The 72,089-nt window shown below is 40.2% G+C and overlaps 3 protein-coding genes across 3 annotated transcripts; all 3 read left to right on the top strand.

Moving 5' to 3' along the window:
- The first annotated feature begins 17,471 nt into the window (after positions 1-17,471).
- LOC148647066 (G protein-coupled receptor 4-like) lies at positions 17,472-18,434 on the top strand. The gene has a single exon (XM_088609396.1). It carries the CDS (start codon positions 17,472-17,474, stop codon positions 18,432-18,434), a length of 963 nt encoding a protein of 320 aa, XP_088465522.1.
- Positions 18,435-29,403: 10,969 nt separating this feature from the next.
- Positions 29,404-32,299, top strand: LOC148647065 (G protein-coupled receptor 4-like). Its single transcript, XM_088609395.1, has 3 exons — positions 29,404-30,157; positions 31,850-31,884; positions 32,228-32,299. Exons 1-3 carry the CDS (start codon positions 29,404-29,406, stop codon positions 32,297-32,299), a joined length of 861 nt encoding a protein of 286 aa, XP_088465521.1.
- An 8,947-nt stretch (positions 32,300-41,246) lies between these two features.
- Positions 41,247-42,303, top strand: LOC148647064 (G protein-coupled receptor 4-like). The gene has a single exon (XM_088609036.1). The coding sequence runs from the start codon at positions 41,247-41,249 to the stop codon at positions 42,156-42,158; it is 912 nt and encodes a 303-aa protein (XP_088465162.1). The 3' UTR covers positions 42,159-42,303.
- Positions 42,304-72,089: the final 29,786 nt, after the last annotated feature.

The raw sequence follows: 72,089 nt of genomic DNA, 5'->3' as shown, positions 1-72,089 counted from the left end.
AGTTTTACTCTGGATAAGCCATATACAATTTCTTGCATTAGGAATTTGTCTTTTCGCATACCCCAGCTATCTCTCCAAGAGACACACAGACAGAGAGAGAAGCATGGGGTCAGAGCGCAGGGTCAGCCATTGTACAGTCCCCCTGGAGCAGCTGGGGTTAAGGGCCTTGCCCAGAAGCCCAACAGAGTAGGACTCCTCTGCCAGCCATGGGATTTGAACCGGCAACCTTCTAGCCACAGTCACAGCCACCACTCCACCCCAAAGATGATGTCAGAGTCAAAAGAAAAAGTGTTAAATTTCAGGCGAAATCCTTTAGGAATGATATTATGTCAACGGCATCTGTAAAGGAATAGGAGGTGGTTAGAAAGCCTGGTCTTGGAACAGATCACTGTGAAGAGATGGAATGCTGGTTTAGTAAGAGAGAGAGGGGCAAGTGGCCAAGGGAGGAGAAGAAGGAATGCCGAAGAAATCTAGAAAAAGATTCAGAGGAAGGCATAGTGGGTCGCAGCAGGAGTAGGCTGAAGTAATTCAAGTGGGTAGCTGGGTCAGCATGCGTAGGCTGCAAAGAAACAAGTAATAGGTTTATTCCATGCTGAAAAGAGAGGAAAGAAAACACAACGTTTCGTACATGGAGCCTTCTTCGGGTGTAAACCTACTGTATTATTTGTTCTTTTGCAGCCTATGCACGCTGACACAGCTACCCACCTGAACATGTTCTATAATTATTATTATAATAATAACTTGATTATGCTTGACAGTAAATTAAGTTTTAAATGTATCTGCAGACATTCTTTTTTATATTATAAAATATATTTATATTATAAAATACACCAAGTCTAGTTGGTGATAAAATCTTTAAACTGAACATCCAAAATGACTCTTTTTGAAGCATCACTTGCTTACGTACTGTAGCTGCCACTCCAATTTTAAGCAAATAAGAAGGAGAGGAGGCCAGTCAGCCCAACTAGATAATTTGGTTGTTAGAAGTTAAGTGATCTAAGGATTTCATCCAGCCATAGTCTTTGAAAGAAACAGGGGTATCAGGTGGAATAAAATGATGGGGTTGTTTTTTCCAGACTCTTTGGGTAAAAACATGCCATATTTTCTAATTTTAAATGTTCTTCTCTGGGTTTCAACTTGTGTGGTCTGGTTTATGACTGTAAGATGTTCCTTTGAGCTGTGGTCATATACAACACAGTGATATACAACACTAACATATCTGCTTACATTTATATAAATATTTGACTCTTTGACTCATACAGCATTTGGCTTTATAATAAACTACAAATCATAAATGTTTGATTTCTAAAGGTAGATGATTCTCAGAATATTTTTTGTTTATGCCTTCAATCTGTCTTATACAGTATGTGCTCACTTTGTAATTTGTTATCTGTTTAACTGTTTTATTTTGCTTTAACTGTTTGTATTCTGTTTTTTGATAAGAACACTGAGGAATGTGAGGAAACCCTGCTGTTAAAAGCTGTCACACACATGGAAAAAAACATGTAGTGACCCCAGTCAATGAAAGTGTCCTGGAAGTGACACACTAACTGTCAGTGATTTAAAAAAGAGATTTAGAGATATCAAGGGGATCTGCAATGCTATTTCTATATTTTGAGGTTAGAAACAATTGGCATTGATGTGTGCATTTCAAACCACAATTAAAGTCAAATGTACACAGTAACTTGTAAAATCTCCAATTTGCATCACAAAATAAATTACATTTCTGGGTGTGCATAGCACGATGTTCTATGATTCAGAATGAGGCAGCAAAACATCCAGTGAGGTGAAGTGGCGTTATTACATCATAAAGAAGCAGACTTAAGAATGTACTGTATGTCTTTCAATCCGATAGAAATATTGCTTTTGATTCAAAACGATTTTGCCGATAAATTCTAGTTGCTTATTAATTCTGAATTCTTCCTGTGGTGAAATATCAGCTACACAACCTGTACTTATTTGCTGGTACATCACATTATAATAGTAATTAAGTGAGCAGGAAGGTATGCTTCATGTCGTAATTCATGTGTTATCTTCTAATATTATCCTCTAAAGAGTTCAATTAATTTTAACTAAATCACTTTAATGTGTTAATATTAAACAATATCTATACTGAATGTGAAAATCTAACTTTCACTATACAAATGTTGACCTTTAATTACATAGGGATAAATAAAATATGTTAAGTTTTGAAATATTTTATTTTTATCTGATTAAACTAATATAAACATTTTCTAATAGTTATGAATACCATAACTGCAATATAAAGCAGAAAGGGTTATTATGTTCACTGTATGTTCACCTATCAATTTTTCGCATTGAAAATTATGAAATATTTAATTACAAATATGATTTGATGAACAGTCGCTTGTTTTGTGTAACAGCAAAGTAAATAACCTAATTTTAAAAGGACAAAATCCCTTTAAACCTTCCATGAAGTCTCTTCACTGAAGGCATTAAATTCACCTCTGCTATTTTAAATACAAAGCTTTGAAGAAGGAATTAAGCATGTCTTTTATAATAATTTAGTTTATTTTTTTACGTTTTTTGCTTTGCATTATCTCTTTGCTTAAATTTCAATGAAAAAAAAAGAATGTTGCTGTTGACTTATTTAGTTTCTAAATGTTTTCCAGTTCAGCGCTGTTTTAATTATTTTTAATATACAGATACTTGGAAAACAACAGCATATAGAAAGCATAATCTTACTTAACAATTATCAGGGAACATTGTGTCTTTGGTGCATTAAGATAACAAAAATCGATGTCCCTACAGAATATGCGACCTTAGCAACAACAGTGTAGGTACACAATAGTCTTACCAAAGCTATAGCAATGTCTTCCTTCAGGTAATTTTCTTTACTTGCACGTTATTATTGTGTCTAGACTCATCAGTGCGTTAAGCTCTTCAGGAGTCTTTGAATCTGACTTTTGAATGCCTAGGGCAATGTTATTCAAAAGAGGCACCATTATTCTCTACAGAGCAATTTACAGCTCTCGACTGCATCCCCTCAGATGGCACAGAAAATTAGCAAACTATCTACACCAGTTTACAATTGCAAATCGCATGAGCAGTCAGATGAGTTTACAGTATATGTTCTTTAGCTCCCAGTTTCTGAAGAAACAAGAAATGTGCTGAAAGAAGGATAATACTGTATGTTAACATAATATACCAGGAGTAAAAAGAACCTTTCCGGGTACAATCAGCAAATAAAACCAGAAAATATGCTTTACATTAAAAGTTATAGTACAAAAGAGAAGACTTTAAGTGAGTTGTAAAAATGGCTCCAGTGACAGAGTATGTAATGAATATTATATGTCTCAGTATTTTTAGATTAATTTCACATCTATTCCATATATCTAGTCCAGGCAATAGACTGAGGACACTGGCGTCCTGGATTGTGAGAAAAGATGACTTTTGAGACAGTCCTGAAAGATCATCAGGGATGGTGTTTTATCAAGGATTACAGTCAGGGGGCTGTCTTGTGGCAGTTGATGCAGTTTAATTTTTTTATATTGCTTCTCACATAAACTAAACCAGAGTATTATATAGAATTAAAAACAAATATGTATCATTTAAAATACTCTGACTTTTTAAATACAAAAATTAGCATATTTTTCAACAACAAAATGAGGTAAATAAGTTAATCAAATAACTACTGTAGGAACCCTATATAGCAGAGATACCATATCTTATCAATTACCTTTTATTTGTTTTTCTTTTCACATTTAAAATTCTTCTATCAAAGTGCAAAACTTTCAAGTAAGCCTTCCATAAAATAAAAAACCACTCCCTAGAACACCTTGTTTTCACAGTACTGCCTCTTGAAAATAATCTCTACCTTGGTGGGAAAAGACTTCACAGAATAATTTTTCATCTTTAATATCCCCCTCATTATATAGTGCACACAATTCTAGCAGCGGTGCACAGCTACTGTACTAACATCTGTGGGTGCATTAAATTGCACGCCAACCCGATTACAGTCCTGGACAAGGCATCCTGTATTTCACTGCATCATGTGAAATACATTACTAACAGAGCTTATTGTGCATTTTGTACTGTCAAAACCTGGAATAAGTGACACAAAGTCTAGCAAGCTGTTGGAACTGGCTCCTCATTTATTGCATGTGGCGTCTTAACACCACACGTTTTTTTTTAATGAAAACACATTTCAGAGCCACAGAAAAAGCAGAATAAATACAATAAGTAGAAATGCAAAAACATATAAAAGGCAAAAAAATAAAGGAAAGACAATGCAAGTAGCATTTGAATTTTAAATCCAATATACTTAATATCAAGTATACTGTAGGGTGGCAAGGTGGCTAAGTGGTTATCACTGCTGTCTTACAGCACCAGCTCTCACGGGTTCGTTTCTGTGTGGAGTTTGTATGTTTATATTGTGATTGTGTGGGGTTCTTCTGAGTATTCTGATTTCTTCCCACATTCCAAACACATTCCTGTAGAGTAATTGGTTTCTGTGAAAAGTGTTCCTGGTGTCAGTGTCTGCATGTCTGTGTCTGTGTGTGCCCTTGTGATGAACTGGCGTCCTATCCAGGGGGTATCCTGCCTTGCACCTTGCACCTGTTGCTTGCCAGGTTAGGCCCTGGCTTCCCCTATGACCCTGTACTGGATAAAGAGATACTGTACAGCAAGACAACGGGTAGATTAATAAAATATTGTCAATGCTTCTCGGGTGCTCATTGTTTTCTGTCTATGCCCATACAGTGCTGCTCCACAATAAGAAGCTCTGTACTGTAAACTATTCTACAGAATATGGTTTAAATACAGTAGTACTATGTGTTGCTATGTGTTTTCAGTGTTTTCAGCCTCTCTTGATACACTCAACCATTCTGAGCAGTTACAGTTCCCATTATAAAGTTTCCAAAAAAGGGGCAAATTATTTAGTTTTGACTTTTTTTAAAACAGAATAGATCATGTTCATACCAGCCCAATTTATTACTGCCAGTGATCATCTCCACTTGAAATCTATAGCCCTTATGTTATGGCTCTAGCTGGTGAAATAGAAGTTAGGGTTTGGAACTTCCCAGTAATTCAGCAACTTCACTCAGCTTCCTCTAGCAAAAGATCAGTGCTATAAATGAGAATTTGTTCTCAATTGTCATAATCTGTTAAAAACGTTTACATGGCATTTACCATCAGAATTTGAAGCAGGAAGATGTTTTAAATATACTACAGACTGGAAGCACAGCAGTGTATCCATTGTTTTTCTGTCTGTTCTGGCAAATCTTTTTTTTAAGCTCTAACACATAGTTTTACTCTTCTTCTAGAAAACAACAAAAAAAATGTTCTTTAATTAACAGTATCCTTAATTAATCAACTAGGGATAGGTTAGTGAATAAATAATAATTAACAATCAAAATATATACCCCTGTAGAATATAAAACCGTAATAATAACACTACAGACACACAAGTGAACTTACCAAAGCATTAACTAATTCTTCCTTCAGGGTATTTTGACAGGTTGTGCATTTTAATTGCACCAGGACTTATCAGAGCAAGAGGTCCTTTTGGGATCCATCTAATGAATATGAGACTTGAGCACACAGGGAATTTCTGTAAATGAAAATGCAGGATAGAAGGGGAGTGCTTTTGAAACACAGTTAATCAAAATACACAGAAAAGAAGCCAACAGTTTAATATTTGAAGATATCAGTAGAGTTAGTGACATCCAGACTTTACTGATTTGCATAGTAACGAGACTTGTTACAGTCATCCTGAATTTCATTTAGTGGGGCAAATGAGGAGCAAATAATTCTAGCATTTTTGATTGCATGAGTTTTCCTTTGAACTTCTATTCATGGTTTTGTATAGTAGGCAGAAATTATACAGATAAAGGGATAGACTTGTACAAGCACACTAATAAAAAGATGAGAGAGGAATTATATGCAGACACATGATTTTGAATGGTTAAAAAAATATAAACAATGTGACAGCAATAACCTTTATTACATATTTAATATTTTCCAATAATTTTGATTTTGTTTTGGATTGGTTATCTTTTAAAATTAAATAAATACTAAGTATTCATTAAACATATTTTTGCATAACTCTTCTTATAATGTGTTGCAGATTGCTGTGAGCAAATTATTAATATATAAGTATACAAGTCTATGTGTCTTTGAATATTACACATTTATTACACTTTAAGTATAGCACATTTTCAAATTTGATCAAAAAGCATATACTGTACAGTTTTCTCTATTTTCTTAATAAAATAGTAGGGAAGCAGCAGCTGAAAGCTTTTTTTGCAGTTATTTTTTTCCAAATCATGAAGTGAATTTTAGAGCAACAACTCTGTAATCTCCAATTGCGCAGCAAGGTACTGCTTCAACCCTTTTATTGCACTAGAAGAACAGGACCCAGTGTACACACTCTTTAGTGTTTGACTTGCTGTGAGCTTCATGGTCAAGGAGTGTGAGTGCTAGTCGGAGACACAGCACATATTTCAAAGGTGTGACTGCAGCCTTTCACTTCCCCAGCAGGTTAGAGACAGTGTTGAGCGGCAGGATCCTCTGACCGAATCAACTCCGACCAACTCCAGTTGCACTGTCTTGAGGAAAGAATTGTGGGATTAATAAGTTATCCCGCCATGTGGTGGAAGCCAATACCCTGGCTTCTTTCAAGAAACAGCTGAGTCAGATCATAGTTGTTTCAAATAACTCCTAACCACCAAATGGACCAGTTGGGCCTATTGGCCTCCCATCATTTGCGGCCTTTCTCATGTTCTTTTGCTCTTCATGCCATGTCTTAAAAAAAATAGAGCTTCTGCTTTAGGTTGGTCTAAAAAATGAAAGCTACCTGTCTTTTACAGTATACTTATCTACCTACCTTATCTATCTTATCTATCTTACAAGCAACATATTTCAGGGTTCTGATATATTCTAATGGATGGCTCATCAGTGTGACAGTTATGCTTTCATTATGTGAAATATACACACATATACACAGGCTCCTAAAAGCACCATGATCCCTATATTTGTGCACCCATTTGGGTCAGAGAGCTGTTGCTGACTTCTATTATGGCCTTATATTCACAAAGTGTTATTATAAGTCACTTTAGATAGATCTGCTTCCTAGCACTGTAAAATGGTCAGAGCTTATTAATATTTATATTCCTGTACATATCTAGTGTATGAACCTACAGCCTTTGTCCAACAGGGGACAACACTATGGTACTTTCATAGCGTTTAAGAAGGTTTGATTTACACCTTAAATGCTGTTTTCCTTCTCATAGAACAGCACAGAAAATGTGGTTCTGGGTCTCAGCTAACAGCACCTCATTAATCTTGAACTTTACATTTCAAGTCCAGCATCTGGGCCACCATGAGCTAGAGCAGGACATAGAGGTGTAGGGACAACCGGCTCAGGGACGCCAAATATGTAATGTAGTGGCTCTCTGAAGGCACCAGTTCTGTAGGGTTTGGGCATTTACTGAGACAATTATTAATTGTAGCAGTAAATCACAAAGTTGATTCTTTTGATGGCTTTAGAATCCAACCATGCGACATAACTCAAACAACGCGCACACACAGGTACTAATACACGAGGATACATTTATTAATACATAGAATATGCATGTAAACCTAACAGATCTTATCGAGAGGGTTATCAGAATACAAAAGGTATATTCGGTCAGTTACAAAGAGTTACATATATCAAGAGGACATACGTTCAGTATATCATTCATTAAGACCGTTTCGTAAAGTGAACTTGGTTACAACTTCTACATTAGATACTCAAAAACAAGTACATAACTCTTAGGAATTAAATTGATATCAACTGGTTGGGATAACAATTGAATTCTCGAGCTGTAATACATTGAAGTTGAATACTCATCCAATCTTTGCGGATTCAGATCTCCTGCGGGCACAAAGAAACAGCTGCAGGCTGTTGTTGTCCAATCCGCGCTCTCTGGCTCCGTGCCAGGCTGTGCTGTGCGGCTTGCGATGGTGCGCTGCTGATGCTCACTGTTGGCTTTAACTAGCAAAGTTTGTGCACGGGAGAAAAGATGACTGTGGGTCCCAGCAAGTCAGGAAGAGGATCGGTTCGTTCCTGGTGAAGAGCTAGTTCTGAATAGTGATTCAGCTGTCCACAGTTCCGACCTGTTTACGAGGCCTGCTGCTGGTGCTAACCTCGGGTGGATCCTCTGGTTATTCTCTGGCAACCTCCGCTCTAGACTCTTAGAACAAAAGAAAGTTCTGGCACTGGGACACACTGGCCGTTCCGTGGTTGTCCGGGCTGAGTCTCAGGATGGTCAGGAGGCGCGCTGCGAGAATGTCCTGCCCTTGGGAGCCTTCTGCTCCTGGGCCGTCCTGCCCTGGAATTCTCCTTTGAATTCCCTTTAGAACAGTCCACAGAATCTTACTGAATCTTGTTGAATCTTTCTGGGCATCAGAGTCCCACGTGGGTTACTCGGCCCTAACAGTCCCTGATTGGTTGATCAAGGTGAGATATGAGTCACTTACTCCTGATACTTAGGAATGCAGTCCAGATATCCATCTGGCACTCCCTAGACAGATAGGCGCCAAAGGGGGAGCACTATCATACTGTGCTATGCACAGCTCTCAAGCTCAACTGCCATGAGTCAAGGTATGTTTACATATGAATTATTGGGCATAAACAAAACTGATTTGGAGAAATATAAGAAAAAAAAGTAATTTAGAAAATTAACAAACAAAAAAATGTATCCAAGAAAAGTCTAGACAATGAAAGGGAAATGGTCGATGTCTTAAATGATTAATTTAGTAAGTACTAGTAGTGAAAAGGCAGATAATTTTTGGTCTGTACAGCACACTACTGTGGGTACGATAGCAGGTAAGACAAATGCAAAACAGCTAATACATAAATTAACTTGTTTACGAAGATTACAACAATATAAAAAAATAAAGTGCCTTTGTTTCAACAAACAAGAATAATAGCTGAACAAGTGAATAAAAGTTGGTGATAGAGGTCAGAGCTCATGTGATGAGAGTGTGCACCAGCTCTTTGTCACACAAAAGTTATACCCATCTATAAAAAGAATGACAAAACTGAATCGACTTGTGGATCAATAAACCAGATTTCTATTATTTGTAGTTTAGTAGGAACAATCATTAGAATGACATTGGCAGAGCCCTTCTTCTAGTCTTAAACCTTTTTCCTAAAATCTAAAAAATTTCAATGGCTCATCTGAAATTTTAAGCAGGTGTGAATGTACCATATAGTGGAGACCAGTTACAGTACATAGAGAAATTGCCTGAAACCCAGACAGCCTGTAGACTCTATGCCAATGTTCATATAAGTTGTACAGGCCAGACATGGTAGCTCAACACTCTATTAAATGACTTAAAATAATCTTTACACTTTTTTGCGCACTATTTTTGCATTTGAGGACTTAAGGGAATGACCTGCACTTTTAGATGGAAGAATCAGAAATGTTGCTTGAATTAAACAGAGGAGACATTTATTTTGATAGTCATACACTTAAAAACAAAGGAACAGATAAAGGTTTCTTCCATGCTGAAAGGAAAAGAAAAAGGCTGTGTAGCCTTCTTCAGGAGAGAGGGAAACTGGCAGCTGATAAAAGCAGGGGGAAAAAAAGACAGGGTATTGTACTTCTCATGCTGAGAAAATGTCAAGTGACACTCCCTAAACCAAATTTCACATAAAATTAGAATGAAAGCACAGAAAACAAGCTCAAGAAGATCAAAAGATGCATATGATGAGTGCTCAAGGGTGCAGAATACTATTTTGTGTGACTCCCCCCCAAATAAAGTAAATACATTTACAGTAAAATACAACCTAAAATGTACATAGCTCAGATTCAAACCTTTAATATTTCTCAAACCTCAAATATTTAATATTACACCCAGGTTGCTAAAGAAAAAGAAAGATAAGAAAATGCAAACAGGAACTATGCACATCATTAAATCGCCCAATAAGTCTGCTTTTCCCTCATCTTCTGAATCCAATTCTTTTACAAAACAGGATAAGGAACAATATAGTTTAGTACTGTACTTGCAAACACTTCCAGGGTCAATCTAATGCAGGTTAGTGTTCACAGATTTATCACTAATAAGAAAATGACAAAAGCAAAAACTAAGAGTTTTGACATTGCTTTCTCAATATTTTTAGAGTGCATTGTATAATTGATTTCTTTTTTTTTAAGTGACTTTGCATTTGTTTTTAAAAACAAACCTTTAACATTACAGTTCACTTCTTTGGTGTCATGCCCAGTACACCTAGAGGGCGCTCTACTTCTGTCCTGTTCCTAGTTCCCTGTGATTATTCATATCTTTCTGGTGTGTTTTGTTGTGTACGCTATTTACTTCCTGTTTCTGCTCTGCTCCTTGCTCAGAATTGAGGTTCAGATGCTCTGAGACCCACCCAGCACCAGGTCACTCCTGTCCATGGCCTGAGGGCATAGGTTTCTATACAGCATTTCCTGAACAGCTGAGCCCGGGCTAACCCCCGTCTTGCTGCTATGCATAGGGTCTTTTTCGCTCTCCTGCCATTCTACGGTTCATCCCTTCCGACATCTGTGACAGAATGCTGAGCCTACTCTAGACCTGCGAGTGTTTTTTTTCTTTTTGTTTCCTGGCTTTTGGATTTTTTTTCTTTACTCCTGGTTCTGGGCTTCCATGCCCCCTGCTCTTCCCTATCTGTTGTGGGTTATTTCTTTTACGTGTTGTTTGTTCCCCTGTTCCATCAGGGTTTATATTTGTTGCATGTTTTGCCTCTGTCCCGGGCTCCCATGCCCACTGCTGCTTCCATGTTCCGGGCTCCCACGCTCCCTGGTCTCCCTGGCTCTGGGCTCCCATGCCCTCTGGTCTGGGCTTTCATGCCTTTATGTGTGGTTTGTTCCCCTGTTCCATCAGGGTTTATTTTCGTTATTTATGATTTTTTGCTTGTTCAGTCTGTTTTTTTGTCTTGCTCCTCTGGAGCCCAGTCTGGCCCCCCTTCCTCTACTCAGTAAAGGTTTTTTACCCCGAAGGAGGGGGTAGCTTTCAGCCGTGGACTCCCGGAGGTTTCCTTTCAGTTAAATTACGTTTTTCCTCCTCCCAGTGCTCTGCAGCTCTTTTTTGGTCATCAGGAGCCACCCTTGAAGGGGGGAGGGGGGGTACTGTTATGCCCAGTACACCTAGAGGGCACTCTGCTTCTGTCCTGTTCCTAGTTCCCTGTGATTATTCATGTCTTTCTGGCGTGTCTTGTTGTGTAGGCTATTTACTTCCTGTTTCTGCTCTGCTCCTCGCTCAGAATTGAGGTTCGGATGTCCTGAGACCCGCCCAGCACCAGGTCACTCCTGTCATAGGTTTCTATACAACATTTCCTGAACAGCTGAGCCCAGGCTAACCCCTGTCTCGCTGCTATGCATAGGGTCTTTTTTGCTCTCCTGCCATTCCACGGTTCGTCCTTTCCGACATCTGTGATATTTAGAGCATACTACTGAGTCCCTTTACGAGTGGTTAACGTCGCTGCTTCTCAGCACTGGGGCCTGAGGACCTGGGGTGTTGTCTGTATGGAGTTTGTATGTTCAGCCCTTGTTCATGTGTGTTTCCTCCATAAACTCTGGTTTTCTCCCACAGTCCAAAGACATACAGTACCGGTGGGTTAATTGGCTTCTGGGAAAATTGTCCCCGGTGTTAATGTGTGCATGTCTTTGTCTCTGTCTGCCCAGCAATGGACTGGCATCTCATCCAGGGTGTACCCCGGCTTGTGTTTGTTGTTTGTTGTATTTGTTTGTTGTACCCCTGCAGCCCTGAATTGGACGAAGCAGTTAGAAAATGGATAGATGGTTATGAAAATAAAGAATATGTTATAAACAAAAAAACTAGGCAAGTCATTTTCTTGGATACTGCCCAGAGTTCATTTCCCCTTCAGAACCTTTATAATATTTAAAGCAAATTCTGAAAGCCTGCCTTTTTCTATGTGGTCTGACATAGCCCCAGTCTGTGGGGTATAGCATACAACTTCTTATGTCCTGTGACTAGGCGTCAGCCTCTGAGCCTTTCCTTCTGATTGAACTGACAAGAAGATGGAAATCTTTTAGATATGAAGAATATACAGCCTCTCCAGAATACTGGTGTGATGGAAGGCTAAATATCGACACCTGAAGGCTCCAAATAGGAACTGTTTGGCTCCTCATCCCTTATCTAATTTTACGTAATCAAAAACTCTTCCTTTTTCTTCTCTGGAGATGGGTGGCAAATCCTTATATAGCCTTCTCCCAGAGGTTCAAAATCCACATCCATAAAGAGAGTTCCTGAAGGATTTTCCACAGTGTTAAGCGTAGGCACAGTAAGCAAACAAGACCTTAAGGGATTCATTTCCTTTGCTTTGGTAAGATCACTATGTGCTTCCACTGTTGTATAAAATGTATTTACTGTTATATGTACAAAGTTTTGACTGTTTTACTCTGTTTCTATTTCTTATTTTTCTAAGTATTCATGTCTTATCTGGATTTCTATGCAGGTTTACAAGTTCAGTGTTGTCTAATTGTGAATGACAACAGCAAATTTATTTAGAAGAATGCCAATGTCAGTCCCTGCTCCTTAATTATATTGAGAACCAATGCAATTTGTAAAAGCAAAATAATTATTTCTAAATTCTTCAGGTGACGAGCGACCGTATATAGAAATCCTTTCTATTTCTTTTGAGTTTTGTATATCCTATTATAATTTTGAATTGGAAATTTAAGTTTTAAAAACTCAATAATGTGCTGTGTTTTAATTATAAGCATTGTTCAGTCTTCACTTGATAACCTAAGAAGGAGGAATTAAAATGTGGAAGACATAATAAATGATAATTATTGTACAATTTATAGTACATGGATGGCCACTTTCTGAACAGTGCATTCAAAAGATCCCATTATAGCATTCCCACCAAATGCACTGATTTAATAAGTATACCGCTGTACTGGAATATTTGGCAATCTATACCCCAAAACATGCTGTGTGTACCAAAGGTATACTTTGATACCTGTTTTATGTATTTTTTAAAACATTGAGACATTTTTCTTTCATGTTGAACGTGATATAGGTATGCAAAAGACGAAAACAGTGCTTGAGTTTGGTGGTATATATATATATTTATTGGACATTGTAAGACTAAGCTTTTGTTCTTAGCCTTAGTATTTTCTTTAACTGCATATGCATTTAACTGTCATGCATCTTTTAATAGTAATGTCATAAAAGTATTTATGTGAACTGCATTCGATTACAATTTGTTTAGTTAAATATATCATTTTAGAGTTTGTCCTCTACTTGTTGTGAGTTTGGCTGGTTGTCTAACGTGAAAGTACAGATGATGCTCATAGATACAATCCAGTGACCACAAGGTTACATCCTTTGCAGGGAATAATGGCTTTCACTTGCTAAGATCATAAAAGTGCTACATAAATTATTGTTTTTTTGTGTGAACCATACTAGAAATACATAATAATTTGGAGCAAAAATTAAACAAAGTTTCTATAGCTCTTTTCAAAGCTTTTTGTATAGCTAAAGATAACCTAAACCTTTGCTTAGATCTTTTGTTGCTGCTGCTCTGGAATCAAAACATATTATTTAGGTCTCTGGGTTGGCACACCATTGCACTATGGTTGATTTGCAAGCTTTTTTTAAATAGCCCTCTCACCAAAAAACACTGAGCTGATGGTATTGTTACAGGTCACTGGTTATTGCTGTGGTATTTTCTGAACTCCTTTAACTCCTTAGAGAGAAATACTTTATTGTAAGAAATTGTAAGAAATACAATTATAACTGCAAAGCACTAATCCAAGTTACAGTATCTAGGACTGCAGGGTTACATTTGTCAAATTTGCATTCTAGTCCTGCCCTCTGTAGTTTTCATTTTCAAGTTCAAGTTTATTGTCATTATACTCATATACAGGTATATGGTATAACGAAATGCTATTTAGCTAGCTCTCGGACATAAGTAGTACAAGAAAAAAACAACAACAACAACAATACAATTGTATAACAAAAGAAAGACAGAGACAACAGGCAGTGTACAAAAAACAACAGACGATGTGCAAAAACAGCAACAGGCAATGTGCAAAAAAAAAACAACAACAGGCAATGTGCAAAAAAAACAACAACAGGCAACGTGCAAAACAACAAAAAGGTAACAGGTTATGTGCAAAAATATGCATCAACAGAATGAAATAAAGGGATAGAAATTATGGGGAGTAAGCTTTTGACATGTATGGTAGAGGTAGATTTTCAATGTGTGTTTGGGTTTTTGGTAAGAAAGAAGGCACTGTGAGGTTCAGATCATAGGTGAGAGGTGCGGTGAGAGTGAGAGTGAGAGAGGCTGGGAATTTAACAGTTTGATAGTGCGGGGGTAAAAACTCTCTCTGAGTCTGGTAGTCCGGGCCCGAATGCTCCGGTACCAATTTCCAGATGGTAGCAGATCATAAAGTCTGTAGCTGGGGTGTGTGGGGTCTTTGACGATGCTTAGAGCTTTCCTCAAGCACCGTCTGTCATAAATGTCCTGGATAGATGGGAGGGCAACCCCAGTGATGGACTGGGCAGTTTTCACCACCTGCTGTAGGGTGGATACCTTTTTTTTTGGATACCTAACAGACTTTTTTGGATACCTATCAGACTTGTGCATCAGTGAATTTCATTACAAAGCAATCTATGCACAAGATTTTATTGCATGTTGTCACTTTTAGTCTCTCAAGTATGGAGTATGTCAACCAAGGATCCTTAATGGCCAACTGACTTCCTTCCTTAAATGATAAAAATATGAATCCAGATGTTTTGTATATAATGTAACATGCAAAATAAGTGTTCTGGATCACCAGAGAAAAGGATTTTCAAGGCCAATGTGTCTATATTTAGTGACCAATGTAAACAGTTGTGATAGGCTGGTGTCCCATCCAGGATGTATCCTACTTGTCAGGATGCGATCCAGCTCCCTGTGGCCTTGAATTGGGAAAGGAGGCTAGAAAATGGACGAATGGATGTTAACAGTGCAACCCCATCTTTTCACTTCTTAAAAACATTTGACTTCTATTAATATGGCACAGTGGTTAGCATTGATGCCTCCCAGTGCTGAGGTCCTTAGTTCAATTGCTGGGGTGCTATCACAGTGGAATTTTTATGTTCTCTCTGAATTTGTTTGGGCTTTCCTCTAGATGATCCGATTTCCTCCCACAGTCCAAAGACATACTGGTAGGTTGATTGGTTTCTGGGAAAACTGGCTCTGGTGTGTGAGTGTCTGTGTTTGTGACTGTGTGCCCTGCAATGAACTGGAGTGGTCCTGCCCAGAGTGTGTCCTGCCTTGCACCCATTGCAGGTTAGGCTCTGGCTTCTCTGTGACCATGTACTGGATAAAGTGGTAGGAAAACGTATGGATGTGCCTGTATTTAGTGACAAATGTAAACAGTACAATCTTGTAACAGTTCATTTTTTTAAAACATTTGGCTTTTAGAAATATGGTTATGATGGGCAGCTGTCTTGCAGCACTGTGGTTGTTTCCTCTGCAGTTTACAATGGAGGTGTCAGTCAATGAAGCCCCCCTGACTATTTCTTCACATGTTGACTGGACAGAGTAATACATTAGAGAAGAGGTGTAGTCACTGAGTCTGCTGGCCTGTGTCTCTGGGTTTGACTATAAGTCACGTTAAGGACTTCCCAAAAACTTGATCTGTTGCACAGCAGTTTTCTCCCACATGTCAAGAAGATGGAAATCTGATGGGTGTGAAAACTACATGACCTCTCTAGAGTGTGCATTTGTTGGAGGGTAAAATATCTACACCCGAGGGTTCCAAATATGAACTGTTTGCCCCCTGAAAACATTCTGGCAATTGGCTTCTGAGAAAACTGGCCCTGGTGTGCATGTATGTGTATACTTGTGTCCTGTATGCTCTGGCAATCCTGGGTGCTGGTTGCTTGCCAGGTTGGGCTCTGGCTTCGTCACAACCAAATGCCAAAAGCATTTGATCAATATCCAAAATACAGTCAACTCAAGAATTATTGGCACCCTTCAATTGAGACCACAGGTTTTCAATAGGATTCAAGTCCAGAGACTGAAATGGCCATTGCAAAACATTGATTTTGTTTTCCCACAACCATTTCTATGTTGATTTTGATGTATTTTTGGGGTCATTGTCTTGTTGAAAGGTCCATCTACGGCCAAGTCAACCTCCTGGTAGAGGCAGCCAGGTTGTGGGCTAAAATATCCTGGTTCTTAGTGGAATTCAATATGCCTTTGATCTTAACAAGAGCCCTTGGACCTCTAACAGCAAACAGTCCCAAAGCATCAATGATCCACCATCATATTTTACTGTGGTTAACAGGCGCTTTTCCTTGTATGCAGTCCTCTTTTGTTGCTTTTTCTAAAAGCATGCATAGAGTGATAAGTTACTTAGTATACTGTATATTAAACCAAACTGGGGATATGTATTATGATTTGAATTTTGAAAGTTTTATGACTTGTAAGTAAAACAAATAAGCTAATAAGCAGTGATTATTAATTCAATTGTTCATTATATTTGCTGTGCAGTAGCATGATGATCTTGTCATCACAGAACTCTGTGGTGAAGGATTCCATAATGTGTGAGGCAGGAGAAAACAAGAAACCCATTAAACATAATATTCAATAATGATGCAACTGGGAGCACCAAGTGCCATCTTGTATTAAAATATATGTAAAATATATAAAATCATAGGCTAACCTATTGATATGCCATTTCTGAGAAAATCAACTGATTCTGTTACAGCCTGAGGGAATGCTATTGGAAAGGAGCTGGACATGGTTTGAACAGCTCAACTGAAAGGGCTGTTTAGCATAACCATTTCTAATGCTTTAGTATTTCTATTGCTTTAGCTTATAGTACTGTTTGTTTTGACAGCTACACAAGTTTGAGAAAAAATAATATTATCTGTATAATATAATAATATTATCTGTATCTGGATATCTGGATATGGCCAGTTTATTTATCATCTACAAATATGTATATATGTATGGGGTTGTCACACGTAGGTAGAGCTTTGACATATTCTTGAAGTCCAATACATATTTTTCCTCTAGTTCCTGAAATGTATATTGTGATTTATGTGTCTATGTACAGTATATATGGTAGGTCTGTATGTATACAGCGTAAGAGCAACTCACCAAGTCAAATTCCTTGTAAGTGGAAACTTGGCCAATAAAGTGATATATCTATCTACAAATCAAAACTCTCCACCAAACAACTGTTTTATTAAAAAAAATACAACATTTACTGGAACATAACTTCTCATTTAATTCCATTATCAATTTAAGTTACCCACCCTTTTACATCTACAGCTGTTAACATCCCAATGGTTCCTTAAGTTTATTGATTTAGTCTTGTCATCTTTCTAATTTATTTTGGTCCAATTCTTTATGTTGGTGGCCTGTTCTTCGTGCTTAACATTTTAAAATGGTTCTCCATTTCACTTTTCTAGATGTTGCTGATTGGACTGCAATTCTTCTGCTATAAACTATGACACATTCCTCCTACTCAGACTCAACCTCCTCCTTCAACAACAGCAAGATCAATGCTTCAGGCAATATATGGGAACCGTTTGATGGATGTGAGGAAATGCCTGCTGGTCTTCTATTTGACTTAGGAGTGCAGATTTTCAATGTTTTTCTGGGTATACCAGCCAACATAATGGTCATGTGGCTTTTACTGAAACACAAAAATGAATCCTCCACTTCAGATATCTTCATTTTTAACCTCGCTGTTCTAGATGGACTTTTTGGCTGCATGATCCCTCTGGGCCTAATTAATATATATGTGCTTCAAAGCAATGATGCCAAGGCTGCTCAGAGGTTTGCCTATGGTATAAAAGATATGGGAAGTCCCCTGTTTCTTTCCTGTATCTGTTTAGACCGGTACATAGCTGTGCTGCACCCCATTGCTTTCACAGGCCTCAAAGATCACAAATACAGAGCAGGCCTGTCAGTGGTGGTGCTGGCCATCACGTTAGCCTACTCCATCACCAAGGCTTTCAAAGGGACTGAGATTGAGAACTTTGACAAGATATTTACTGCCAGCATCCTGGCTTCCTTTGCATTCATGATCTTCTGTAACATCTCCATCCTGTGGGCACTGAAGCGATCTGGACCAGGGAAAGATGAGATGCACCCCATGAAGAAGAAGGCCTTCAAGATAGTTCTTTCTATTCTGGCTACTATAGTGTTTAATTACCTCCCACCTGTAGCTCTTTTTCCATTCCAGAAGTATTATGATGCCAGTGCATTTACATGCTACATCGTGCCTGTAGTCTTCTCCTTCGTCAACATCAGCAGCAGCACTCAGCCCTTACTTTACTTGTCCAGAGTGGAGAACAAGCTGCCTTGTTTGTTACACTCAAACAGTAAGATGTGTTGTTCAGCTCAGTCACTCTGCCTACAGCTGCAGCCATCTAGAATGCGCAAGTTGTCAGTTAGTATGCCGTAGGAAACATTGTGGCACGCCTAATATTGCAGAGCCACAATGTTTTTAATTGTTTTGAATAATATGATGTAGGACTGCATTACTTCTCTATAAAACTGTGAAGTGTGCCAGGACTCTTTGCCACCACAATTCTATACAATACTGTCACAATACCATATAACACTAATATCCTCACACTTATTATTTTTAAGTAACTTAAATTATACTGAATTATTAGTAATAGAAAACAGAGATAATCTGATTTCATATTTTGATAAAAAGCTTATTATATACATACTGGCTTTAAACCACACAGTATCATACTACCTGTATATTTAAAAGCAAATAGACACGTATTTCTGTGTGTCAATTTCAGAGTAGTGATATCAATGACTGTCAGGCATGAACTTTGTAGTAAATTGAGGTACTGTACAGTGTGCTCCAAAAAAATGCAATATAATTATGCATTTATATATTATATAATTATAACAATTACTGCAAAACAGTGGTGTAAGTAATGACATCTAGGAGAAGACAGTATGAAAGAATGGTGAAAATCAGTACTATTCTATAGCTCATGTACTGGGGATATTATTTAATGTGAATTGTTTGTGGCATGTCTGTAAATGTTCACTTTATGTTCAGGTATTTTGTTCAGGGTGAGGTGGATACTTTGCATTTGAGTACCAGTTTTTTCTGTTTTGTGAATAGTACAATTAAATGCTTCCAATAATGTAATCACAAGAGTTGTTGTTTAATCTTAAAAAAGGAAAATTTGCAAATAATTACATATTTTAACTTTTACTACATTTATTTTTAATATTATTTAATATCTAATTGATATTTAAAATGAACAAACATGTCACTATACTGTAGTATACATATTATTTATTAATGTATGTTATTATTAGAAGGGTTTTTTTTGCTAAAGAAACTACAATTTGAACAAAATGGTTGGAAATTGACTCAGGCATGCCATGTGGTAAGTGAGTTTCTTAGAGCTGCTGGATCAGCCTATGAAAATTCACACCACCCATATTCCATATTCCCATATTCCCCCAGGGCAATGGCATGGTGGAGTGTCTCTAGTCATGGAGGCACATCAAAAAGAATGTTTACCTTGTTCGTCCCGTCCTAGCTGGCAGGTCAGCCATACAGTGCTCCCGTGCCTGCACCCCAATCCTGCTAATGTTAGGTCAGAAGCTGGCTTTAGTCAGTACCCCAAATGTCCCTTACAGCATAGCTCAGGGAGGACCAAGAAAAGGCTCATGAATACAGAGCCAAGTGAGCCCAAGCAGTAGGTGAGAGATACTCAAGAAACTACCCACGTGAAGCCCAGAGGCACCCCTGTTCAGCCACAGGAGAAATTGTGGGTATACAGACCAAAGAGAGCTAAAGACTGCAGTCCAAAACTTGACACTAAGTGGGTTGCCTCCACTGCTGTTGAGAGGGTGAGTGAAACCAGCTACAGTGTCCTTTTGCACATCCGGGGCTGTCAAGCCATCCTTGATCAGACCTGTATGCCCCCTTACCAGGGGAGGGTTTGCTCACGCAGCTTTGCCCCAGAATTCTTTCACCCTGCTGCCCAGGCCCCTGATGTGGAGAGAGAAGCCGCATTCTTTTCTCTTCCCAGTCCTCAGCACCCTGTCTGCACTGCTTCCCCAGCGCCCTGACCATGTCTGCAGACAGAAGAGTGATACAGTGCTACTGGCACTTTGAAGTCACCCTCAGGTCAGAGGGAGCTGAGGGGGAGCAGTGGAGTGGTCCACCTTTGGAAGTAGTCTCTCTGGGAGCTTCTGAACCCTGACCCATTTCCCCTCACACAGCCAAACTGAGCAGTTGCAACTGTTAATCACTCTCCCCTCTCTTGCCTCCAACTTCTCTCCTAGTCCTCTGTCGGTCAGTGTCAGGCCTGTGTACCAATAAAAGGGCCATAAACTAGTGAGCTCCAGTTACTGTCTCCTGGTTCTCCTACTATACCACTGCCTCTGCAGGAGAACTTCCAAGACTTCATTAGAGTCCTGTTTTCTTTCTTCTTCCTATCACATGATAGCATGAAGATTTAACCATTCTTACTGTATGTATCACATTGGGGGATTTTCGTTTCAGTAATGGGGTTAACAATGATTTTAGGGACAGCTGTAAAAATCTGAATTAAATGCAAAATATGTATAGAAATACGTAAAGAATAAAATGTACATTTTGCCCATAATCATTTTTATATAATGATACAATATGCAATGTTAAACATAATGTAATACATTTTGTTAATACCATAATATACATAGGCTACAAGAGGCATGCATTATTTACTATATTGATAGTTTGTACTGATGAATTTATTGTAAAATAATAAAATAATTTCACTGGATAGTTTGTAACAGCTTGCTGATTTCTAATATTTTGTTCCAATATTGGTTAATGTTCTGTAAATGTACCACAATAACAGAACCACCATGGCTCTAAAGCCATATACTGTATATACAGTATAGTGAAAAAGAAACGGATGTGTACTATACCATTAATAAAGAGGCCAGACTAACATAAAAGATGTGGGTTGTCATTTGAATGACTTTCTCATTGTTGCATGTACAGTATATTATTTCAAGGAATCATTTAACTTGGCAACTCGTTTTGACATCACGTTGCTCAGTCTAACCGAAAATGTTGTGTACAGTATGTGTTAATGTAGTTGGCTCACTCTCCAAAATTAAAAACTTCATTATGTGCTTGGTGAGGTATACACTTCATGTTCCCTTAAAAACTATTTTAGAAATGTAAAATAAATAATGTCACTGATAAAATTCAAAAGAAGTGATACCAACATCATCCCATCCCAACTGCATTCATCAGCTCCACCTCAGCCCCAGTGCTGTCTTGTTCACTGTGCAGAGGCAGTGTTGACATGGGTCCTGTGCACATGGCCAGCAGGAGAAGACATTTGCGTTCAGGTGATACTTCCCAGCATGGTGCTCCACTGTAATGTCAAGGACCAGCAGTACCTCCAGGTAACGCACCACCTGAACCCTGGTGCTCTTTGAAACTGAGCAGCCAGTGTAAAGAAGGTCATTATGGAGGGTGAAAGCCTGGACACAGAGGTAGGTGCAAAAACGACACATAGCTTTTACCACAGCTAGGAGCGCATGAGGTGTAACACAGTAGTTCTTCTCAGCATGGCTGAGAGCTTAGCTGAAGTAGGCCACCACTTGCTAATACTCCTCCAATGCCATCATCGCTGGGTTCAGTGTCTAAGATGAAAAGGAGCTCTGGGTCAGGGTAGGCCAACACTAGCGATTTTGTAAGGGCAGCTCACAGCTGTTCAAAAGCAAATTGACAATCCTTGTCCCAATGGAAACAAGCTCCTTTGAGTGTGAGACAAATAAGGTGTGGTGCAACATCTGCAAATTTAGGGACAAAATCATGGTAATAGGAAGGCAACCCAATGAAACTCCTAAGATCCTTAACTGACTTCAGGCCAGGAGTTCACTATGGCCAACTTTTCAGGGTCTGCCCAATGACGTGCCCCAGGAAATGAGGCTCTTGCTGCAAAAAATAGCCTTTCTTTACAAAACCTTTCTTAAATTGTTCAGGGTCCCAGAGAATAAGGGTGCATGCACCTGTAGGTCGTCCAGGTACACCACACACTCTGACCTGGGCATGTCACTTAGAACCTTTTCCAACAGCTGTTCAAAAGTGGGTGGGGCATTGCACAGTCCTAAAGACACGGCAGTATATCGTAACAGTCTCTGACCTACAGTATGGAGGTCTGTCCTCTGTGGCTACCTTACCTTGCGATTAGCTGCTGTGCAAGTCCAAAGAGCTGAATAAGCGGACCCTGAGACATAATCCAGTGCCTCATCAGGGTGAGGCCAGGGGATAATAGTCCTTCTTGGTGCCATTGATGAGCCATCTGTAATATGCACATACTGTACCCGCAGTGAACCGTCTTTCTTTTGGATCAAGACAGTAGGGGCAGACCAAGGACTGTCAGAGGGCTCGATCACACCTACTGCAGACATACGCCAGATTGCTTCCACTGCCTGTGCTGAACAAGGTTTGTATGCTGTTTTCCTCGATTGCAACAAACACATCTGCATTCCCTCTTAGTAGAGGCCTTAGCTGTTCTTTTTCAGTCCCCCTTTGCTGCACTGGTGCTGGACACGGCTCCTGGACGTAAGTTGGAGATGGTCAGACCAGTGTCCAAGAGGGCTGACAAAGCAATGCCTGCTATGGTGCACTGTGCCATCAGCACAGGGACCCCCACAGATCCTTCCAACCTATTCAACCTATTCAACCTATTCCAACCTATTCAGGTCTTTGGTTAATTGAAGGTGAAATGTGATGGAACAGTAGACCCCTGCTTAAGCTATCCTGCTGGTGTTTTTCCAGCATCTGTAATGTTTCCTTCTTTGGTGGGTCTGCCCGGCATACTGCCCAGCTGTCTGCATCTCCCCTTTTGAATTGGTCCGTGAACAACGGATGTCTGGGTCACCAGCATCTGTGGACAATACATTTCCTCTCCTTGGATGAGCTGCTCTCCCAGGATGGGCTCCACATGCTCTGCTGTGGCCAGAGCCCTCCCCAGAGTCATGGAACCAGCTAAACCCACATCCCGCTTAGGTGCTGGAGGGGTCAGTTTCTGTACAAAGTAGTTCAGAGCTAGCTGGTCCATAGTCTCACTTGTCCATCCAGGGAAAGCTCTCTTCACTAATAGATGGATGTCTTCTTTTTGTTGGTCTGTCTTAGCCAGACACTGCCCAGCAAATGCAGTGGCCTTACGTCTGCCAAAGCACATTTCCACTGCTCCCTTTAAGCTCCTCCAAGTCCCCCTTCCCCCTCTACTGCATTGCCTAGATAACTAGTCTGTTGCTTTGGATCCAAACTACTCACTCTGGCTCTCAGATCCCAGACATTTACTTGCACACTTCTCATTCTATTATCCCATCAACTGACCTCAGTTTGGTCCCTGCTGAAGAACGGCTGTATGTGGAATGAACTGCTGGGAGGGAGGCCGTTCCCATTGGGTGAGGCAGGAATTGGTAATCCTCCTGGGGTGCAGGGCATCGTCGGTAAGAGGGCATCTCCAGAGCTGCCTCCGGTGGGATCCACTGACTGATGCTGGTTGCTCCAAGGGGCTCCAGGCATTGGGCTGCAGACAAGGTTCTGGAAGGTCATCTAGACCTGTTTCCTAATTCCTTGGAGCTTTGCATCTCAGAGGAGACGGGTCCAGGGCTCATCCAGCTGGCCTTGGTGAGCTGCCTCCATCTGCGCTGGGCTCCAGGTGAGGCTGTCTTGACTCTGATCCCTCACAGCTAGTCATTCCCAGGAGAAAAGTCCAGGCATCTTCCAATGTGAGTTTTTATCTGAAATACCAGTTTGCTGTTTATTGTTTATAGTATGAATCTGTGATGTTCATATTCAAAGTAGATTCCTTTAATTGTGTCAGAAAATTAACCAGCAATCCTATTCTTGGCATTTTTTCAGTGCAGTATAGCCATATGGACTTAATCATTAAAATTTTGAAATCTCTTCACATCATGCAAGAATACAATTGAGAGGATTTTACAGAATTTTTTTACAGCAATTTTACAGAAAATGGGATAAAAGGGAAGAAGTAAAGGCTGGCCCAATGAGGCCATTTGTGTAGCTGTTAAGGAATAGTAGTTGAAGAGGACTGTGTTAAATATTGCTATTGGAAATAATGTTTGTGATATTTGTTTCAGAATGAGCTTCAGAGCTGGTCTCCAATGGAAGGAGTATTGCATGTAAGGGATTTCTACATGTCTACATGTCTCTATTTTTTCTAAAGCATTGCTATCGAAATGTGGTCATAAAAAATAACGACCTTTAACAATTAACACCTAAAATCAAGCATGAGTAGGAATGATATGAGGGAGGGACAAGAGTGGTTTCCTGAGACGTCAGCCAGGTCCTCATAAAATTCCAAGGTGCTGCATTTACAAAGATCACAAATTGTGTCTGGTTTTAATACTTCCATATTATATATTAATTTCAATATTGCTGTGAATTTTCAAAGTGAAATTGATGCTAACATGCAGGACCGTCTGATTGGAAACCAAACTTCATTGGCAAATATTTTGTGGAAGCAGTAAGTGGTAAGTCTTAAGTATTTCTTCAGTAAGAAGATAATGATTGCAAAATATTTATCACTGTATTGCATCCATGTAATCGGTCCTCATTATGAGTATTTTCCTATTCGTTATGACATTACTTGTATTTTAATTTTTGCTGTAAAGTGGATTCTGTGTAGGATTGTTTTCTAAATACTTACAGTATCTTATGTAACATATCTACCGGGTGGTTCTATGGCTAAGAATCTCTGCCTGTGGCTGGAAGGTTGCCTGTTTGTATCCCACAGCCAGCAGAGGAATCCTACTCTGTTAGGCCCCTGAGCAAGCTCCTTAACCCCAACTACTCCAGGGGTGCTGTATAAATGGCTGACCCTGCCCTCTGTCCCCAAGCGTCTCTCCCTATCTGTGTGTCTCATGTAGGGGAAGTTGGGGTAATTCCTAATACGAGAAATTGTATGTGGCTAATAAAGTGATCCTCTCTTAAATAGAAGCAAATCCTTGGATTTTGAAAAGGGAGCACTGCTTATTGTTGCAAATAACACATTCAGAAAGCTCTGGTCATCTATTCTTACAGAGAATGAACAGGTGACCTCTGTCTACGAAGCTGTGGCTGCATATCTTACATTAACTATTTACTTCCACACAACCATGAAAGAGCTGGAGATCTGTGAAACGCAAAACTTTGCGCAGGCATATATCTACAGCAATATTTATGCTGTTGTTTCTTTAAAATGAAAGCAACCAATTTTCCAGCCCCAATTCAAGTTTTAATAAGCTTTTAGCAAGTTATTACACTTCAGTATTTCCAGGTGTTTACCATTGATTTTTGCGTTCAAACAAATATGTAAAAAATACAACACAAATTATGGCTATTGTGAATATGATTCTTACAGAATGAAAAAAAACACATAAATAAAAATTAAATTAGGTAATCCCCAAACATCAGGAAAAACGATAACCAAAATTCAAAGAAACAGCACATAAAGTTAAAGAGATGCTTCAGCTAAAGCCAAACTGACACACTCTTCTCTCACAAACCCATATGATATTAAATATGGGTATTCAAGGAGCACATTGGTGCAGTGGTTAGCATTGCTGTCTCACAGTGCCAGGGCCCAGGGTTCAGTTCCAGACATGAAGAGTTAGTATGTTCTCTTGTTTGGGTTTCATCCCATAGTGCAAAGATAGTCCGCTAGGTTAAATCGAGTAAGATTGGCCCCGGTGTGAGTGTATGTTTGTTTGTGTCTGTGCCCTGTGATGGACTGGCATCCTGTGCAGGGTGTATCCTGCTTTGCATCTGTTGCTTGCTGGGATAAGCTCCGGCTCACCTGCAACCCTGAATTGGAAAAGGTGATTAGAGAATGGATAGGATTCCAGACCGACAAGTAACATCATAAAACATACTTGCATAGATAAAATTGTCCAATAGTTCTGCTTTTCCTTCCCTTACTGAATATAATTCTAATAACACAATAGCACCCAGTAGCTGTCAGTATTCATATTGATGCTGTCTATACGCTATGTCTTCTTGTTAGGAAATAATGAGTCAGTGAGGTCAAAACTGTTTCCTTGCTTTACAGTCACACAAATTGTATTTCTAATCATGACCTTAATACGCATGATAAAAATAATTTAGAATGTTTTATTTTGGGTAAATCAAATGTATACATTTGGACAAAAAACACACTTTAGCATAACACAGAGCTTTCTAGTGACATTAAGTATTGGGAAACATCTTAAACTTTTCAGTGTGTTATGTCATACAAATGACAGACGTCCAGGTGTCTGTGTAGGAAGAGCCCTTTATTACATATGCATATGGGAGTCTAACTCTCTTGCAAGCCAGACTCGAAAATAAGTAACTAAAGATGGTCTTTTATACCCTGGAACAAACAAGCTAAAATGACACTCCCCCTAATAGTAATACAGAAATATGTCTATATATGGATTTACTGTACATCACATAAAGTTCATGCAAAGATTAGTGAAGCAAACTGTTACCACACCGCCCATAAAACTGTGTCTCAATGAGTTTACCTAGTGACATGACATACAGCTCAAATGTACAAGTAAGCATAATTTCCCTGTATAAATGTTTGAGCAAAAAGTTTATAATAAACATGTAGAATAAGCATCTTATATCTTAGATCATGTCTCTTGGCCTATTGACAGAGACAGGTTCCACTTTATGTTCTGGCATAAAGCCAACGTTAGACCACACATATTTTGTTCCTTCAAGTGTAAGAGTAAGTACTTATCCAGTAATTTTCTGACCGCTTTATTCAATACAGGATTGAAGTCAGGGGGCACAGCCTAGAATGGCAAGCAAAAGACATAAAGCAGGGAACCTCCTGAATGGAATGCCAGTTCAGCACAGGACACACACAGCCACAGACATGTACACACTTACAAAATGACCATCAGTCTCAGCCTCACCCACTGACATCTTTCTTTTTTTGAGGGCTAAAGACATGGGCAGGTTACCTTTTCATTTCCCCTTAAATATATATATAAAGTAATTCTGAAAGCTTGCAGTTTTTCAAATGCAGATTGATATAGCCAATCTGTAAATGGGTATACCACACACCTTCCCATGTATGAGAAATACTATGTAAGAGAAAAACATGTTTTTGTCAGCCTCTGAGCCCGTCCTTGTCATTGAACAGCCAAGAAGATGAAAATCTGTTAGATGTGAAGAATATACAGCCTCTCCAGAGTGCCGGTGTGATGGAAGGCTAAATATCGACACCTGAAGGCTCCACATAGGAACTGCTTGGCCCCTCATCTCTCGTCTAATTTTATGTCATCAAATCCCTTCCTTTTTATCCTCTGGAGAGGGGTGGCAAATCCTTATATAGCCTTCTCCCAGAGGTTCAAAATCCACATCCATAAAGAGAGTTCCTGAAGGATTTTCCACAGTGTTAAGCGTAGCCACAGTAAGCAAACAAGACCTTAAGGGATTCATTTCCTTTGCTTTGGTAAGATCACTATGTGCTTCCACTGTTGTATAAAATGTATTTACTGTTATATGTACAAAGTTTTGACTGTTTTACTCTGTTTCTATTTCTTATTTTTCTAAGTATTCATGTCTTATCTGGATTTCTATGCAGGTTTACAAGTATTCAGTGTTGTCTAATTGTGAATGACAACAGCAGGTTTATTTAGAAGAACACCAATGTCAGTCCCTGCTCCTTATTTAAATTGAGAACCAATGCAACTTGTAAAACCAAAATAATTATTTCTGAAATCATGACTGAGGAATGTCAATTTCTATACAGTAAAACTGGAGTGTAGTTTTAATAATCTATACTATACAGTACTTTTAATAATTAATGTAGTATACAGTAGTTTTAATAGCCGGAATGGACCAGGGGAACAGCATTCCATGTGATGGTGGAAAATTCTTTAAATAGAAAGAGACTGCATATTGAAAGGTATACAGAAATTCTTTTATATAAACATTCTTTTCTATGTATTTTGATTTTTATAAATCCTATTTTAATTTTGAATTGGCAGTTGAATTGGCAGGTTCCTCACTGAAAGGTTAACAGCCATTTTAGAGGCAATTAAGAGCAATTCTGTGTTTTCTAACAAATTCAATTTGTCAGCCTTCAAAGATATCTTTGTTAGAAAAAATGCAAATACGATAATGTTCTGTATATTTGAATTATATACACTGAACAATTTCTCATTTGATAACCTAAGAAGGAGGGCTTAAGTTATTGGAATCATATAGTAATTTGTGGCCACTTCCTGAAAAGTTCAATGAAATGACTTCATTATTGCAAACCAACATTGCAAACCAACCAAATGTACTGATCTAATAAGCACACTGCGGAACTGGGGAATATATACCCTAATATTTAATATATACTTTTTTAAAAAATATTAAAGTTTTTTAATATGATATAGCCATACAAAAGATATTTATCAACAGTCGTTGGTGGTACTGTACTGTATTTCAGACCTTGTTAGATTTGAAGTGTTTTTTCTTAGTCTCAGTAGTTTTTAAAATTGCATATTGGAGCTAGAAACCAGTATTCTATGTGTGTGAAGATATGTGACATCATACTTTCTAGGAAAATTCAATTGTTATCAGTCAGAACCATTTTCCACTAGTAATGACAGGAGGGAATTTGTGCCATTCATTTGAACTGCAGTCGGTCACAATTTCTGCCCATTTTAGTTAATCATATTAGTTTGTTCTTCACCTGTCTTAGGTTTGGCAGGTTGTCATCACATGTAAAATTATAGATTGTTCTCGTAGTCGTTATCCAAAAAGCACAAGGTAAAATTCTTTGTCACATGAAAGTGAAAATAGCTTTTGGTTGATAAAGCCATTTAATTATTGCTTCATAAATTGTTGTTTTTCTTTTGCAAACCAAATTTTAGATGCAAAAGTATATAAACAAAGGACAAAAGCTAACCTAAAGTGTTGTCCTGATATTTTGCTTCTTCTCTGATCTGAAGTCATAATGCATTTATTATTTCTCTGGATTGGCACATCAGTGCACTGTGGTGAATTGAGACATGTTAAAGACTCCCACGTTCTTTTTTTCACCAACCAAAAAAAAACACATGCTGCTGATGATATTGTAAAAGGCCACTGATTATTGCTGAGGTACTTTCTAGAGTCCTTTAACTATCCTTTAAGCTCATTGATTTCTTCTTCTCATCTTTCTTGGGTTCTTTTGGTCCAGTTCTTTATGTCATTGGTCTGTTCTTGCTATACATTTTAAATGCTTCTCTGTTTCACTTTTCTAGATTTTGCTGAATAGGGTGTGATTCCTTCACTGTAAGCCAAAATGGATTCTTCCTACTCAAACTCAACTTTCCCATTCAACAACAGCAAAATCAATGTCTCGCAGAAGCCATGGACACCATTTGATGGATGTGATGAAATGCCTGCTGGTGTTCTGTTTGACTTAGGGGTGCAGGTTTTTAATGTGGTTTTGGGTCTACCAGCCAACATCATGGTCATGTGGCTTTTACTGAGAAACACAGGTGAATCCTCCACCTCAGACATCTTCATTTTTAACCTTGCTATTCTGGATGGCTTTTTTGGCTGCATGGTCCCTCTGAGCCTAGTTAATTTATATGTGCTTCATAGCAAAGATGCCAAGTTCGCTCAGAAGTTTGCCTATGGTGTGAAGGACATGGGGGGTCCCTTGTTTCTCTCCTGTATCTGTTTAGACCGGTATGTAGCAGTGCTGCATCCCATCACTTTCACAGGTCTCAAAGACCACAAATACAGAGCAGCCTGCTCAGTGGTGGTGCTGGCCATCACGTTAGCCTATGCCATTGCCAAGGCCATTGGGGGGATTGAGAACTTTGAGAAGATATTCACTGTCAGTATCCTCACTGCCTTTGCCTTCATGGTCTTCTGTAACATCTCCATCCTGTGGGCTCTGAAGAGATCTGGACCAGGGAAAGATGAGATGCACCCCATGAAGAAGAAGGCTTTCAAGATGGTTCTGTCCATCCTGGCTATTATAGTGTTTAATTATCTCCCACCTGTAGCTCTTTTCCCATTCCAGCAGTATTATGCTGTTGCTGTATTTACATGCTACATCCAGCCCTTCGCATTCTCCTTCATCAACATCAGCAGCAGCACTCAGCCCTTACTCTACCTGTCCAGACTGGAGAAGGTGCCTTGTTTGCCAAACTCAAGCAGTAAGATGTGTTGTTCAGCCAAGTCCCTCTGTTTGCAAAGTTAAATTTTCATATGTCAGAAACATTGTATTGCAAATGTGTATTGTCGTATGACAAACAGGGTCCTCCCAGATGAATACTGAGGTTTGGCAAAGTTTATACCCTCACTGAGGAGATCTGACCACAAACAAATCCCCAATGTGGAATTCCCATCAGTGACTTGATGTGTCTACAATCCAGATACATTTTTGCAATGGCTTAGCCACTGTGAAGAGCTTTCTTTTAAGTGTAAAATTTTGTTTACACTAAATATGTTTTTGTTCCATTGTATATTTTTATTGTCTGTGGGTGCCTAGACCTGTTTTGTGTGCATATCAATGCAACTTTTACTGTGATTACAGAGAGTGTCTCGTAATGGAATGAATGACATACTTTGCTTTTTGCGCAAACAGTTTAGAAGGTGGAGTGAACAAATTCTGTTACAACCACAGAACTGTTTTGCAAACCCCTAGTCAATCTTCCCAAACAGCAGTAAGGTGTTACATGCAGAATGGTACAGTACAGTGCCTTAGTTTTACACAAAAATAAATCAAAACAAATAATCTGTGATTTACAGAGTTAAGTCTGTATAGAAATAAGAACTCAATGCACAAATTGTAAAATGTTTCATAAACTAATTTAGGTAATACTTATTCTAAACTGAATGGCCAGTTTAGAGTCATTTGCTTCTCTTTAATCTCTGCGTCAACAGAACATTGCCAGGAATAAGTGGCACCTTGATGGTGGTCAAAACTCTATAAAAAGGAGTGATTGATGTGAATTGATGTGTTCTTGGTCTTTACTCTGTTTCTGTCTATATTTTTTTCCTTGAGAGGCTTGCCATAGAAAGACAAACCCCCAGTCTTCCATATGTATTACATATCTGCTGATGTGTGACTCTGTTTTACATTTGTATACCATTGTGCTTGTACAGATTTAATAAATTCCAATCAAATGAGGATTTTACTGTGTTGTGCCTTTTCATTTCCTGTCCTAGTAATGGTTCTCAAACAATCTTTTGTTCCCTAACAAGAGTATAAGAAACGTCACTACAAGATTTGACCCATCTTGTTGCTGTTGTTGCTAGAAGCCTCTACTGACACTTGAATGCTCAAGTGTCAGTAGAAATAGAAAAAGATATAGGCTAATAGGAAATAAACCCATATGACCAGATTATTTGCAGCAGACACCTACAAATCACTCTGTAAAAAAGTAGGATTGTTCATTCCACAGTGCAAAAAAAACCCTTGGGTTCCACTTGTATCCTCAGGGTCTTGCTTCATTTTCACTCCTGCAGTTTTGCAGTTGGATTTGCCAGTAGTTTTAACGATTCTGGTCTATCCTGATGTCCTGTTGACCTTCATTGCTCCCTTACTATTTTCTGGTGAGGATATTGGTGCCCAGACGAGCTCCAGTGTTCCTGCATCAGCACCCTCAATCTCCATGTGGAAGGAGCTCATCAGGGCCATCACTATGGAGATCAGGCCGGGCTTATCAGCCTCGTTCAGAACCACATACACTATTTAAGCCTTTCTCAGGACTCTGAAATTGAGTCACCTAACTAGAGTGTGTGTTTGTTTTATGTTTCAGGGCTTCCAGGAGTTAATCACAGTTTTTCCCATTCTCAAATAGGAGCCTTCCGGTTCCCATTTGCAGACGCTATCACTGCTAATTACCAATCATCCCCTCCTGTTTCCATCCCAAAACTGCCTGCCGTCCTCCTTTCTGCTTCCTTATTACTGCATTGTCATCATCCTTCCTCCTAATAAACTCTGTAATCTTCACAACTAATCGGACTCTGAGAACATTTACTTCGCAATGCCCCTTTTCTCATCTACGGCCCAGCGTAACAGAATGTCAGGGCCCCAAAACATCGGAACCCAGCGGCTGAAGACAACTGGACCCAGGACCATGGAGATGGCACAACACCTCAGGAATCTGATCCAGGATGTCCTACTTAATACACCTCGTACCCTGTCTCCTGCCTCCTCCATGGACACTATACCCTCTGATTCTTTCCCTGTGCCCTTCCAGATACCAATCGAGCCCCAGTCCCAGGCTCTAGGTCAGCATGGTTATGTCATTCTTCATTTCCTAATTACTTGAACCTCATCACCAGAAGAAAGCCTTTAAGATTTCCATCAGAGTTCTCTTATGCTTTGCCCCAGGTGTATTCCCTTCCATGCAGGGAGCACCTTAAGTATTTAACGCATTGATGAATCCACAAAATAATAACACTGAAGTAAAGAAAATATCCTGAAGGAAGATTTTGCTATCTCTTTGGTAAGACCATGGTGCACCTACACTGTTGTTCTATGCTACAGATGTGTATTATTATCCTTAATGTAACACTGTGTGATCATTATAGTTGGTTAATCAGTATGGTTTTAATGTGTGTCTTGTTTGATGTTGCTTTTCAAAGATGTAGCTTAATAGGGGTGTTATACAGTAGATATTTAAAACAGTGCACAGCATCTATGATTTGGGCAGCTAAAGTTTTCTTAATTCAAAACTTTTGGATTGCTATGATTCTCTGTACTTGAAGTCTATTCTCTGGTTTTCTCCTATAGTCCATAGATACTCTATCTATGTTAATCATTTTATCAAAATTGACCTTGTATATGAGTGTGCGTGTGTATGTGTCCTGTGATGGATCTACATTCCCTTCAGGGTGTAATCCTACCCTGTGACCTGTGATTCTGAGGTGTTGATTACTGTAACCCTCTACCAAGAATAAGGTGCTTTCTGATTATGAGTGTATAGGCTATTATAAAATCAGCAACAAAATGAAACAAACTACTCAGTAGAAAATTCTGAAATAGTATTACACTAATTTTGCTGCCATAAATATTCCAATGGATATATTCCATGTTCTTAAGAAATATCAATGTTATGCAAAGCAGTGTTTTGGACAAAACGTCAACAGTGAGGAAAATAAAATGTGATGGGGTAGGTACTTAAATGTCTGTACATTTGTCAGGGGTGACCCGCTAAGGAAACTGGAGGATGGTCCCTATGCGGTACCTAAGGAGCAAAACGAGAGGCGAAGTCCGAGTCGGGTTCCGAGGTCCGTGAGGAAAAAAGGCAAGAGAGAGGGTATCCAAACCAGAGAAGGGCTAGGCTGAGGTCAAAGTCGAGTAGGCAAATCCAAAAGTTGGAAAGAGGAGAACAACAAGTGGGTTTCCAAGTCCGAGGGGGCAAGACAGTTGGCGAAGTCGAGGTGAGAGCTCCGAGGTAGGCAACGAGGAATCAGAAGGCAAAAGCAGAACAAAAGCAAGGCAGGTGAACTTAAGTACAACCAACACCAGGCGATGAGCAGAGGTGCGTTGATTGAGGAAGTGTCGTGGTTGGCTGATTTTCAGGGACAGTGTCATTTAGCCTAAGTGCTCAGGGCTGGAGTGAAATTAGTGCAGGTGCGTTTATGTGTGGGAATGCGGTGAGTAGAAGGCATGACAACATTAAAGCAGGAGTATTAGAAACATGATACAAGCAATACAGACAAATGAATTGGTTTGCAATTCAAATGTAGTTGGAAGTTGGAAGAGGAGTAGCAATGAACCCAGATTTAAACTTAACTTTTCTGGCTGAAAAGAACTACAATCTTCCTGCCCCACTCTTTATGAGAAAGAGATCTGCTGCAGGGGCAGTAATTAATCTAGAAACATGGTATTTATATGTGGGCAGGTAGAAGTGGGCAAGATTAAGGTTAGACCTCCTCCTGAACTCTACATCTTCATAAAAATGTCAAAAATCTATGTGGGTCAAACTTAAAATCATAGGGCGCAATGTTAAGAGGATGTGACAGCCCACCAATTTCAGATGTTAATTATAATGCAGTCTCAAAGGGTAATATCATTAAAGCAAGGTTGTTCAGTTTTGGTTGTGGAGCGGGCACTGTGTCTGCGGGTTTTCCTTTCAGGTTAGCTATTAAAGGGTTCGATCAGGGTGATTATTGGGTAAACAGGACCAGATTTTCAGATTCTCAGTGCTGCTTCTTTTGTCATGGATAGGAGATCCGTAGATGCAGAAACTGCTTTAGCTTTGTAGCAGACTATTCCGACTAGCACATATAATGTGTCAAATATGACACTTGCTCTTCTGTCTCAAGGTCTTTTTATCTTCCAGACCCCACAGTGTACCCTCAGACCAGCAACAGACATTAGTATTAAGTGCCCTTTCTATTTTCTAGTGATCACAACATTCATCACTACCCAAAACCACAACATCCATAACACAAAATTTAACTCCAATAGGTTCGAGAGTCCATTTTGGTAATACGGAAAGGGCACTAGAAAGTCCTTATTGTCCTATGCAACACAATTACATTAATATATACAAAAATAATCTATTTGTTGGTAGTGGAATGTGTTACTAGGAGAAGAACAGCCACAATGAAGAAGGATGCAGCCATGTCCACGCTTGTCTATTCAGTATCAGCTCTCCAGGTCCTTTGTTCTTTTCCCCTAGGAAAAGAAAGTCCCAGCATAGTACCTCAGTTCTGTCATCAGTCTCTCATTTGGTCTACAGTCACCCTCTCCTGAGGTCTATCTAGAATATATCAGCCAGGTAGGCTAATTTTACCAGCCACATTACAAAGCACACTGAACAGATGTGAATTCATTGGCTGAGCCTTGATACAATTCACAACTTTGACAGCAAAGTCTAACACAGATCTTAAAACCTGAGGCATTTTCTCGCGCTTAAAATAGAAAATATGAAAACCCATTTCAGTGCACACAAAAAATTTCCAGGGTCATCTGGCGTACCACCTGGTGGCACTCCGTGTACCACAAGTAGTATGCGTACCACAGTTTGAGAACTACGGGTATAAACAATAAGCTGTTTGAGACCTGTCAATATGCAAATTTAATAATAATAATTAATATTATAATTGCTTACACTTATATAGCACTTTACAGGTAATGGGGACTCCCCTCCACCACCACCAATGAATGATGCAACTGCAGCCATAGTGTGCCAGAATGGTCACCACACATCAGCTATCAGTGGGGAGGAGAGCAGAGTACTGAAGCCAATGGGGATTATTAGGAGGCCATGATTGGTAAGGGCCAATGGGAAATTTAGGCAGGTTACACCCCTACTCATTTCGAGAAACACCCTGGGATTTTTAATGACCACAGAGAGTCAGGACCTTGATTTTATATCTCATCCAAAGGACAGCACCTTTTTACTGTATAGCATTCCCGTCACTATACTGGGGCATTAGACGCACATGGACCATAGGGTGAGCGCCCCCTGCTGGCCCCACTAACACCTCTTCCAGCAGCAACCTTAGTTTTTCCCAGGAGGACTCCCATCCAGGTACTGACCAGGCTCACACCTGCTTAGCTTCAGTGGGTTACCAGTTGTGAGTTGCAGAGTGATATGTCCAGTTGTCCTGCAGCCCTATCACTTCTTTGTTTCCTTTCCTTCCCCACTTCACCCAAAGTTTAGTCCAAACTGGCTCAGAAACACCACACACTTCTATGTACCAATCCTAAAGGTGTGGTAATTGCATTATGTCTGGGCAACCAGTGTGTTCTTCAATCCTTGCTAATTGTTTCCTGCCTCACTGTCTGTGTTTAAAGACTTTGATTAGCAGGAGGAAACAGACACAAAGGACAAGACAAGCACACCTACAGCGACACAATCCTGGCCACTGTACGCAATCTCTGTTGTCACTCTTAAAGTGACATAAAAAACCTGCAGACACAGCTGCAGAATACCTGCGCAATAACTTGGCTGTTCCAGCAACATATTGCCGTTTTAGCCACTAGAGGTCACTGCAGTATTGATCACTTCCTTCTGTAATTTTCAACCTTCCATTAACTGAAAGAATCATGCTGCTTTATTTGCCTTTTTCCATCACTTCTTCTGTAGGTCACTGACAGTTGCTTGATTTTAAAAGACTGTGAAAGATTAAAAATGCAATAAAGGCTGTTCTATCCAATATTTATATGCTATGTTTTAATATCTCTAGCATATATCACATAGCATATAAAACATATTTATATGCTATGTTTTTAAGGAACAGTCTGATATTAATATTCTGTGAGCCTATATCCATCTATCCATTTTCTAATCTGTTTATTCAGTACAGGGTCACTGGGGAATCCAAACCTTCCCAGCAAGCAACAAGTGCAAGGCAGGATTAACCCAGGACTGGACACCAGTCCATCACGTGGCAAACACAAACACAAACATGCACAAGCTCACACCAGGGCTAGTTTTCCTGCTATAAGTTTGGGTGGGAACTGGAGCTCCCAGAGGAAACCCACATGAACATGTGGAAACCAAACAAACTCCACAACAACCCCAGAAATTGGCAGCAGTACTAACCACCACATCACTGTGCCACCCTTTGCTGAGAAGCAATAAAAATGCAGATTTGTGAATTTATTGATAAAATGCATTTGTGAGTTCTCACATGGACAGTGCTTTGCTTGGTTCAGGTTATTCAGGTGAGAAGTAGAGGAAACAAGCACAGACCATTGGTAGATCTACATTTACCATGACCACCCACAAGGCTTAAATTAACAACAATAAACAACATATACAGTACATGAGCAAACATAAGTTATATTCAGTAAATATTTATAAACTTATAAAAATATGAGACACTATATATTAAAAGTTTTGATATATATTATGCTGTTTTAGTGCATTTCTCAGTAATTTCATGTATGTTTTTCATTCAGTGTTTTTTATTTATATTGTTTTATTTTAAAATAACATTTCTGCTTCATTTGACTTCACTTCCTCTGCAAGCAATGCGTATTACATTTATTATAGAACCATAAACATTAATGTACAGTATCTTCTTTTCCCTACTCCCCTCAAAACATCACTAGATGTTTTGAGGGGACATCTCATCTAAATCATCTTATTCTGTAAATTCCGTTTAGAGAAAGAAAGTTTAGGCATCGCTAAAACGCTTGATAGTTCACCGATAATTTTTATTTGAAGAATACCATTGCAGCAGACAAGGTATACTTTACATTCACTTTACAATCACAATCTCTTAAGCCTTCAGCTGTCACTAGCTGCTACGAAAAACCAAATGAGATCTTAAACTGAGAACACTGCACCCCTTTTCCTTTGCAGAGTTGGCCGTGAAAGAAAGACTGAGAAAGCAAATTGCAGGCGTTGTAATTAACTATCCAGAGGGTGCTGCTAATGGAAAAGCAAAAAGGGCAGCTACAGAAAAAAAACGTATATTTTTTTAGCTTTTAATTCTAAACAAAATTTAAGAATATTTTTGCTGAATTTTCAGAAATTATTACAGTACATAGTGTTTAACAGAGACGTGCAAATCTACTTTTCTAGCTAGGGCACAATTATTCAAACTAGTCTTGATTTTGATTTAAATAGTGATTCTATTCATTTATAATGCAATATACTATATATATATTTATTATTAAATTTAGTTAAATATTGAACATACTCTGATTTTTAAAAGTAATAAAGTGTCGATGTAGTATTATGGATTATATTATAATGAAGAGAGTCTTCATCTAGGAGTAGCCTGCTAATGACAGTAAATGCTCACCTGTTCTTGTTTCTATTGATGGCTGCTGTTTTGTTTAGGTCCCCCTGACCAGAGTAAGATGAAACACATCTGGTTAGAACTGGGTAATTCAAAATCATTTCACTTATATACTTTGAATTGAAACTGATCTGTTAACTGGTAAGTGCAAGATATTTAAAGAAGGCCCCTTCATTATTTAATATACATGTATATTTCAGGAATATAGATTCTGTCTTGTTTGAAAGAGCTCCTTAGCACATGTGGTTTGAGAAATGAAAATGTTCAGATTTTGTTAAACAAATTCAGAATTTTAACAGGGTTGTGTTTTCAGCTGTTGCTCCCTACACACATACTAGGATATATTAGGTTATTAGGAACAAGTAAAGGTTTATTCCATGCTGAAAAGAGAAGAGAGGTTGTGTTTCTTTTCTTCTCTTTTCAGCACATAATAAACCTTTACTTGTTCGTTTGCAGCCTTTGCATGCTGACGAAGCTACCTACTTGAACTATATTAGGCTGATACTGAAATCAGTATATTCTATGTGCTTTGATATAATTATCAATATCAAGTTATACATTATAAGTGCTTTACCCTCTATTACTTAGCTTTAAAGTGTTCCTAGGAGCAGTCTACAATATAGTCTTGTCTTTTGTCTGTAAGCCTCTAATTTTTTTTTATATTTTTATACACAAAGCATCACAAAACATTTATTTTATAGTGGATATAATGATAGTTTGAAACAATGGACCTCTATTCCGCCTTTTCCGATTGGATGTTGTGAAAACCAAACCTAAATCCCCTCTGGACAAAAAGGGGTACCTTCCCTAAATGTCCTGCCCATGATTTATAAGTTTCAAGTCTGTGCAGAAGACTCATGCAGGACTGAACGCATTGACAGTCAACACAAGAAGAACACCAGAAAAATCAATCTTGAATGAAAACACTGCATGTGGTTTGGTAAGATCACTGTGCGCTTAAAATAAAATTGCTGCAGTTTCATATTTATGCAACATATGAGTTTGGTCCATGATCACTATAATATCATTGGATAACTAACTCACTAATTATTAGTGCATTAAGCATGTAAAAATGTAAGCTGTTTCAGTCAACAAGAGCACTAAAATTAGTGGATAAATGCAATGAAGAATATATTATATAACTAAATAGCCTAGTCATTTTTTTAGAAATTTTTTTTCTTGGTTTTATAAAATCTTTTTTCTATCTTCTTCACTAGTGTATTATGGAGACAGTTTTTTTTCAAGTTTTCATTAATTACTTAATTGATAAAATTGTGATATAAATGTCTTTTTTATTTTTGAGTTTGTGTCATATTTTGTAGGCTACAAAATAACCAAAATGGTAAGGAATGTCTCCAGAAAAGCTTTATGTTTAGCATTTAATTTTTCAATGAATATGGTTTTTCTACTGATATTAAATTACATACAGACTGAACATTATTCCTGACAGATGGGGTAATTTTTCAGTCAGGCAGATAGAACATGCTTTCAAAATGCTTTCAAGCAATTTGATGTTATTCTTCTGAGACAACTAGAAAAATAATTGGCATGTATCAGCAGTTCAGTTCACACAAACAAAATTCGGCCTTTCATACAGTAGGTACAAGAAACACTATTCAAAAACCATTATAATTCAAATACTGTATCCTCATCTCACCCCTTTAATTCCTTCTTTTTGACTTTTTAACCAGTATGCTTATTAGGAAATGTTATGATGACTTCATAACATTCATTATGAAAACTTCTACAAGTGTTAATGAAAGACTGAACAATTATAATTATTAACAATTATAGGGGGTGATGAGTTTTCTGTCACCATGTTTTGAGGAAATCTGGAGCCCCAGTATTGTTGGATAAAGTAATACAATGTATGAAATCACCTGTAGTCAGTTTTGTTATTTTTTACATATTTGTGCAGCCTGCTAAAATAATTCTGCAGTGCAATATATTTTAATAATCCAATTGTGTTGCCGCTTGGAGCAGTCTGTCTATTGCTACAATATAAATTTAACTTTATTTATGCTTAAATAAGAGTCATCAAGCAAAATATTTACACTGCTGAAGTTTCTGTATATGACAAAAAATAATATATGTTTATAAACAAATACTAAAGATAATTATTAGTGAAGTTCCTTTCTTATTGGGTTATTTGCATTCCACAAAAGATGACAAAAATAATAATGTTTTAGCTCCTTACTGGCTGTAACTCAAGGATGTTGTACAGTACATAGAGTTGTGCATTTATTTTGTTGCTGTTTTTTTCAGGATATTTTTTTTTCGTAGTTACTTTATGTTGCTCAAAATGTTTCCAGCTTAACTTGATTACACTCTGGTTAATTAAAATGATTTATATTGTAACGCTTACGGCCGACAAGCACTGTGTAAAGAGCCGGCGTACCAGAGCAGGTGACGTCACCGCCCTTCCCTGTGATAGCAGGACTACAGCTACTGGGCTGTAAAGAGATCTCTCTTTAGCTCACGGGGCTGGGTCGCTGCAGAGAGATGCGGGAGTCCCGGGTTCGAGCCTCCAGTCGGGATGGGGCCGACCAGATGCGGCAAGGGCGCCCGCCTGAGCCCCCGTTGCGTTACAATATATACTGTATATTTATTTTAAAGTTAGCTTTGTTGTTGAACTGTTTATTGGTTGCCAGCTGAAGAGTTTTGTTTATCAACATCATTTCTGCCTTTCAAAATGGGTGATTATTTTAACAAATTCTTTTACAGTGAGCACCAACTCTTGGAGTACTTTTTAAATGTTGGAAATAACAGGGTTATATCAAAAGAAAATATATATACTATACTATATATATAAGTATTATCTGCAGACCCAGATTATGATATAGCAAAACATTTTGTTTAAGAGATTATTGTAACCTAAAACATTATCACCAAAGCACCGTTAATGCAATAATGCTTTGGACATCAGAATGCATGTGTGTCTTTTGTAACATCAGCCAGCAATTCCAGTGATGAAAAAACTGTTTAAAATCTTTCTTTTTTTAATGTGTTTCTAAAGCCAAGGTAAGAAAATGTATTATTATTCTGTGTACAATACAGCACCATAAAAGGAAAGTGGATATGTAAGTCTGTATAATGTAGTTACTGTATATGGTGCCTCTTAAAGTTAAGCCAATCCATAACATCAGTGTGAAGTTTTATTAATCTACATCTGGTATCGATTTAATTCAGTGACTGATACGTTGTCCTGTAAATATCATGAACCCCACTGCAAACCATGTTCATCCTCTGCAAGCAGCAAGGACAGTGGGAATAAAACACTGCTTTTTAAAATATTTTTAGTCCCACCCCAATCATCACACTTCATCTGGGGGTCATTCATCATTGTCATCAATGGTCATTGCTTGCCTGTTCAAGAGAAAGTCCATTTGACATTTGATTTGCCTTCCTGATAATGATCATCAATTAATGCATGAAGACTAAAAGCTTCCTGTTTTTGTGCAAAAACATTAACCATATGCTTTGTCTCTCTGCTTTCTACAGACCACAATGGATACTTTGTATGCAAACACAACCTTCCTGCCCAACTACAATGTACCCAATGCTACTGCAAAGCCTTGGACTCCTTATGATGGCTGTGAAGAAAGAGTTGCTGGTATTTTATTTGATCTAGCTGTACAAATTTTCAATGTGTTTTTGGGTCTACCTGCTAATGTGATGATTCTGTGGTTTATACTGAGAAAAAAAAGTGAATCCTCCACTTCCGATATCTTCATATTTAACCTGGCTGTACTAGATGGCTTCTTTGGCTGTATGGTCCCTATTGATCTGGTTAACATGTTTTTGCTTAATAACAAGGACATCTGGTACATCTTAATGTTCACCTATGGTATAAAAGACATGGGGGGGCCCTTGTTTCTCTCCTGTGTCTGTTTAGACCGGTACGTAGCTGTGCTGCATCCCATCACTTTCACAGGCCTCAAAGATCACAAATACAGAGCAGCCTGCTCAGTGGTGGTGCTGGTCATCACGTTAGCCTACGCCATCGCCAAAGCCATTGGGGGGATTGAGAACTTTGAGAAGGTATTCACTGTCAGTATCCTCACTGCCTTTGCCTTCATGGTCTTCTGTAACATCTCCATCCTGTGGGCTCTGAAGAGATCTGGACCAGGGAAAGACGAGATGCACCCCATGAAGAAGAAGGCCTTCAAGATGGTTCTGTCCATCCTGGCTATTATAGTATTTAATTATCTCCCACCTGTAGCTCTTTTCCCATTCCAGCAATATTATTCTGTCGATGTGTTTAAGTGCTACATCCAGCCCTTTGCCTTCTCCTTCATCAACATCAGCAGCAGCACTCAGCCCTTACTCTACCTGTCCAGAGTGAAGAAGATACATTGTTTTCCAAGCTTAAGCAGTAAGATGTGCAGCTCAGCAAAGAGACCCAGTGCAGAAAGCTAGAGTTTCCTATAAAAGAAACAGTATATTTGGATTTCAGATCAGCAAAGGATTTCCCATCTCAATCCCACCCACCAAACCCTTATACCTGCTGAATTTTGTAGTAACCCTTGCAATTCTGAACAACAGTAAAAAAAGCAATATCCTAGGGCAGTGCCTTGCTGCTGTTTTGTTTTCTGGTTTTTACTCCAGCTAGGTTTTTAATTGCAAGCAGATCGATTTCCAAATTCTATTTTAGTTTATTTTTTTAATGATGCTAATTTAAAACACTGTCAGAGTGCTTGATACATTATCATTCCATTCTATATTATGCCTGTGCATTGGAAATTGATAACCAATTAAGAGATGTTTAATCAGAAATAAGAGTTTAAATTATTAATTAGGAAGCTGAGCAGAGACTATGTTAAGTTCCGTATGCTGACATTGTTGTAAGTAATGTTTTTTAGCTAGGGTATTTCTGAAATACCCTATAAAGCCTCTATACAGAATACACAAAGATATAACAATCAGTAATTGGAACAGTTGCAAATATAATTCATAGAAACTGCAAACTATGTGGAGGAGCAACAATTACAAAATTATTTTGTACTGATTGAAAAATAATCTGTTACACTTCCAAAATAAATTAGTTGCACATTCATGTTACAACAGACCTCAATGAAATGGAATGAAGATATATTTTTGTCTTCAGGCTACAAAATATACCATTGAAAAAGAAAAGGGAGCTGCTTTTTATTTTAGGACGTGTCACACAAAAAAAAACGAATAAAAAAAGAAATGTTACCAGTGGAAGGAAAATATGATATTGTGTCAAATTGTACCTTAATACTTAATAAAATGTATTTTATGATACAGTAACTCCAGACAGCCTACCCTGCTTTAATTTATAATGTTACACATGCCTGCTGTACATTTTCTGTACCTGCAGTATAACAACAAATAAAGTATATTAAAGGTTTAGATTCAGAGAATAGTTATATCTGCAACCACAAAATAATTACTAACATCTGTGTTTGTCTATTTTATATTTGTGACTTTAGAACCACATTCTTCAGTGAATTGCAGGATTAATTTACAGATGAAGGACTTAGTGTAACTGAAACACTCCTTTGAGTCAACAATTAATCTAGGAACTCAACATGATGGGCAGGAACAGTGAAACTTTTATCAAACTTTCAGTTAGTACCTCTGAGCCAGAATTAATATCTAAACAAATACAGTGGTGTGAAAAAGTGTTTGCCCCCTTCCTGATTTCTTATTTTTTTGCATGTTTGTCACACTGAAATGTTTCAGATCATCAAACAAATTGAAATATTAGACAAAGATAACACAAGTAAACACAAAATGCAGTTTTTAAATGAAGGTTTTTATTATTAAGCGGAAAAAAATCCAAACCTACATGGCCCTGTGTAAAAAAGTGATTGCCCCCCCTGTTAAAACATAAATCAACTGTGGTTTATCACATCTTTTGAAAGCTGAGTTCAATTTCTCTAGACACACCCAGGCCTGATTACTGCCACACCTGTTCTCATTCAAGCAATCACTTAAATAGGACCTGCCTGACAAAGTGAAGTAGACCAAAAGATCCTCAAAAGGTAGACATCATGCTGTGATCCAAAGAAATTCAGGAACGAATGAGAAACAGAGTAATTGAGATTTATCAGTCTTGAAAAGGTTATAAAGCCATTTCTAAAGCTTTGGGACTCCAGTGAACCACAGTGAGAGCCATTATCCACAAATGGCGAAAACATGGAACAGTGGTGAACCTTCCCAGGAGTGGCCGGCCGACCAAAATTACCCCAAGATCGCAGCGACGACTCATCCAAGAGGTCACAAAAAACCCCACAACAACATCCAAGGAACTGCAGGCTTCACTTGCCTCAGTTAAGGTCAGTGTTCATGACTCCACCATAAGAAAGAGACTGGGCAAAAATGTCCTGCATGGCAGAGTTCCAAGATGAAAACCGCTGCTGAGCAAAAAGAACATAAAGGCTCGTCTCAGTTTTGCCAGAAAACATCTTGATGATCCCCAAGACTTTTGGGAAAATACTCTGTGGACTGACGAGACAAAAGTTGAACTTTTTGGAAGGTGTGTGTCCCATTACATCTGGCTTAAAAGTAACACAGCATTTCAGAAAAGGAACATCATACCAACAGTATAATATGGTGGTGGTAGTATGATGGTCTGGGGCTGTTTTGCTGCTTCAGGACCTGGAAGACTTGCTGTGGTAAATGAAACCATGAATTCTGCTGTCTGCCAAAAAATCCTGAAGGAGAATGTCCGGCCATCTGTTCGTGACCTCAGGCTGAAGCGCACCTGGGTTCTGCAGCAGGACAATGATCCAAAACACACCAGCAAGTCCACCTCCGAATGGCTTAAGAAAAACAAAATGAAGACTTTGGAGTGGCCTAGTCAAAGTCCTGACCTGAATCCGATTGAGATGTTGTGGCATGACCTTAAAAAAGCGGTTAAGGCTCGAAAACCCTCCAATGTGGCTGAATTACAACAATTCTCCAAAGATAAGTGGGCCAAAATTCCTCCACAGTGCTGTAAAAGACTCATTGCCAGTTATCGCAAACGCTTGATTGCAGTTGTTGCTGCTAAGGGTGGCCAAACCAGTTATTAGGTTTAGTGGGCAATCACTTTTTCACACAGGGCCATGTAGGTTTGGATTTTTTTTCCACTTAATAAAAACCTTCATTTAAAAACTGCATTTTGTGTTTACTTGTGTTATCTTTGTCTAATATTTCAATTTGTTTGATGATCTGAAACGTTTCAGTGTGACAAACATGCAAAAAAATAAGAAATCAGGAAGGGGGCAAACACTTTTTCACACCACTGTAACTGTGGAAAAACTATTTACTGTAGGACAAGTGTTGCAGTATAAATGACATACATACTGTAGGTTGTTAATAGATGTACCTGGGCTGATTCTTACATACAACTGTGACATTGTTGGAATGAAATTGCAGTTCTTTGTATTTACAGTATATTGCTCTATTGCTTTTTTCATCTTAAAGGATCCCAAAGTGCTTTACACCTGCACCCTGTACACAAAGGATTTAATAGATCAAGCACACAAGTGAAAATTAGGGGGTAGCACTGTGGTGCAGGGGTTAGCCTTGCAGTTTCATAGCACTGGGGCCCTGCATTCAATTCCAGAGCTGGGGTGCTATCTGCCTGGGGTTTGTATGTTATAATAATAATAATAATAATAATTGCTTACACTTATATAGCGCTTTTCTGGACACTCCACTCAAAGCGCTTTACAGGTAATGGGGACTCCCCTCCACCACCACCAATGTGTAGCATCCACCTGGATGATGCGACGGCAGCCATAGTGCGCCAGAACGCTCACCACACATCAGCTATCAGTGGGGAGGCGAGCAGAGTGATGTAGCCAATTCATAGAGGGGGATTATTAGGAGGCCATGATTGGTAAGGGCCAATTGGAAATTTGGCCAGGACACCGGGGTTACACCCCTACTCTTTTCGAGAAGCGCCCTGGGATTTTTAATGACCACAGAGAGTCAGGACCTCGGTTTTACGTCTCATCCGAAGGACGGCGCCTGTTTACAGTATAGTGTCCCCATCACTATACTGGGGCATTAGGACCCACATGGACCACAGGGTGAGCGCCCCCTGCTGGCCCCACTAACACCTCTTCCAGCAGCAACCTTAGTTTTTCCCAGGAGGTCTCCCATCCAGGTACTGACCAGGCTCACACCTGCTTAGCTTCAGTGGGTTGCCAGTTGTGAGTTGCAGGGTGATATGGCTGCTGGCACATGTTGGCACATGTTCTCCTTGGGTCTCTTCCCACATTCCAAAACGTGACAGCGTGTTTGAGTCTGCGTGCGCCCTGCACTGTTCTGATAATGTAGTTCTCCCCATTTTAATTAATAATTTTAAAAAAGGTTAATCCATCCATTTTCTCACTATTGTATCCAATTCAGGGTCACAGAGGAGCTGAGAGTCAGAGCCTAACCCAGCAATCAACGAGTACAAGGCAGGATACACCCTGGAAATACACAGAAGTAGTATAAACCGACACCTTTCGTCAAACTTTTGACAGGTACCACGCCCACTTTTTCCAGCCAATGGGAGTCAGCGGTGGGTGGATGTCCCGCCCCCTTGCCAGCCAATGGCGTGCTGTTATGTGTGCATGTCCCGCCCCCTCCGGAGCCAATGGTGTGTCCTTAAGGATCGGAACCCCTGCCTTCCCCTCAGGCCAGTCGGTCTGGTGCCTCAGGGTCCCAAAGCCCCAAGGCGGTGCATCCTTCGCTTTAGGTGTGTGAAAGTGTGTATTGGTTTGGAAGGGGACCATGTCTGCAGCGGGGTTGAGTGCGCTCTATTATAACCCTAGGGAATCGGGTAGTTACGGCGGCGCGGGGAGTCTGTTGAGGGCCGCGAGATCCCGGGGTGTGAGTGGCGCGGCCAGGTGGCCGGGGTACTTATACGCTGCACAAGCGGTGTCTCAAAAGCATCAGGTTTGTAAACACACACACACACACACACACACACACACACACACACACACACACACACACACACATACACACACACACACACTGACTGCGCGAAGTCTCACGGAAATAGCTCGCAGGACAAACACCATGTGAAATGTGAACCGCTTTATTTCAACCGTGGGTTTTCAAACACAGAAACAGCGCAGCATCACTTTTTACACAAGTTACAGACTCCAGTTTGCAAGTATGTGAAATGTGAACCGCTTTATTTCAACAGGGGTTTTCAAACACAGAAACATCGCAGTACACACGCGTTACCGGCTCCTGTTTGCATTCAACAATTAAATGTTGGCGCGGAAAATTAGTTCGGTACGCGTAACCACCACCCCAACATTGCTGAGAAACATTGAGGCATCTGAAAAAGCATTCTTAACCCCCTTCCGCTCCCCATGTCTAAAGCCAAGCGAACCACACTGGGCGATCCGATCTAGCAGAGCAAAAAAATTTGCCTGCCTAATCAGCGGGATGCTGTTACCACAGGTTCTGTGCAAAACACGCTGTATTTTGGAATACACACTGTAGAACCCCTCAGGCTTCCGTTTCTGAACTGAAAACATCAGATCTGCAATAATTTCACTCAAGTTCTTGACATACACATCTATCCCTTTAACAAATTTAAGGACATTAGCATTCGACTCTTTGTTTTGCATATCAAGCTTTTTAGAGAGAAGTGTAAAGCACTCTTAGTAAGAATTCAGACATATACATTCGAAATTCTTCATTCTTTGGACGATGGCACACCCGGGTTTGTAAAACAGAGTGAAAGCTGTATTCACATTTTACATAGATCTTTTTTTTTCCGTTTGTAAAAATAAGAATAGTGTTTCTTTTGCAGCGCATCAAAAGTCACGTCTACTAATTTTTCATCCAGCTGTTCAAGTATGGTGTGTACATGCTCGTATGGGGAGCGGTCATCAATTATGTTTTTCAGCAACTGTTTTATGCAGTTGGTGTACGAACCCAGACACCTGGCGGTGTACAGAACAGCCGATAAAATTCGGGCTTAACTGAGAGACTTATAAATTTCTAAAGCGGCAAACATCACATCTTCAAACCCATCTGTGTAGCCAATAGACAGGCATGTGTGACCCCGCTGCCCGGGATGGTCAATCAAACAGGCCGCGCAGTCATCAACCAGGACCCCCTTTAAACAGTGTTTGAAGATGCAATAAACTACTGCTTTCACAATCTGGGCCATAACATCGGGCTCATTAGGGACATCGTTAGCTAAACCTGGTTGGGCATCAGCTTTATTAACATTTGGCCGAACACACAAGCATAGACACGAAACATTCAGTTGTGCTGGTAGTCTGAAGATTGACCCGTCAACCTCCTCTTTATTCTATAAAAGGAAAAAGAAAAGGAAGGCTTAACAAAATAGACATGCTTTGTACCTAAAATATTGAGCATTTAACGCACTTTTGAGCTAAGGTTTTTCATTAATATTTACCATTTGTAGAGAGGTATCATCGCTAGCACCCAGCAGTTCTTCAATATCTGGTACCCCATCTGAGCTCACACACCCGCCGCTGTCACATGGCGCAGAGGGCGGGGTCGGGTTTTGCTAAAAAGAAGACCAAGTATTAAAATGACATACGCTAAGCGCAGATACAATAATTCCACGTTCAGAAAAAATATTTTAGCCGCATACCTCTTCACTACCTCTTCACGCAGCGGATCCCGATGTTTCTCCACACAAAGAAGCCATCTTCGCAGCTCCCAACAACGGGCGGTGTCTGACAGCTCCAGGGACGCGCTGCTACCCTGTCAAGCCAGAGCGTTTAAGAATATGCCCCAATGGTAACCACGCCTACATAACACAAGACATTTTTCAATTGGTTGTGTTGCTTTAGAACATTGTTTTATTGAGAGCGAAAAGTATTCACTTATCAGTTTATATGTTTTAAACTTTAAAAGTATTAACACACAACGCAAACACAAATGATGTGTTTGCCCAGAAAATAAATTTTAAACACGTGGGGTTGGTCTTAAAGTTTTTAAAATAATGTAATAAGACACAGCTTATTTTTAATAACACATTCGCGACAGCTTATTTTGAAAGTTTGAAATAAATTTCCACACACCGCAAGCGTAAAAGTCTTAACAGGCAACAAATGATGGGGTGTTGTTCTTTATACTTTAACGGGTTGATCTTAAAGTTTTAAAATCAGGTATTAGAGATATTTTGGAGACGTGAGGTGGTGGAGGGGTCACGGTACTTAAAAGCTCTGGAATGCAGAGTGGAGTGGGGGGGCTAAAATTGACCTCAGCGTGAAAGTTTATAAACATTTTATATTCATGTAAAGTTTTCTAATTTATAATCACATGTATTTCACCAAAAATGTTCTTAACATCGCATTGCGAAAAAATAAACCTTCAAAACGTCAAGCTTGGTTTGTGAACATGTCGCTATAAAGAATAGATACATTTTCTTATAGCGATACCGTTAATAAAAAACATTTTGCTTAATAATATTCTTAGCTCTCTGTTGGTGAATCAAACACAGACACCAAAGCACATTTTCACCACGTTTTAACTGCTATGAAATTTAGACACCGTTGTATGTGTTAAAATAATATAGATTTAACATTATAACGGTCGCTGACGCTGACACTGACCAAAGCCAGACGTGTCAAGCCTTACAGAGCCACACAGAAGTTCTCACCGATGACAGCCTCCGATTAGTGGTGACGATAGTTTGGAATTTGCAGGGGGGTGCCCGCCGAAGATTTAAATCCGTTCTGTACAACCGGGTAATTGCTCAGAAAAAAGCGTACCTTTTCAACTTACAGATGCAGCCATTCAAAGTGCGCGTTACAGACACGTACCGCAGGTGGCGTCGCGCAGTGTGACGCAAGATGACGCGCGGCACCGCAGTACGTTGACCGTCAGGGGCACTCGTGGTCCGTTGGTCTGTCGTAGAAAGACTTACAGTAAACGTCTTTGCTGTGCCCGTTGTAGATATTGAATTTTACCACTGAAGGGAAATCTTAGTAGCTGAGCATAAAAAGAATAGGAGCATACTGTAACGCGTGTGAAGGCCATAAACGATATTAATTTTGGAACATAAACATACAGTATATGGCTGGTCTTGGTACTTTAAAGAAAAAATACACACCAGTATTCCATTTCTCCCTAAACATTTTAAGCATCGAAGTCTTTAACTAAAGAGATACCGGAGTCAACAAGCATACTTTTAGTATTTGATTAAAAGGGAATATAATATTGAATCGCGTATATATTTTATGAAAGCAAGATTGCTCAGCTGGACAAAAGTACACAACCTACCTTTATCAGAAATATTTATGCATCAAAGCCTTTACCGAAGATATTACTAATAGTATTAATAATGAATGACATTGGACAAGCTGTATACTCAAAGTATAATTTCTTTAGCACATTTGTACAAGCACTTGGAATCTGTCCAAGCCATACTTTGTCAGGCATTTTGTTTTACTTCAACGGGCATAAAAACTCCCTTGCTTTTAACAGGGCGTTTCATAATTTCTAACTACGAAAATGATTTAACATGCGACACTTATCATTCAACTAGAGCTCAAAATATCACAAGGATCCTCAAGAGCACAGAAAAGACTGTATTAAAAGATACTTGTATGAGATACATGAGAATCCAGGCTTTTTTATCAATGCTTTCTTTTCCGTATACCAAATTTTATGGAACCACTTGAGAAGGGTGTCAGCCAGTCAGATTCCAGGAATCGGTACTTTAAAGGAAAAATACACACCGTTTCCATTTCTCCCTAAACATTTCAAGCATCGAAGTATTTAACTAGCATGTGAAATAGCGTGTGAAAAAGTGGTAGTTTTAATCTTTTCTGCTAATATAATATGGAATCGCGTATCTAAAGAATTTAATAACGTTATGATTATATTTGTGTACTGCGACAGGGCTGTGTAGGGCTGTTTCGCCTCTCTCTTCATGCGATTTCCCCTGTAGCCTACTGGTCTACGTGCCCGCTTACCAACTCACGGGTTGTGTGTTCAACATTTCTTCGAAAAAATAGAATAGCGATATTATGGACAATCAATTGACTTTTATATTTCAAAATATCACAACATGATCGATTCTAAGTCATTTTTGATAACAATGAATAGTCACCTTCTTCCCTTCTGACAACGGTCCCTGCTTCTATTGTGTGTGTGTGTAATAGAGTTAATTTTTTAGAGAAATGGAGGCTGGACAGTATGCGATACAATATAAACATTTATATTGATTTAAATCGTGTTTTGATTTAAATCGTAAACGCGTGTTTAATTATATGTGTTTTTTTAATCATAATCAGGCTAATGCAACATAAATTGATACAGTATCTCTGTCTTCTAGGTATCTTAATAAACTTTCAGCATAGCTTTCTACCCGTTTAGATTTATATTTCTTGGGATTTTGGGATCAAACGTGGAAGGATTAGATTGTAATCGTTTTTTTTTTCAAATACGTTTTAGAAAAGTGTAATCTATACCTGCCCAGACTGTACGCCTTTCTAAACCCCACCTTTCACTAGTGTCCTGCCCTTCCCTGCGCACCCCAGCCGGGTGCTCTTCGGCCTGTGCCCGGGACGAATGTATATTTTGATATTTACACCCGGCTCGGCACCGAGGGAGCGTCTGCATTTATAACTTAGTTTTTAAAATTAGTCAAGCAATATGAAGCATCTGCTTTTACTTTTAAGTCCCTTAAATACATTGAGCACAGCTTTCTCACCACTTAAGATAACTTTTTTGATACCATCCTTACACAAAGCAGAAACTTTCCGATGACATACGGTACAAGTGGAAAGATTACAGATTACAGAATTAATCGTCTTTAATTTTGTTACTGTTGTAACAGAAGAAACAAGGTTCTTGATCCCGAGATGAAGTGAAACAGATGAGTTTATTGCATGCAAGGAACAATAAAGCCGAAGTCCTGTTTCCCGCAAGAAACAACAAAACCGAAGTATTGTTCAACGTACTGTTACAAACTTTTGGGTTATATAGTGTTTTCTTCTCCGTTTCTGACGTCACTCGGTATGATGGTAAAGAGGGGGGTTCATGGTATTTGGCCAGTTTACGATGTTCTGGGCAAATGGTCAGTTTAACATTACACCCAGGGGGGTTCCTAGCTGGCATCTGCAATCCTTATCAGTTAACCCCCTTTCCTGCCATAAACCCCTGCTTGTGACTTGGAAGTCTAAACCCCCTACAGAAAAGATTAAATTCAAACCCCCGTCTTCACATCTTTCTTCATTCCCCCCTTATAAAATATGGCATACGTCAGTGTAGCCTATTTTTATACATACAATGTCAGGGCAGATCTTTCCTTTCTTGGCGAACAGGTATGTATTGCCATGACATTGTACGTTCCACGGTTATGGCAAGATGTGATACATGTTTTTGTGCACGTGATGATTACAATTATACATATAAACAATACTACTCCTACAGATAAACACTATAAAAAGGTTCCACCCCAGGCCCCAAACACAGACTTTACCCAAAACCCAATTCCCCAATTTTCAGTATAATAGTCCTGATATTTCTGTCCCTCATTGTAAATGTGTTGGGCCAGATCTGAGATGTGCTCAGAATTATCAGGGATATATGTGCAGCATTCAGTGCCAATTACTGCACAAGTTCCTCCTTGGGCCGCCAGTACATAATCTAAAGCTAGTCGGTTCTGCATGGCCACTGTTCTGAGGGCTACCATCTCATCATTAACAGCCTTCAGACTAGATGAGGTAGAATTTGCTAATTCTTCTAAAGTCGAAGCCATTTGAATTAACTCTCGACTCAGAAAGTTCATGCCGGCTTGTGGAAATATTATACCTAAATAATATTCCCAATCAGCCAATTTTCTTTGTGGTCTGTGGTTAGGTCCGAAGGGGGTGTGGGTTTGAACACGGATATGAGGAACCACATATCCTAAATAACATGAGCCAGACCACTGGGCTGGCAACCATGGGTAGGCTCGTTTTCCACAAATGAAATATGTTCCGTTTGGCGCTCCCCATGCCTCTGAAAATAAGAAACTTATACCGAATTGTGGGGTGTGCCGATCCCATCCTGGAATTTGGAAGGTAGAGGTGGATATATTTGCAGAGATGGTAAGGTTGCAACGACTCCATCCAACCAAGTGCAGACCATTAGTGTGCTGAAAACATATGTTTCCCTCACGTTCCTTATTTAGAGTCAGGTATGGTGGTGTATGGCTTCTGTTATATTTAGGAGCGTAAGAGCCTGTGAAACTCGTGGGCTCTAAGCCTCGCTCCTGTAGATATTGTAATGTTGTGCAGGTTAAAGTCGTGTTATGGCAACCCCCATAGTTTGTCATATTAAAATCTCCTAAATTATCCCTCCAAATGATCATGCCTATGACTTCCTCGAGACGCCAAGGAATGGCTCCCATAGGAAGTCCTCCCTGTACATATTTGGGTAATGCTGCACACACCCAGCAGGCACTTTGGTTGGTTTTCTTAGCTGTCAGATAGGAGAGGCCTAAAAAGGAATTAATTCCATGTTCTCCTTTGTGGGAGAGATGATCATTAATCCCTGCGGAACATAGTTCTACAGCAACAATTATCATTATTGACAGAAATGATTTCATTCTGAGTCTGTAAATGGGGATGAGGCTCGTCGGCAGTGTGGCGCGTGGATCCAGCGATCTTTTCCTTCCACTCGAACCGCAGACTCGGTTGTCAACAGGATCTGGATCCCACCTGGGCTGGAGAACCTGTGAAGGAAATTTCCTGATCCACACCCACTCTCCTGGGATGAGGTTGTGCCCTCCTTCAGGTGGTGGTCCCCACGCCTCCAGGACCTGCTCGCGGGCTCCTTGGGTGGCCTCTGTCAGCTACTTGCAATAATACAAAGGAATGGTTGATCCCTCTGAGGAAACCCCAGTCTCAGCACCTGTAAGAGAACTTGTTTCAAATTATTAAAGGCGGCTTTTGCTGCAGGAACCAAGGCAATCTTGTCCTTGTACTGCACTCCCCCCTTAAGCAGATCTGTTAAGAGTTGTGCTCACCCTGTAAAAAACATGTTACCCAGGCCCTGTTAAAATTCCACAATGCTAGACACAAAAGGGCCTTATCATAACTGCTTCTATTAGACACTCTAAAGCTGAAGCAACTCAGACTTGTGGGTTTCCTCGTCAGGGGAAGCACTCAGAATACCATCAACATACTGAGTGATCACAGCCAGTTGAAGCCACGTGATACCCTGTTCTGCATAGTCATTCTTTGTAATGCATAATATTTCAACCCAATAGATCTGGGATCAAACCACCCATTAAAATCTGGTACTCGGCAAGTAAAACTTGCTGTCCCAATACTCCTGTGGCCTCCTGCCATCTTCCCATATACATTGCTCTATAGTACACTGTTGAACAGAGGAGTGAAACAAGCAGGACAGTAGTGCTCCAGTATCCCCTACAGAAAAACCAACACTCCATTAACAGTACATTTTTATCCACTGGACTGGGACAGACTTAGGGAGGCTACAAGGGATTTACAGGATCTAATCGTTAGGTAAACAGATTTTCTCACAAGACGTTATTCTCCCCAGTCTCGATTCTAAACCTACAGCGTTTCAGCATGTCTGGTTTCGAGACATTCGAATAAAACCAAATTGTTTCCACTATTACAACTAATTGTATAAATTACAATTTATAATAATTTATAATAATACAAAAACTGTTTAACTACTTTTACGTCCACCTGTACTGTACTTATACGTTTCAGACGCTCTTATATTTTCCAATCTCCTTAAGTTGATTTTCGTCAAGTCTCTTTAGTTACGTCTCTAGCCAGTCCCGCTGGCTAAACACACTCACACCGTCATTTAGTAGACCAAAACTCACAGTTACACACATACATGCCGGCACACAAATTCATAAAACACACATACACATCGAGAATATATTTTTCTCTTCGTAATACAATGTGCTGTATTCTTGTTTTACTTTTACATGAATCCTTTTAATTCCTGAAGCGCACTCCAGGTTCGCTGCATTTCTAATTTCGGGTGCGGTACTTTAGCCCACCGGTCAATATCTTACGGTTTTGGATTTGATCGTATGGGGGAAATCAGGGAAGGTAGGTGCGATTGCAGACCCCCTCGAAGGGGTGCGAGACAGTGTTAGAGTGGCGCTGTCATCAACGGCGCCAGCCCCTGCTACATCAAGTCCTTTCCCACTTCGAGTGAGAGTACAGACCTGCGGGCGCCCTCCCTCTAACAGGGGAGACCCTGATCCGTCTTTATCACACTCATACCAAGTGTTATCCCAATCAGACCCCCCTTCTCCATATGGCCACTGAGGGAATTGATCCCAATTATTTTCGTTTCCTGCCTGTTTGTTCCCCTGTGGGAGAGCAGGACATAACTTAGTCGCTGGCTGCAGCACATTTACCAGTGCAGCGTGACCAGGAGTTAATTCCTAATTCGTTTCTCACTCTCCTGTACTGCCTCTTTTAGCTTTTTTTTTCCTATACTCTTTCGTAGTGAGTAAAGTATATTTTTTTTTCCGGGTTTTTATTTTCCCCGTAAACACACTTTTAAGTCACATCCCAATTTCTTTCTTTTTCGTCATGTATCTGCCACTACTGGTGCCGGCCGTGCACCAGGGTGGGAGCTACATGCTTGTGCTTTTGCCAATCAATACTCATATATGCTTTCTTTACAGGCGTCTTCGCCCCAAATTCCCTCTGACAAACTCAGCTTTTTCCATATTTTTCTCCTTCTTTTCCGTCAACTTACACTTTTCCGATATTTAAATGGACCCTTCCACCACTTTCTCAAACCATCAGTTAGCACACATGTTCGGTCTCTTTACGATTTACTTTTGTCGTGTGTGAGGTAACAGCTCATTCAGTAGGGGGATGCTTTCACTTGAAAAACCTGTGCATTCCTGCACTCATTCAGCCAAGGGCGTCTGTTACCTCCGGATCTAAATACCTCTCAGAGACTTTAGAGAGGATTTACACCGCACTGTTCACAGGTAAGAAATGAGACCTCGAAAACCCCCTTTCTTGATCAGTAATTCACCATCCCCAGAACGCCAGCATCGCTGCTTTTGCCCCGGGGTGGACTTACGCACTGAGCTCAATCAGGGCAATTCTCGGGTCTCAACGTCCTTTAAATTCTGCTACTTAATGCTTTGCTCTTTTATTATGAGGTGTGTTTATGTTAGTGTCGTGCGTGTGTATATGTATTTCATAAACAAGGAAAACACCAAAAACATACATACATATATCTCCTCCACTCCTGCTTCCTTTAAAACAAAAAAAAACCACGCCACGCCAATCTGTGCACGATCAAGGCGTAGCTAATCTCAGGACCCCGGGCGTAATTAAAGCCCACACCAATCCTGGATTATACGTGCATTTAATGCACCACTCAGCTCCAGAACCCCGGGCGCAATTAAGGCCCACACCGATCCCGAGCCACAGAACTCCGGGTGCAATTAAGACCCACACCAGTCCTGACCTTCAGAACTCCGGGTGCAACTAAGACCCACACCAGTCCTGAACTACGTGCATTTAATGCACCACTTGCTCTAGAACCCCGGGCGCAATTAAGGCCCACACCGATTCAGAGCATCAGAACTCCGGGTGCAACTAAGACCCAAACCAGTTCTGACCCTCAGAACTCCGGGTGCAATTAAGACCCACACCAGTCCTGACTTCACGGTAAGGGTCCAAAACCCGTTCAAAACTCCACGCGCAATTAAGGCATACACCAGCTTCGAACGCCTGTACACAATACCGCGGAACCCCTGCCAGACCAAATTCTGGGCTTACAGCAAACAACCCATTACATACACCGGTGCCTTCCCCGGGCCAGAGGAATTCAGAAACTCACGTTTACTCCGTCATCTCGGGCGATTCTCGCAGGGAGCAGAGATTTCCCAATCGGTCAGAGAGAGTCGGGACTTTTAAATAAAAGAGGAGTCCTTACCTCTTAGTTATGTGCGCGCTGACCGTCTCTCCTGCCCATGGGAAGTTCTGCGCCTTCTGGAGCATCCGCCGACTACGCCAAATTTGTTGTAACAGAAGAAACAAGGTTCTTGATCCCGAGATGAAGTGAAACAGATGAGTTTATTGCATGCAAGGAACAATAAAGCCGAAGTCCTGTTTCCCGCAAGAAACAACAAAACCGAAGTATTGTTCAACGTACTGTTACAAACTTTTGGGTTATATAGTGTTTTCTTCTCCGTTTCTGACGTCACTCGGTATGATGGTAAAGAGGGGGGTTCATGGTATTTGGCCAGTTTACGATGTTCTGGGCAAATGGTCAGTTTAACATTACACCCAGGGGGGTTCCTAGCTGGCATCTGCAATCCTTATCAGTTAACCCCCTTTCCTGCCATAAACCCCTGCTTGTGACTTGGAAGTCTAAACCCCCTACAGAAAAGATTAAATTCAAACCCCCGTCTTCACATCTTTCTTCATTACTTTATACGTTTTAGAAACGTTTCATCTAAACAAACACCACAAAACTATTCTCGATTGTATTTCTGAATGTTATGTTACACCTACAGTAGTTCACTGCTTTAAATACATCGAATTAAGAATGTTAGGTGTAGCACTTTAGATCTTTTTTTCTGAACCAGGGAAAATCTGATCATGTTCCTCTATAACAATAATTATTCATTCAGCAGAGAGTGAGAGGGACATCCAGCAGAGAGAGACACACACACCGGTTTCCATTGACAAAAAGTAATTGTTTTTTCTACATTTTTTTTACATGTTTTGTTTGTGGACAGACTAGGAAGAACACAAAACAGCCTGTTAATAAAATTGTTACAATTTTGTTCGGTCAGTTCTTCCTCCCAGAATTTATAGATCGCATCGATCAGTTCCTGCTTTGTGACGGGCTTAGCAGTTTTCTGAACATAGTCTTTCAACGAATGCCAAACCATCTCTATAGGATTTAGATCTGGGGATTCGGCTGGAGTTTTCACCCAGTTCACTCCTTCTGCTACAAGCCTCGCCCTTGCTGCTGTGTGTTTTGGATCGTTGTCTTGAAAGAGACGGTGCCTTGATCCAAACTGCTCCCTGATATATGGGGCAGCATGCTGTGCGACCACGACTTCCTCGAAGAATTCACGGTCCATAATTCCTTCGAAAATAAGAAGTGGTCCCGGGCCTCTTCTAGATATACCCCCCCAGACGTGAACCTTCAGTGGATGCTTGGGCTTTGGCTTGTCCACATATCTCCCCTTTTTGCAAAATGCCATTGTTGAAAACTGTTCCAGAGCCACTGTTGTTTCGTCGGTGAAAAGTACATCCTGAAATGCCTCCCCCTGTTTAATCCATTGGAGCGCTTGCTTGAGTCTTTCCTCTTTGTTTTTTAGCCTTATCATGGGGCATGTGTTGGTTTTTCTGTATCTCCATCCAAGCCTCCTGCGTACTCTTCTTATCGATGTTGGGCTAACGGTTGCACCGAGGTCAGCCCATAGCCGTCTTTGGACTTGCATCACCGGTAGCTCATCATTTTCATCAGTCAGTTTGTCGATAGCTCGCACAATAGGACTTGAAAAAAAAGAGATCAACAGTTAGTTTTAAAAATAATGTGCGTAGTTGTATTTACATGCAAGAAAGATATTTTTAGAAATTTATTTACCTTTGAATCGTCCTCGGTTTAGATTCTCTTTGCCTCCTCTCCCCTTTATAATGCCGTCTCACTGTGCTCACAGAAACGAAGATGTCCATCGAAGCCAACTGCTGTACAATGTCCTGTGTTGACTTCCCGTTTCTTTTCATCTTCATTATTTGGTGTGAGAGAGTCTTCGTGATTTTGGCCATTGTCCGTCTCCTTACCAAAGCGATACAGTGGTGCAGCTTGAATTCTGTACCTATATACTGTATGGTATGGTACAGATAAAACTTACACCATACCAATGAGCTAATACCAGGGAAAGACACTCCTATTTTATTTAAAACACAATACGCCAGGAAATGTGTCTGATGCATTAGCAAGTTAAAACAATTGGGTCGAAAACCTGGGCATAACACCATTTCCTTTTTCTGATCACTCGCTTTCTGGATACACGTCTCACCTGTCCTGTTCTTTGTTTTCCTGGTTTGCTGATTATGCCTGCTGCGGTCCACTCCTACCCTCACACCTAAAGAAGACTATTTTAAATTTCTTGGCGCAGTTCATTGTGCAATTAACCCTTGTATGTGCTGTCCGCGCTCAAAATGCAATTTAGAGCTTTCTGGCAAGAGGAGACACCCAAATCAATGTAACATGCCACAGTTTGTGCATGAACAGGGTTATACTGCCTATTCCCTTTGATACCCGATTAAAAAAAAAAAAATGTTTTGAATCCCCGGCGGAACCGGGCATCCATATGAATCAAGCAACAGGTTTATTCCATGCTGAAAAAAAGAAGAAAGAAAACACATTCCATAAGAATTGACTGAGCTCCGCTCTGTACCACGCAATGATCCCCCTGGAGTCTCTGCCCCAGGTTATTTGGGTTTTTAGACAGAGGGTAAAAAACTATCTGGCTTGACCTCCCCCTCCCTGGGTATTGTCTGTTTTTTGTTAACAAGGCTCGCCAGCTAATGTGAATCGAAACCTGTCTTTCTAGCTTTTAAAGTCGTGCGATGTGTAAGCCACAATTCAAATAGAGAAAAAGAGAGCTGACTGACAAGATTTAAGATGTGGCTGTCAATGTTGGATTAAAAAAAACACATTGCCCGACGTTTGTTGCATTGCTTGAAAAATAACTTTATTTCGAGAGACTGGATAAGTAGTTCAAGTGTTTTTTCTTAACTTCCTGAAAAACAACTAATAATTTAACTATATGTGCAAACGTTTTATGATATGTCGCTGTTGTGAATGTCTGTGGGCATGTGCTGGCTGGACAGGAGGCTGTACTGTACACAGAGAGCTTAGAAGACAAAGATATCAATTTATTTTAGTCAAAAATTTATATATCACCTTTAAAAGTGGTATCTCAAAGAAAAGTAAATACCCGACACTGATTGAACCCATCTGTCATGCTAATAAAACACCTTGAATTGAATTGAATTGAATTGAATTGAATTGAATTGAATTGAGGGGGGGGCGCGTGAGATAACCAGGACTTAAGGTAAATAAGATACACTCCACAGGCATTCACAACAGCAACATATGAAACGTTTGCACATATAGTTAAGTTATTACTTGGTTTTCAAAGTGCAATGAAATACAATATTGTTGTTGTTGCTGTTCTTGTTGTCTTTATCCTGTAAAGCGTTTTGAGAAGCCACCTTTAAAGGCGATATATACTGTAAAAGCGCTGATTCTTATGGAATGTGCTCCGCCGGGGATTCAAATTTTTTTTTTTAATCGCGTATCTAAGGAAATCTCAGTATAACTTTGTTCATGAACAAACAGTGGCATGTTAAATTATTATTAATTTTTTTTATTTCGAGAGACTGGATAAGTAGTTCAAGTGTTTTTTTTTAACTTCCTGAAAAACATCTAATAATTTAACTATATGAGCAAATGTTTTATGATATGTCGCTGTTGTGATTGTCTGTGGACATGTGCTGGCTGGACAGGATGCTCTACTGTACACAGAGAGGGACAGGAGGAGGGGACAAGCCGATACATACTCTTAGAATTTGATTAATAGGGAATATAATACAAAAATATAGTACTAAAAATAAGATACACTCTACAGACATTCACAACGGCGACTGTCAGAAGATAGGACACAGCGGCTCAGGCACCCGCTGAATGGAAAAGGGGCACTTTAACGTTCTGTATGGCTAATACTAATATTCAATACTTTAATATCCTTTTCTGTATGTTTAACAATAGTGGGTACTGGCCTACTTCGTCCCTGCTCCCGTTGTTAGGTGTTAATGTGTTGTTAAGTGTGAATTTGTACCTGTTTCCCTGAGGTCTGGCTTTTTTTCTGGAAAACCATAACTCTGGTCTTGTTCAGTTTGACTGTCGGTGCCCAGGTCTGACAGTGCTGCTCCAGCAGTGCCAGGTTCTGGTGCAGCCTCTGTTCTGTGGGCGACAGCGGGACCAGGTCGTCTGCACAGAGCAGGAACTCGATTTCCATAATTAATGCAGATCAGTAAATCAAGGGACAAAACAATTATTGCGCCCGGGTCCTCAATGGGCTTTGACGTGCTAATGCATTGGTTTAACAGTCCGGGTGTGGCAAGCCTCTAATGTCTCCCGACTTCGGCAAAAGGCACCCGCCTTTCATTGGAAGACAATGAACATTCTAGCCGTACATGTGAATATAGCATAAATACACCAAGGGATTGGGTGAGCTCCCGTCACAAAAAAAACTGCGAACCTGCACTACAGCGACCACAGTACAGTATGGAGACCAAGACCTTTTACGGGAAGATACGGGGTGCTTCTGCCGCCCCAGCTTCCAAAGAGCGAAGGGTAAGCAAATACACCAGACTTCATCTGAAATACGCGATTACAGCGCATATTACAAGGTATTATTGCCGTTTTGAATTTTAAATTCAATTATAATTATTTCTTCGTAGCCTGTTCTTCAAGAAAACACCGCACGGGCGAAACGATTTTCGAAATCTACCACCAGGACAGTAAAAAAGAAAGCGGTAAGACGGAGAAAAAGAAAAGTTTATTTTGACGTCTGTTCCGCAACCGATGAATACTACTGTGTGACTTTATTTCTTACATGAATTATGTTATTTTGCCACAGGCCGTGGGTCTCCTGTTCACAGAGCAGAATTCACAGACGCCAGTGAGACGAATAATTCTCCGAGATATCCAACTGCTACCCATCACTCAGGAGATGGGGGGGGGGGGGGGTTGTACTTGCAGTGCATCGGCATAGACGGGAAAGCAAGAGCCGACCGCTACGCCGCCCTCGTGTTTCGAAATCTTGTGACTTTTGAAATTTACTGGGGGTGGACCACGTCTGTAAATTTCGATGGGTCCAGAGGCAAAAGTGCCTTGCCTTGCAATCTCCGGGAAACCATTAGTCGCATGGTGAGTCGGAGATTCTCAACCCTTACTTCGTGCGACAGGAAAATAATTCGTGATCAGATCAACGAAATGCTTTGTACAAGGAGGCGCTCTTTTCCTCCAGTCTAACAGTCTGTCCACAAACAAAACATTCCTGTTAGACAAGAGAAATTGAAAAAAAAAAACAATTTTGTCAATGGAAACCGGTGTGTGTGTCTCTCTCTGCTGGATGTCCCTCTCACTCTCTGCTGAATGAATAAAAGCATTTTATTAAAAACGCGTTTGCGTTTGTCTGGTATTTACTTTGGTCCCTTTTAACTGTTTTTCGATCTACTGTATTGCTTTGAGATGCCACTTTTAAAGGTGATATGTAAAATAAAGTTTTTTATTATTGTTATAGAGGAACATGATCAGATTTTCCCTGGTTCAGATAAAAAGATCTAAAGTACTACACCTAACATTCTTAATTCGATGTATTTAAAGCAGTGAACTACTGTAGGTGTAACATAACATTCAGAAATACAATCGAGAATAGTTTTGTGGTGTTTGTTTAGATGAAACGTTTCTAAAACGTATAACGTAACAAAATTAAAGACGATTAATTCTGTAATCTGTAATCTTTCCACTTGTACCGTATGTCATCGGAAAGTTTCTGCTTTGTGTAAGGATGGTATCAAAAAAGTCATCTTAAGTGGTGAGAAAGCTGTGCTCAATGTATTTAAGGGACTTAAAAGTAAAAGGAGATGCTTCATATTGCTTGACTAATTTTAAAAACTAAGTTATAAATGCAGACGCTCCCTCGGTGCCGAGCTGGGTGTAAATATCAAAATATACATTCGTCCCGGGCACAGGCCGAAGAGCACCCGGCTGGGGTGCGCGGGGAAGGGCAGGACACTAGTGAAAGGCGGGGTTTAGGAAGGCGTACAGTCTGGGCAGGTATAGATTACACTTTTCTAAAACGTATTTGAAAAAAAAAACGATTACAATCTAATCCTTCCACGTTTGATCCCAAAATCCCAAGAAATATAAATCTAAACGGGTAGAAAGCTATGCTGAAAGTTTATTAAGATACCTAGAAGACAGAGATACTGTATCATTTTATGTTGCATTAGCCTGATTATGATTAAAAAAACACATATAATTAAACACGCGTTTGCGATTTAAATCAAAACACGATTTAAATCAATATAAATGTTTATATTGTATCGCATACTGTCCAGCCTCCATTTCTCTATAAAAATTTACTCTATTACACACACACACAATAGAAGCAGGGACCGTTGTCAGAAGGGAAGAAGGTGACTATTCATTGTTATCAAAAATGACTTAGAATCGATCATGTTGTGATATTTTGAAATATAAAAGTCAATTGATTGTCCATAATATCGCTATTCTATTTTTTCGAAGAAATGTTGAACACACAACCCGTGAGTTGGTAAGCGGGCATGTAGACCAGTAGGCTACAGGGGAAATCGCATGAAGAGAGAGGCGAAACAGCCCTACACAGCCCTGTCGCAGTACACAAATATAATCATAACGTTATTAAATTCTTTAGATACGCGATTCCATATTATATTAGCAGAAAAGATTAAAACTACCACTTTTTCACACGCTATTTCACATGCTAGTTAAATACTTCGATGCTTGAAATGTTTAGGGAGAAATGGAAACGGTGTGTATTTTTCCTTAAAAGTACCGATTCCTGGAATCTGAATGGCTGACACCCTTCTGAAGTGGTTCCATAAAATCTGGTATACGGAAAAGAAAGCATTGGTAAAAAAAGCCTGGATTCTCATGTATCTCATACAAGTATCTTTTAATACAGTCTTTGCTGTGCTCTTGAGGATCCTTGTGATATTTTGAGCAGTAGTTGAATGATAAGTGTCACATTTTAAATCATTTTCGTAGTTAGAAATTATGAAATGCCCTGTCAAAAGCAAGGGAGTTTTTATGCCCGTTGAAGTAAAACAAAATGCCTGACAAAGTATGGCTTGGACAGATTCCAAGTGCTTGTACAAATGTGCTAAAGAAATTATACTTTGAGTATACAGCTTGTCCAAAGTCATTCATTATTAATACTATTAGTAATATCTTCGGTAAAGGCTTTGATGCATAAATATTTCTGATAAAGGTAGGTTGTGTACTTTTGTCCAGCTGAGCAATCTTGCTTTCATAAAATATACCAACATTTTAAGTACTGATGATTAACATGCTGTAATACACAGTTCAAAATTAAAAGCTCAAATGCTGTACATGAGAGGTTAAGCTCCCCCTGGCGGTTTAACAAGGTGACGTCAACTGACGTCGATTAACCGCGTGATACTGCGTGATACCACGTGATACCACGTGATACCGCGACACGCCCACGCCCACGTATGCCGCGAAATACCCCACCCATTTTGAATGGCTGCATCTGCACATTACACAGCCGTAATCTGTGTTTCGCCGGGAGTGTGTACGGTTTGTTGAATGAAGGTTGTACCGATGAGGAAATGTTACAGGGCGCTAAACGAATGCACAAAGATTTGGGTTTTCCAGAGAATAGGAAAATTAGTTTGACAGACATTACCGCTTTTGAAAAACATTTAAAGGTGGTCATTAAAATTTTGTACCATAACCAGGCTGATTGGAAATATTTTTCAACGGGGCCCACACCACTAAATTCTAAAATATTTTTTGTTCTACTGCATGAAGAGCATTTTTACGGGGTTTTAAATATTAAAGCTTTTGTGGGGGCGGCGTATTTTTGCACTAACTGCCATGCGGCGTATAGCCACAAGAACGCACATGCCTGTGTTAAAGCTTGTAAAACCTGTTTAGATCCCCAGTGTTGCGAAATAGATGCAGAAATTCAGAATTGTCCGGCCTGTAAGGTCATCTACATCAAACTGCATCTGAAAGGGAAACAGGAAGCTTCAGGGTTTCCAGAGTGGTGTACAGATGCCGCGAAACAACAAAGATATATCAGCAAATATTATGAAAAAGAGGGTGTCCGGCTGGACCCCGGCAACATTAAAAAGAATCCGACCAAAAGACAGCTTTCAATAATTGCCTTGAACAGTTTGTGGGGCAAGTGTGGGCAAAGAGACAATTTACCACAGACCACCATTGTGAGAAACCCCGATGAATTGTTCAGGTACTTATTTACGCCATATCATGAGGTGTCAGCCTGCGAGTTTATCGATGAAAACACAGCCTGTGTTACGTGGAAACACACTAAACACCACTATACAGGCCATTCAAACACTAACATTTTCATCGCTAGCTTTACAACCGCCTATGCCTGCTTGGAGTTATACAATCTGCTAAATGCTTTGCAAGGCCGCTGTCTGTACCATGACACAGATTCAGTTATCTTTGTGAGCCGGGAGGGTGAGTGGAATCCGGGGCTGGGTGACTATTTGGGTGAGCTGACCAGCGAAATCGATGCTGGACAACACATCACCGAGGTTGTGTCAACAGGACCCAAGTCGTACGGGTACAAGCTGTCTGGCGGGAAAGCCTGTTTAAAGGTGAAAGGCATTACGCTCAATGTGAACAATTGTGAAAAAGTTAACTTTGAGAGTCTGCGGGACTTGGTTTTTGACTATGGCGTTAACCCTTATGCAGAGTGCCGGGAATTTAAACACATTTCTATTCAACAGCCGATGATCGTGCGTGTTAAAAAGGTTTGGCGCATTGAGACCCGGACCTTAAAGAAAACCCAGAAGGTGGTGTTCGACAAGCGGGTGCTGCAAGAAAATTTGATATCGTTCCCCTACGGATATTAACACGATGGATGTCAGGTTAAAACACCCTTTTTCATGCATTTTGTCCGGACCCTCGAATTGCGGTAAAAGTTATTTTATAAAACAACTCTTGGAGAACGGTGATACCGTTATGACTCGTAAACCCGAAAACGTAGTCTGGTGTTACAGCTGCTGGCAACCTCTATACGCTGAGTTGCTTGTGAAATTTCCATACATTAAGTTTATAGAAGGACTACCGACGTCGTTTTCCGACGACCAGTTACTGCCGCCGGGTAGAGTAAATTTGATTATAGTTGATGATTTGATGGAGTCTGCATGTGAAAATAATGAGATAGAAAAAGCTTTTACCAAATACATATACCACCGAAACCTCAGCATCATGTATATCGTCCAAATTGTGTTTTGTCAAGGCCAGAAAAGTAGAACCATAGCGTTAAATACAAAGTACATGGTGCTGTTTAAAAACCCTAGAGATAAACTACAGATTAAAACCCTGTCCTGGCAGATGTACCCCGGTAAAGCCAAATTTGTTTTGGAAGTGTTCGATGACGCTACTAAAAAACCTTTCGGTTACTTGTTGGTGGATCTAAATGCCGACACCCCAGATGACTATCGCTTGGGAACAGGTCTTTTCCCCCCAGATGTACCCACAGCTTATGTATTTAAAATATCTAAAAGTCGGTGATCTCACAACCACAGACTCAGTCGAAAAAACACGTTAGGGGCGCTGTCATGTCTTCATATGTTCAGAGCAACCTGACTTTCTTACATTTTCTGGTAAAAGCCACCCCCAATCAGCGAAAAGCTATTCTCAGTGGGGCTACAAATGATCTTGTACAGGCCATAGCTGAAATCGCCTTGAATACCTTGAAAGGGAACATACCATTATCTGCTAAGCAGTTTGGGACCCTGAAGAGAAAGCGCAAGCTTATAAAGACTTTGAGTCGGAAGGGTCTTTCTCTTAAAAGAAAGAGACTCTTGGTGAACCAGTCCGGCGGTTTTATCGGGACCCTGTTGAGTATTGCAGTACCATTGATTATGGGGCTTCTACAACATCAATAATGGAGCACGCTGAAAAAATGTACCTGGTACCTCAGAAACAGCTCGATCGACTCCAAGAGCAGTCTGGGTTTGAAAGCGATGTAAGAAAAATAACAACCCGTCGGTTGGATGATGAAATGAGAGACATTCTTCAGAACTCGCATCTGGCCGAACATGAAAAAGTGAAATTGTACAGTAACGGTATTTGACATAAGTACGCCAGGAGACTTCCGAAAAGGGGACTTTAACTGTTGTACTACCGGAAAATGCACCCTCCGAGCTATCACGCACGTTAGTACAACCGCCGTCATCGAGTGACGCTGACTTTGGGTATATTTTGGACAGCGTGTCTCAGCAGTTCCTGAAAAATGCCGAGCTATTGTTAAAGACCATGGCCCACAATGAACCATTAATAGCCTGGAATGAAAAAGGGGAATTTGTGTACAAGGGGGCACCCGTTGAGGGCTGTCACATGATTGATCTTCTCAGGGCTCTCACGCAGCAGCAAGCAGTTGCGGTCGGTAAGAAGCCAAAAGGTTGGGATGTGTTCATGGAGGCTATGGCAGAAATCAACGTGCCGGGCACCTTGCTAGCCAACGCTGGTAACCGAGAGCTTCTTGAAAAACTCAAGGCTGCCCTGCTGGGGTGTGCAGCATCGGTCAAAACTTTAAAACAACAGGTAGAGTTGTCGACGGTCGACCCGGTCTCTAAGATAACGGCTGAAAGGAGACGATCATTAATACCTAGACCCACATGGTTGTCTTTGTAACATTTTTTCTCTGGATATGTGTGTTTGTGATAAATGACTTGAAATGTATATTAAAAAGCGTGAGCAATATAGTTAAAAATGTTTGTAATAAAATGGCATGGATGTAACATGTATTAAAAAAAGCTTGAGCGCTTTAACAGCGAATGTATAATAAAAATATTGTATTGATTTTAATTCATGTTTTGTGTTCTTTTTTTAATAATAACCACACAGACGACGAAATGGTTCGATTTCATTTTTATTTTAGACCGTCGATTAACATTTATGACATGTTTTAAATTGTCGTAAACACCCATATAATTGAACATTCGTATTTTCAAATGGCTTAAAAGGGTACAGGGGTCTCCATCTCACACGATATTGGTTTTTCAGAAACATTTCCACCATGCGGTCATTCTGGATTGCATTCGTAGAATAAAGTTCTAAAATGTTTCTAAAAGATAAACCTATACATCTATGGTATAGAAAAAAGACCCAATGTAGACCACAGGTCACCACAAAAGAATCTTGCAATTGTCTGTTGTTGTAAAATATGGAATTAGCATTTCTGTTTAAGAAATCAATAATGTTCTTGGGAAAGAAAAAAGGCTTTGGGTGAAAATTCTGCTCCCTCATCATCGGGTAAGTAAATAGCAAGCCAGTGTTCACCAGGGCGGTCGTGTGGGTGAGTATTAACTATTAAACTCAGCGGGGCTGCGCCAGTCTCTCGCGCGGTAGAGCACCACTGGGGAACACGCCTAGAAAATTGTCTCTGGTGTAGCGGTTTCAGGTTAGAATGTCTTTCAGCTGTTTGGTGTTCATCTTTATGTGCAGGTTGTATGGCCTCCTGTGCTTTTTAGCTGAAGTCATAAATGACTTGACGTCTCATATCAACCTCTATCACATTGTCGAACAGCGCGTACACAACCATGTTAACTGTAGTGGGTAGCGGTAGCGCGAAGTGTATTTCAGCTCTCGGATTACCCATTTTGATAAGTGAATAATGCCCTGTGCACTCGTTGTCGGGGCTGAGGTTGAAAGCGAAAAATGTGTAACCGCGCACGTACTCCTCGCGGTCCACCAGAAGTGGTTTGTCTTTTCAGACGCTTCCTGTATGTTTCCACCAGATTAAAATATTCACGGACGCAATGTCCATTCTGGAAGTCTGGTTGAAGCGGTTTAGTGGGGATTTGTTCACCGTCCGCGTAGAGAGCCAGAAAGTTAACGTTGTAGTGTTTAAAATTGAAGGAGTTTTGTGTAAAACTGCTGCTGAATGCCGTGTTGTCCACAAACCCAAAATTACCACTTTGGGTAACTGCCCGAGAAAGAGGTTTTCTTGGTTACACACACGGCTCCCTGCAGGCAGACTGAAGACTTTCATCTGTACGCGGTCTATGGGGTATTTAGTGTTGGCCATCAGGAGTGTTTCAGCATGTCCCAGTCTGACCCCGGGTGACACTCTGACTCTTTTCACAAACAAAGATGCAGAGAGTACGCTCCGTTTGTGTTCTCCGACGTTGTTCATTAAGCAGAAAGCATCTCTGTTGCGCATGAGTTTTATTTTCAGGTCTACGCCATTCAGTAGTAGTTTGTCCTGAAAAAACAGGTCTGCGTGAATGTGACCCAGGAGCTCCGGTTTTCGGCTTTGCGTCGTGTATGATGCTCTTTTTCGGAACCCCTGATTGGGACCATCCAAAATTGTGGACTCATGTTGCCCGGCTGTGTCTTTGTAAAAGAGCCCTGTTGAATACTGCATCTTCAGCGTCTCTTCACTGTAGTTCAGGACAGACTCTATAAAGGCTCTGTAAGGATAGCAGTTGTTGCTCTGGCTGATCAATCGGTCTCCTACGGTAATGTCAACCTGGCTGAAGATGGCTGTGATGAGGCAATTCACCAGACTCACACGGACTGCCACATCGATGTCCCGACCGTCTGCTTCCGTTATTTTACAGGTCAAATAGAGCAGCGTGTTGTTTAAATCTAAATAATCTTCTCCGTTGCCTGTTAGTAGAACTCCAGAGGTGCGTTTTCCGTTAGGGCCGTGAGGGGTGGAACTTCTATGTAAAAGCTTTTCTCGATGCTTGTTTGGGTAGGCGCTAATTGAAATATGTCCAACTCCGACTTGGCGCATTCTGCCGACCCACCGTGAACAAAAGCCATATTTAATATAGGTCTCGTTTCGTGTCTCGTTGATTGTGGTGTGTCACCCCCTTCTTGGTCAACCTGAAGCTTTTATGAGTTGACTGTCTGCGCTTAGCCGTTCTTTTATCAAGTTTCGGAGGCCCCCGACGGTGAGATGATGACGTCTGTCTTTTTCTCTTGACACCCCTGCGGATGTATGCTAGACCTGAACCTTCCTGCTGATGTGCAGCCACCTTAGACATGACAGTGCTTGTTACGCTGCCGACCACGTCTTTGGCGATGTTTTTAGCCGCTGATGCCATGTGCGGCTTAGCAAACCCGCGTTTCAGAAAAGGCACGGCTTTTCTAAATAGTGCTCTGAAAATACCCCCGATACCTGCGCCGTACTGAACCGGTAGCCCTGAAAATCCTGGTAATCCATAACCAGCCTGTTGTTTGTAGTAGTGTGTATACAAAGAATGATTCATGCAGGCTGATTTAAGATGTTTTCTTTTGATAAGGAACAAGCTCCCAGACGGGGATGCACTTAGCTAAGCCTGGCTATCATGATCAATGGTCATCCATTGGCACCTATCAGTCTAGGGAGTGCCGAATGGACATCTGGACTGCATTCCTAAGTGTCAAGAGTAAGTGACTTATATCTCATCTTGACCAACCAATCAGGGACTGGCAGGGCGTGGTAATACCACGTGGGTCTCCAATGCCCGCCAAACTCTCAACCAATCAGCACACATCTGGGTCTTGATCAAAAAGGGAGCGCAAGCTCAGATCGGGGCTCTCCTTGGCCATTTTCGCGCATCCTCAGAGACAATCACGTGACAACTGCTGTTGTCTGCAAAAGGACTTGGACTTTGTTCTAAGCGCGAGGCCGAGGATCCCGTACGTACTCAGAATTCTACCAACGTGAATGCTCTGCTTGATCAACGGCAGCCTACAGTTGGACCCTCGTCGACAACCTGAATAGCTTATTCAGAAGCAGCGCTGGACCGGGAACGAACCAGCTTCTTCCCAGGCAAAAGAGTGACTTGTGAGGACTCGCGGTCACACTCTGTGCATAGAGACTTTCTACTAGCCAGCCTGACTGCTGGTAGATCCCCTCGGAGCAACGACTGCCCTGCGCGCCGCAGTGAGATTCCTCCGCCCGTCCTACTCCGAGCTGCACCTTGACTGGTTGGCCGGTAGCCAGAGGACGCCGACACAACGCCCATTGGACAACCGCTGCAACAGGGGCTGCAACAGAGCCTGTCAGCTGGTTTGGTGTTCGTGCCGGGAGATTCCAAATCCATACACAGTGGATAAGTAAACCCCATGTTCTACATTGCGTCTCAAGAATTCAATTGTACCTCAACACAAGTTGTTATCAATTTAATTCATGAGTAATGTATTTACTTCCGAGTTTAGAGTAATAGTGGGTAATAACACTGATAAGCGATTTGGTAACCGAACGATATATATTGACATATATTCTCTGTTGTGTATCTCTTTGTGTTTGCATCTCTTCGAGATTATATACAGTACCTTGTATATTGATAACCCTCACAGTAAGGTCTGCCGCTCGTATCCAGGCAGACTAGTATACAGTGGTGTGAAAAAGTGTTTGCCCCCTTCCTGATTTCTTATTTTTTTGCATGTTTGTCACACTGAAATGTTTCAGATCATCAAACAAATTGAAATATTAGACAAAGAGAACACAAGTAAACACAAAATGCAGTTTTTAAATGAAGGTTTTTATTATTAAGTGGAAAAAAAATCCAAACCTGTGTAAAAATGTGATTGCCCCCCCTGTTAAAACATAAATCAACTGTGGTTTATCACATCTTTGGAAAGCTGAGTTCAATTTCTCTAGACACACCCAGGCCTGATTACTGCCACACCTGTTCTCAATCAAGAAATCACTTAAATAGGACCTGCTTGACAAAGTGAAGTAGACCAAAAGATCCTCAAAAGGTAGACATCATGCTGTGATCCAAAGAAATTCAGGACCAAATGAGAAACAGAGTAATGGAGATTTATCAGTCTGGAAAAGGTTATAAAGCCATTTCTAAAGCTTTGGGACTCCAGTGAACTACAGTGAGAGCTATTATCCACAAATGGCGAAAACATGGAACAGTGGTGAACCTTCCCAGGAGTGGCCGGCCGACCAAAATTACCCCAAGAGCGCAGCGACGACTCATCCAAGAGGTCACAAAAAACCCCACAACAACATCCAAGGAACTGCAGGCTTCACTTGCCTCAGTTAAGGTCAGTGTTCATGACTCCATCATAAGAAAGAGACTGGGCAAAAATGTCCTGCATGGCAGAGTTCCAAGATGAAAACCGCTGCTGAGCAAAAAGAACATAAAGGCTCGTCTCAGTTTTGCCAGAAAACATCTTGATGATCCCCAAGACTTTTGGGAAAATACTCTGTGGACTGACGAGACAAAAGTTGAACTTTTTGGAAGGTGTGTGTCCCATTACATCTGACATAAAAGTAACACAGCATTTAATAAAAGGAACATCATACCAACAGTATAATATGGTGGTGGTAGTGTGATGGTCTGGGGCTGTTTTGCTGCTTCAGGACCTGGAAGACTTGCTGTGGTAAATGGAACCATGAATTCTGCTGTCTGCCAAAAAATCCTGAAGGAGAATGTCCGGCCATCTGTTCGTGACCTCAGGCTGAAGCGCACCTGGGTTCTGCAGCAGGACAATGATCCAAAACACACCAGCAAGTCCACCTCTGAATGGCTTAAGAAAAACAAAATGAAGACTTTGGAGTGGCCTAGTAAAAGT

This window comes from Lepisosteus platostomus, chromosome 16, assembly GCF_059453375.1.
Source record: "Lepisosteus platostomus isolate fLepPlt1 chromosome 16, fLepPlt1.hap1, whole genome shotgun sequence".
Taxonomy (NCBI): domain Eukaryota; kingdom Metazoa; phylum Chordata; class Actinopteri; order Semionotiformes; family Lepisosteidae; genus Lepisosteus; species Lepisosteus platostomus.
This window is presented reverse-complemented; position numbering and strand designations above follow the sequence as displayed.

Excerpts from the sequence above, each read along its gene's own strand:
- LOC148647065 (XM_088609395.1), top strand. The coding sequence starts at position 29,404 with ATGCCTGCTGGTGTTCTGTTTGACTTAGGGGTGCAGGTTTTTAATGTG. Across the intron at positions 30,158-31,849 it reads CAGACTGGAGAAGGTGCCTT|ACGCTATCACTGCTAATTAC; the intron begins GTTTGCCAAACT and ends TCCCATTTGCAG. Across the intron at positions 31,885-32,227 it reads ATTACCAATCATCCCCTCCT|ATACCAATCGAGCCCCAGTC; the intron begins GTTTCCATCCCA and ends GTGCCCTTCCAG.
- LOC148647066 (XM_088609396.1), top strand. The coding sequence starts at position 17,472 with ATGACACATTCCTCCTACTCAGACTCAACCTCCTCCTTCAACAACAGC.
- LOC148647064 (XM_088609036.1), top strand. The coding sequence starts at position 41,247 with ATGGATACTTTGTATGCAAACACAACCTTCCTGCCCAACTACAATGTA.